This window comes from Dipodomys spectabilis, unplaced genomic scaffold, assembly GCF_019054845.1.
Source record: "Dipodomys spectabilis isolate Male_0828 unplaced genomic scaffold, ASM1905484v1 ptg000061l, whole genome shotgun sequence".
NCBI classification, from domain to species: domain Eukaryota; kingdom Metazoa; phylum Chordata; class Mammalia; order Rodentia; family Heteromyidae; genus Dipodomys; species Dipodomys spectabilis.
In genome coordinates this window covers 3,049,150-3,110,097 of record NW_024870738.1, presented here as the reverse complement: position 1 = coordinate 3,110,097, position 60,948 = coordinate 3,049,150, and the positions used below count along the sequence as shown (strand labels likewise).

The 60,948-nt window shown below is 39.6% G+C and overlaps 1 protein-coding gene across 1 annotated transcript; it reads right to left on the bottom strand.

The window, feature by feature from the left end:
* Positions 1-1,513: 1,513 nt before the first annotated feature.
* Positions 1,514-48,110, bottom strand: Egfl6 (EGF like domain multiple 6). The gene is made up of 12 exons (XM_042680512.1): positions 47,871-48,110; positions 33,658-33,770; positions 28,071-28,163; positions 25,360-25,479; positions 22,573-22,692; positions 19,036-19,170; positions 16,432-16,554; positions 12,028-12,354; positions 10,283-10,363; positions 7,058-7,159; positions 5,290-5,555; positions 1,514-2,032 (listed from the first exon to the last, which is right to left on the bottom strand). Exons 1-12 carry the CDS (start codon positions 47,942-47,944, stop codon positions 1,922-1,924), a joined length of 1,665 nt encoding a protein of 554 aa, XP_042536446.1. The 5' UTR covers positions 47,945-48,110; the 3' UTR covers positions 1,514-1,921.
* Positions 48,111-60,948: the final 12,838 nt, after the last annotated feature.

Genomic DNA, 60,948 nt, shown 5'->3' with positions numbered 1-60,948 from the left:
TTTCTAAATACTATCTTCTAATGATAATTTAAAAATCACCTTCAAATGGTTGTTCAAGGGATGAGTGTCTTGTGGTTTTCCCCTCTTCGGCACAAGGGCATCAACAGCTTTTGCTTTATACTGTCTTTTCTAGGATATTTGTTTAGGGAACAGAAGTGGGGGTATGGTTAGAGAATGGAGATGGGGATCTTCCTTTCTGTTGGCAGACCTTTACTTCTTAACCAAGGTACTGAAGATCTCCCTCCAGTGCAAACTCTCAGCAGGTATTCTATCAGCCCTTACATAGGATTGGGAGTTTTCTAATTCAGACTTACTCAGCTGTGGCACAATCCACCATGTAGAGAGCAGGGTCCATAGGTGCATTACCACACTCCTGAGAGACTTGGTTCTATACTTTCATTGCTTTAGGTGAAAGAAAACAGCTGGAGTGGTGCTGTTCAAGATGCATTGCACCCATAAATTGATATGTTGAATTGAACTTTGGTACAACCACTTAAAGATAATGACAAAGATGAAAGAAAATATACTAAAGAAAATAATAAAAGAAAATAGCTGAGGAACCTTCTATTTGGGAACTGTTTTAGACCTGTTTCTGATGTAGAATCTTCAATAACATACAGCTGTTTCTCCATTTCATCCATACAGATGTTTCTCTGAGATTATGTCCTGATAAAGCTATCATATAATTAAAATATCACAAGTCAAAGTGCTATATCTCTGTTACACGTCACAGGTTAACCTTGTATCTCAAAGGTGTTCAGAATATTTACATTATACTATCATTGAGGGAAATCATACAAGTTTTGTTTTTATAATAAAAGTGTTGAATACTTCATGGATAGACACAGATGGGTGTTTTGGAGACATGATGGGATGTGAGACAAAGCACAATATCCTTAAACTCCGCAGCAACACAATAGGCCACAGAATGTGCTTGTTAATTCTCATGATCACATGGCCGACTGGGAGATAGACCTCAATGCTACGGCTCAGCCTAACGAGGATCCTACCACATATTGATAGCCTGAGAAAATAGAATGATCCCGAATTCAAAGCACCATCATAAAACCAAAAAGTCATAAACCATAATAAATGAGGGACAGTCCAATGCTGCTCTTGAGGAATACAATCAAGATTCTTGGCTACACAAAGCTATTCTTGGATTTGAGAAAAGAGAAATGGAAAATAAAAGCATCAATTTTTAACTTTTCTGTTTTTAGTCCTTTTACTTGATAATTTATATTTTGGTAGCCCTCTGAGTTTTTGAATTTAACAAGATATGTTAATTTACATTGGAAGATGAGACTTACTGAAGCATTCATCTTTTCCCATAGCAGAAATTTTAAAAAAATTAAACAATATGAAGTGTTTCCATAATGAAAAAATATTTAAAAACCAAATACTCATACACATAGAATCATCAACATACCATGTAACGGATGATCATTTGGCTATTATTATTGCAAATCATTCAAATACTCAAGTTTAGCTATTAAAGTTCAGTCTGAGACACTTAGGCAAAGATTATTTTTAATGTCACAATTTCCAAGAATCACCACAAAAGTCAAACAGCTAACCATTTTTCTAAACTGTTTTTGTCTTTATTCCAAACTATTGATTGAGAAATTCATCAAGTCAACTAGAAAAAGCAGATCTACTGGGTTAGGGACATGAACTTCCATCTCCACATTTTATAATATAACGTGGAAATTCCAGAAATGAATGAAATGCTACAGTGGTAGTATATTTAAAGTGAACATTGGCACACTTGATACAAGAAAAGAATCTTAAAAATGGCATTTCCATTGGTACAATATAATTTTTCAGTTTGTATTTCTAAATTGGAGGAGCTTATAATGTAATATAAAAAGAGAATGATATAAAAAGGCAAATATAAAGATATAAAAGTTGATAGCAGCACTCAGCCTTCCACAGATAGAAGGTCATCCGGACAGAAGCCTGAGATTAGCAAGACGCCGTCCACTGCTATTTCTCCAGTTTTGCCCTTGCCACGTTCTGCTTCAAAAATGATCTAATAATGAAGAGAGGACAAAAACTATGTGAAACATTCAAAAGAATGATACACTCAAACTATTAATAAAGACTAAACTCACATATTCCTACTGCATAGAAACTGGCTTTGACATTGGCTACATAGGACATACAGTAAAGTGTTTTCCAGATGTGAGGTGTTCACATTGACTTCTGTTCAGGTAAACCAAGTTCCCACAAAGCTGAGGAGGGTAGGGCTTAAATGAAAATTTTGGAGGGCCAGGGATATAACTCAGTGGGCGAACACTCGCAGAAAATGCAGAAGGCCTTCTCTGGGTTCTCCCTCCTTAACATCACATATACATACAAGAGTTCATTCATGGTGGTAGACATCTGTAATCCTAGCACTTGGGAGGCAGAGGCAGGAGGATCTCAAATTCAAGGTTAACCTGGGCTACTGAATGAGACCTGTCAAACACACAAATAAACAAACAAATGGAAAAAAGGATTCTCATCTGAAAATATGAGAATGAAATTACTGAGTAAAAACAGAAAATAAATACAAGTTTAACCATCAAAACCAGGTTAAAATAAAAGGTAATATGGCTTAAGGATATCCAATATAAAACTATATAGTTGAAAGGAAATTTATTTGCTGTATTTGAACTTTGGTTGTTATAGTAGTATACCTAATTTACTTAAAATTTGGGTTTATGTATTTAGAAAATGTATGAAAAGACATTTTTCATGTGTTAAAATGTTTTACTAGAGTATAATAATCATTTTTGTTTAAGATATCTATTAATAATCAAAGAGAAATATCTTTATATTCTACTTTGAAATTTTGAATGCATAGAGTATTAAAGAATTATGTTCAGGGCTAGAAAGGTGGCTCAGGGGTAGAGCGCTTGCCTTGCATGTATAAGGCCCTGGTTTTGATTCCTCAGCACCACATAAGCAGAAAAAGCCAGAAGTGGCACTGTGGCTCAAGTGGTAGAGTGCTAGCCTTGAACTGAAGAGCTGAAGGACAGTGCCTAGGCCCAGAGTTCAGCTCCCACAATGGACAAAAAAAGAAAAAAAAGAATTATGTTCAAATAGAACACAAAATGACAGTGATTTCACTTAACAAAACTTAGATATATAGCGATTATTTTGTATTCACCCATTTTCAGACAAATACGATTAATATAAATATTTATTGAGTAGATGTTTATGCTTCTTCAACACTGTAATGCTCTTCAGAAAGTAGTTTGTCTCAATATTAAAACATTATTTACCATAGCTAAGATATGGAACCAACCCAGATGCCCCTCAGTAGATGAATGGATCAAGAAAATGTGGTATATATACACAATGGAATTCTATGCCTCCATCAGAAAGAATGACATTGCCCATTTGTTAGGAAATGGAAAGACTTGGAAAAAATTATATTAAGTGAAGTAAGCCAGGCCCAAAGAAACATAGGTCCCATGGTTTCCTTATTTGCAACATCTAGTATATGTCTGAGTCAAGCAGAAAAGGTCAGATAAGTTGATGTTAGGGAAACGAACCCTAAGATATGTATTCAAATGTTTTTTTCTTTCATGAGATTGTTTCTAACACATTTATAAGATTATTTCTTTGCTGCTTTGTATGTCCCCTTCCCCCTCCCACAGTATAACCTCTGCTTTCACTGTATTTGATGTCGGTATAATTTGTGGAGGGGAAGGGAAAAAACAAATCGTTTAAATAGGGATACAGGTGGACCCATTGCAACAATGAGATGTACAAGTCGTTATGTTGAAAACAAACTTTACAACTCTGTTGCGGGGGGGGGGGGGAGGAGTGGAGGGGGGAGAGGAATGGGTGGGGGACGGGGGAGGATGGGAAGGGATGGGAAGGGGAAACAAAGGAGGAGGCTACAATGCTTGATAAGAAATGTACTCATTATCTTGCCCATGTAATTGTAACCCCTCTGTACAGTATTTTCACAATTAAAAAAACCATAAAAACCAGCAAAATACTTAAAAATGCAAAATTATAAAGATAACAATAGCTACAATTTAGGAAGTACCTATTCAATATCATCCACAAAAAAGTATATCTCCCAGAAAAAAGGAAGAAGTTTGTACATTCTACAAAATTTAGAGGACAGCCTGATGATTCAGACTCAAAAATGATTAAGGTTACTTTAGACCAGAAGCTTTAGAGAGAAAAGAATATTTAATTTGGAACATGTTGCTCTTCCTTAAAAGCATTCATACATATATTCTGTCAAACTGGAATTTGACAATCACCTATGCCAACTATGGTTATAAATAGATTAAAACATGTATTCATATGGAAAGCAAACCACAAAAGCATTCATACAATGCTTATTGTGGTGGGATTATGAATCTTTACTTTTTACAGTGAAAGAATTTCTCTTTGGCTTTTCTAAACTTTAAAAAATAATAAATTCCAAATTTAGAGAAAATTGGCATTTTGAAGTCAGATTAAAAATCAACAGTGTCATTATATTACTCACTGTCATCTCTTTTTGCTTTATATATAGTTACACAATAGTTTTCAAAATGACTGAAATAAAACACAGCCTTGCTGTGATCATTAAAAAAAAGCATTTTAAAATTACCTTTTGGTTGTCATTTACTGTGCCAAATTCTGCACATAAAACTAATAAGAGGGCTGGGAATGTGGCTTAGTAGTAGAGTGCTTGCCTAGCATGCATGAAGCCCTGTGTTCTATTCCTCAGTACCACATAAACAGTAAAAGCCAGAAATGGTGTGTGGCTCAAGTGGTAAAATGCTGGCCTTGAGAAAGAGGAAACTGAGAGACAATGTACAGGCCTTGAGTTCAAGCCTCAGGACTGGCAAAAAAAATCTAATAAGAAAAATAGTGTTTTTTTAAAAAATATTAAGGAATGTACAAGACCAGGAATCCTAGCTATTCAGGAGGGTGAGATCTAAGGATTGTGGTTCAAAATCAACCTGGACAGAAAAGTGTGAGACTCTTATCTCCAATTAGCCACCATAAAGCTGGAAGTGGAGCTGTGGCTCAAGTGGTAGAATGCCAAACTTGAGCAGAAAAGTCAAGAGTCAGTGCCTAGACCCTGAGATCAAGCCCCAGTACTGGCATAAAAAGAAAAAAAAAAAACAAAGAAATGTAAATGGAAAATCACTTTACTCTAGAGTACAAGCTTAGTGAGTTAGGGGAAATCTTATTTTTCTTTATATCCCTAGAAGACGGACATTTCAGTAAATGTTCAGTGAATTATTAAAACATGTAAATAGCTACTTTAATCATTTCTTTTTCACTTACACTTTTGGTAGTATCAATCCCTTGATACAACTGAATTTTTCCTGTCTTCCATCTTTCATCCCCATTCTTGGTTTCTTCCCATGCCAAGGCATTGTTACTGTTTTTCACAAACACTCGAAGTTTTCCTACTTTGTTTCCAGCCAGCCGGTAGTCAAAGAGTAAACAGAAGTTGCTTTGGGGTTGCAGGCCTGGCAGGAGAAGTTTCAGTCGGCCGACATCCTTCTTGTGCCCGGCCAATGCTGGAACTGCCATATAATAGCCAACGGCTTTAAGAGAACAAGAATGTACAGTCAATGAAGCCATTGGAAAGGGGCTGGCTACAATATATAAAATAGCTATAGAAATGAACAACACTCTGCCGCAGAGAAAGCTGAAGTCCTTTATTATCACTTTGAATACTTGAAAAAAATGTTCATGCTAAAATGAAGTTTTGGAATTACAGAGTTGCAACCCTTCATTATATAGAGAAGGAAACTGAGGAATGTGTCCACATTCATCAAGCTTGGTCATAGTAGATAGGTTAACCTTGCCTTCGGTCTTCAGTGTTAGTCTCACAGGAATGTGATGAATCCTCTCGAATCTAACCCCAAATTCCAAAAGGGATTCTTGTTAGGAAATATTGAAATTTTCTGATTGTACATTAGGTTTAAAAGAAAAAAAATCTCTAAGCGGAATTAGTTTCAAGGAAGTATCTAGAAGGAGGATCTTTTAGCTGAAGGTGGAGACTATATATTCCCAAAGAAATAATTTTACTAGTAAGGAACTGGTATCCCAGATATATAACAGGTGTCCTTAGTTATATAGTCAGCCTACAGAAGACAGAAATTCAGTATGGGTTGTAAATGACATGTGTAAGACAAAATGCTCTTCTCAAGGAGGAAAGCCAGTGTTCATCAATAACGTTGAATTAGGCAGTAGAAAGGGCAGGACATCCACAGGTTAGGGGTGACAATGAGAAAAATCCAAAGTCAGGACTGGCAAGAAATCCACCAGTAGGGGCTGGGAAGGTGGCTCAGTGGTACAGCGCTTGCCTTGCATGCCTGAGGCCCTGGGTTCGATTCCTCAGCACCACATAAGCAAAAAGAAAAAAGCCGGAAGTGGCGCTATGGCTCAAGTGGTAGAGCGCTAGCCTTGAGGGACAGCGCCCAAGCCCAGAGTTCAGGCCCCACGACCGGACCCCCCCCCAAAAAAAGTAATCCTCCAGTAACAGAAGAGAAAGCTCAAGCCAGGATTTAAAGTCATGGACTTCACACTAACATGATGTAATTTTTTAATGCTTTGAAAAATGACTGCAGGAGATGACTACATCAAGGTTGGAGATAATAATCTAGAGATAATCGCTAGAGATAACAATCTCTTTTAAGATGTATTTCTTCCAGAAATACAGAAAACTACAGAGAAACATGGCTAGTGTACAAGAGAAAAGGAAGAATTCCTTTCTGCCTTTCCCCCAATGCTTCAAAACTTTATGTGATTCCCTACATCTTTCTCTCCCAGAAGAGGAGTTGGTAAATATAAAAGTTGGTGAAGCAGCAGTTGGTGGGTCAGGTAGGTGCAGGGGAAATTATGATAAGAGAATATATGCTGGATCAAGTGAGACATCCATTTGGGAAAACTGTGGAAGGTCTAAATATTTCCAAAGATGACAAACCACCCTGACCTAAGGAGTGAGAGGATCAATAACCCTCCACCAGTGGAAAGCCTTTTGTTTTTGTTTTGTTTTTACCTTTGCCATATTGCAGAACATGAAATAGTTAAATCTAAATACCATTATCTCGATCAGCAGGATTCCAGTCAAAGTCATCTTCTCTGTCCTGTTTCCAGTCACAGACCCCATGATCAAAGCTGCAGTCAACTGAGATGTTTAAATCTGATTTTAAAAAAGACACATTTTTACAACCATTCAGTATATTAGAGCCAGGGTGCTAGTAGCTCACATCTGTAATCTCAGCTACTCAGGAGGCTGAGATCTGAGGGTAATGGTTTGAAGCCAATTCAGGCAGGAAAGTCTATGAGACTCATCTCCAATTAATCACTAGAAAACAGGAAGTGCTACTGTGGCTGAAGTGGTAGAGCACTAGCCTTGAGCAAAAGAAGCTCAGGGACAGCACTGCTGAGGCTCTGAAGGCCAACACACACACACACACACACACACACACACACACACACACACACACACACACACACACACACACACACACACACACACACGAACATCAGAAAAATAGCTAACATTAGGAGATACACACACAAAAACATCAGAAAAATAGCTAACATTAGGAGCTTTGGAAGGCAAAGTCATATTTTCAGTTGCAAAGAGTACAGATCATGGAAACTGAATTGCTCATAGGGTTGCCCTATTTTTACTTAAACCTGTGAAGACATTCTCAACACATTTAGTTGTGATCTTAAAAAAGGACAATAAAATAAAAATAAAACAAGTAATAGGCAAGATCTGCATGAGCAAAGAAAAATAGGGCATACAATCAATTGTTCATAAAATTCTGGTCAGAAAAATAAATTGTCTTCTACCCAAATAAATAAGTAAATATCTTGCCAGAACTTTCTAGATTATTTGTACAATACAAAATTTCACATAGATTATGACTAATCAACATTTTAACTTAAGAGTGTAAATGTGTTTTTTTTTCCTTTGCTGTATTTTATGTTGTTTTCACATCTGGGGTGTGCTTACAGACCTAATTATCCAGGGTAAGAAACTTACTTGGGGTCATATCTCATACACACAAGCCAACCACCCCATATATCTAATTCTCATGCGTTGTCATGGTTGGCATCTGAACTATTCTCTAAAGATTGTATGACCAAGAAGTGGTAGCCAGCCTGTGGTGTTACTGGCCCGTAGTACAAGCCTTGGGAAGTTGGGCCTAGTGGAAGGAAGTGAGGTAACTAGGGGGCGTGCCCTTGAAAGGGGATTCTGGAACTGCCCTTTCTTCTCTTTCTGCTTTCTGACTAGGAGAGTTAGCAGTGTTATATTCTGCCACACACTTTGCCGTAATATTCTGTTTGCCACAGGTCCAGAGCGGTGCGCCTAAATAACCACAGGCTGAAAACCTCTGAAAGCACGAGTCAAATAAATCTTTTATCCTTATCAGATGATAATCTCAAATATTTGGTTATGTTGATGGACAATTGACTAACATGACCACCAAGTCAGTATTTCCCTTGCCATAAATCATTCCAGGGTCAGGTACCAAACAGTTGAGGACAGCTCTTGTGCTTTAAAGCTCTTTGTAAGCATTCCAGTTAGTCAATCCTAAGTGTTTTTCTCTGCCCTCCCTTGCTTCTTCTCATAGAAAGGCTGAGGCCTACATTTTTCCCTGCCTCATGTCTCTGTCTCTTGATTGTAGATGTTCCCCCTGGGGCCTGTGTGTTCCCATCTCTTGGGAAATCTAACTTATGAATCTTTTCTATGATATTGTCCTCTTCATATTACTCAGGTACTTCCATCAATTAAAATCTCATGAGCTCAAATAAGAGCTAAAGTAACAAAATTTTCCTCATAATTGTGACATTCCAGTTAGAAATTTGCCACCAGTAGGTTGGATCAAATATTCTGAGACAATGCCAGTTTCTACATTGTTTCTGGGTTCTTCATGCTAGAATGACTCCCTTGTTGAGAGAAATATAGTTGGAGTCAACTAGAACAAATTTTGAACCAGTGCCTGTGGTTACTTTTATGTAGAGCTGAGGCCAGCAAACGAACATCCTGGCTTACTGCCCATTTTTGTAGAGTTTTATTGAAACCCTCTCTGTTCATAAATTTATATATCTATGTGTGGCTACCTCTGAGCTACGAGGACAGAGGTGAGGAGTTCCTCCAGAGATCAAGTGATCTACAAAGCCTAAAGTATTTATTATCTGGCCCTTCAGGATAAAAGTTTGCTGACTTCTGATGCAGATTTAAAAAAAATACCAGTATGAAAGAGTGAGAAGATGGAGATACTTCTGATTTAAAACGAAAGCTAGCCTCTGGCTCTGATTTTGGAGTTTCAGCTATATATGTCAAGAAATAAAGGAATACAAGGAGGGAATAAGTATCTTTTTCTTGACTCATTTCAAATTGTTAAATATTTTCACAAACATTCTGTCACCCCTATGGTTTTCACATATTAAAACATGAATATGTAGCTCACATTTCTGACTTAGGTGCTGCTTTTCAGACCAAGATGCATATTTAATAGCCAGCTGCTGGTGTCTCAAGCCTGTAATCCTAGCTACTCAGGAAGCTGAGATGTGGTTTGAAACCAGTCCAGGGAGAAAAAGCCACAAGAGCCCATCTCCAAAATAACCAACAAAAAGATGGGCTGAAGGCAAGGCTCAAGTCAAAGAGTACCAGCTGATGAAGCCAAGTGCATGTGAGCCTTTCAGTTAACAAAAAGTCTATCATCAGAGCCTCAGAACTAAAATTCATAAGCAATTTGTCCAAATTCCGATGATACTAGGTGATGGAAGTGAACCTGAATCCTAAACCAGACTGAAATCCAAGATGTTCATTCTGTACATATCCTAAGTCAGCACAAGCACAAATGACCTGCCTCGCCAACCATAAATGCACAAGCAAAAAAAATCAACAAATATTGCTGTGGGCCAATTCCAGTTTGTAGTGGTTTGTTATTCAGCATTACTATAGTAAGAGTAAATTATTTTGGTGGGAATTTTCAGGTTGTAAACATTCTGGATATAGACAAATGAGTAAATTTCTCCCATCTTCAACATATAGTCTGCCTGAAATTATTACTCTCAAGTCATGTGAGAATGGCAGAAACTAGCCTTACTTATATTGTAACTATTGGCATTAATCACACAGGACCTACTATTTTTAATGCTGGTATTGTGTGTCATGATATAATGGTTTTTCCCTTGACAGTTTATGAATGAAGCAGTAATTTAAAAGTAAAAACCTCATCCTATGGAGAAATGAATATGGACAATATGAGAGGATATATACATAGGAGAACGAATTGTTTACCTTTGTGCTCCAGTTTGGAATTTAGAGATTTTCTTTGGGTCAGAACCAAATCCAAGTCACCTTCTTCATTAACCTTAGGGGCTGAAAAAGATCACTTGATAAGTTATGAAGAAAAGAGAACCAAATCCACACATGCTCAGAAAGAATGAATTCAATGACTGCAAAAAGAAGGTTTTTATCATGTATTCTATTTTTTTTGTTGACTGTGGGGCTTGAACTCAGGGCCTGAGTACCATCCCTGAGTTCTTCTGCTAAAGGCTAGAGCTCTGCCACTTTGAGCCACAGTCCCAGTTCTAATTTTCAGGTGGTTAATTGGAGATAAGAGTCTCACATACTTTCATACTGGGCTGGCTTCAAACTGTAATCCTCAGATCCTCCTGAGTAGCTAGGATTACAGGTGTGAGCCACCAGTGCCCAGCTAATCATGTATTGTAATGACAGAATATATTGGAGTAGTGTCCTTCCCCCCACCATTTTCCAATCATTCACAGTTTCCTCATCTAGAACAACATTTTCCCCCAGAAGTTCTTTTAGATGAACTAAGCACATCTTTTCTCACCAGGTTTTGTGGTTATACTTCCTTGAGATTTGTACTAGTAAGGAGGTAATGTGACTGGTATGATATTTCTTAGACAGGTGGTTTCACTTCTAACTTATCTTTTGGTCAGTTACAACTGGCATTTATATATATGATCACCACTCATAGAACCAAAACAGACAAAGCAAAATATAGAGTAATCAATGAAGACCCAATAAGAAGAACATGAAGTTCAGTGTGGGGATATGGGCTGGGTTAATATAGAAACTGACCTAGAGGGACTGAGACCTATGGAGAGTTCTATACTGCAACCATTATAAAGAGATATATAGCAATTAGCTTGTTTATGCAGAAAATTAAGCTCCACTATAACATTTCCTCTATGCCTTTCTACTTTGACTTTTAATCACCATAACCCTATGACTGTGAAGTTCCCTTTTCATAGCAAGAAGTAGCTTGGCAGACTTATGTGGTAAGGATCTCTCTAATTTGGGATATGAGTGCATTAGAGGGAGAGCTTGGTTGGTAGACCACTGTGCCCACAGGAACAGCAGGTTTCCTGCATTGGTGGGTATGTGCCATGATGGAAGTCCCAAGGTAAGGGAACAGAATTTACTTTCTTCATTTCCCAGAGCAGCAGATTAACACCTGTGTAAGGAGCTCTCTATACCTTACACAGTGCTCTGCTTCTCAGGATTTAAGGGCCTTCCCTTCCCTTTACCCTTCCCCTTCCCTTTTTCCCTTCCCCTTCCCCTTCCCCTTCTCCTTCCCCTTTCCCTTCCTCTTCCCCTCCCCTTCCCTCCCCTTCCTTTCCCCCCCTCTCCCTTCTCCCTCTTTCCCTCTCCTCCCCCCTCTCTGTTTGTGTGCTAGTCTTCCGGGCTTAAACACAGGGCCTGGGTGCAATCTCACAGCTTTTTTTCTTTTTTTGCTTGAGGCTAGTGCTCTCCCACTTGAGTCATCACTCCGTTCTTGGCTCTTGGGGCAGTTAATTGGAGGTAAGAGTCCCATGGACTTTCCTGCCTGGGCTGGCTTCGAACTACAATCGTAGGATCTCAGCCTTCAGAGTAGCTAGGATTACTGGTGCGAGCCATGGGTACCCAGCCCAGCATTTCTCTTTAAGGCCTGAAACTGGTTTTCCTTTCATTTGCGAGGAAGGATCATAATTCATTTTTTCACTAAGTGTATAAATAACAAGAGTGATACTTACAAAACACATCTCCTCGAAGGCTTCGTTCCTGCTCCACATCGTTCTTCAAGGCTTTCTCTAATGTTTTCTCTTTCTCAAGCCCCTCTTTCATTCTCTCTTCCTTCCCTGGCTTTTCTCTATTAGTGTGGCCATTCCTGGCAACACTCTCTTCAGGACTGAAGGACTGCAAGTTAACCTTAGGGGGGTGAGTGCCAGTGGGTCCTGGGGTGACGTTTTGGATTCTCAGCTTCTTTTTCATGCTGTTTTTGTGAGCAAGCAACTTTTTGATTCGGTCTTTGATGGGCCCAGGTATTTTGCGGCTTTCCTTCACAGACTTTTCAGGGATAACTGAAACACAGGTGAGAAGATCCAGATTGGCTGATAATTAGCTCACGCTTGAACAATGGAACATTTTGGAAGTATTAAAAGTGCAATAAGTGAATGCTTCTAGAATCAACTCATATGAGGTTTCCCCATACATGCGGCTATTTTTTAATGTGATTATTTTTTTTTAAATGTATCATAAAGGTGATGAACAGAGGTCTTTCAGTTACATAAGTAATGAGTTGAGTTCTTTTTAAATGCTGTCACCCTTTTCCCCATTTTCTCCCGTTTACCCCTCCCCCCCCCCAAGTTGTAAAGTTCATTTCCAACATAGTGTCTAGTGAGTATCATTGTTGCATTAGCTCATCCTTTGTCCTTGCCACTGGTTTTTAACAGTTAAAATGTCATGGCATTTATCCTATTTACCTTTTGTTACAGGAAACATTTTATTTTGCTTCAGAAGCTATTTTAGTAAAAAAAAAATTTGGTACTACCTAGTTAGGCTACAGATTCCAAAAGTAAAGTGGATTTTCCAGGGTCTACTGATATTTCTATTTTTCTGAAGAGAGATTTGATGTTCATATACTGTTTTACCACCAAGTTAAACCATAAATATTTTCTGTCATGATCCCTTTGTGAAATGTAAAACTGGTGTATATGGATCTAATTTTCCTTTCCCCTTCTCTTTGCTTAAAAATTTTTTCAGCTCAGTCAACCACTATCTGAAAACAGTCTCCTATATTAACTCTTTTATATTAATTTCCGATTTATTTATTTTTGGTGGTATTGGAATCTGAACTCAGGGCCTCATGCTTGATAAGCAGATGCTCTCCCACTGAGCCATTACTCCAGATCTTTTTTGTACTGGTTATTTTTGAGATAAGGTCACATTTTCTGCCAGGCACATATGTATGAACCACGATCCTCTTGTTTTCTGTTTATAATGTAGCTAGGATTATAATCACATGTCACTACGTCTTGCTGTTCACATTGAGGAGTCACCTCATGGACTTTTCTGCCTGAGCTGGCCTGAAACTGCAGTCCTCCCAATCTCAGCTTCCCACATAGCTAGGATGACAGATGTGAGTCACTGGTACCTGGCTTCGTTTGCTATTTATTGAAATTAAGTTGCTTTAAGAAACACACCTCTAGCTAGCCCGGGAAGAAGAACCCATAAGACTCTTACCTCCAATTAACAACCAAGAAGCCAGAAGTGGAGTTTTGGCTCAAGTGGTAGAGCACTAACCTTGAGCCCAAGACCAACACACACACACACACACACACACACAGACACACACACACACACACACACACACACACACACACTATACATCTAGATCATTCCTCCTATTTTGATGTAGATCAATGACTTGGGGTGGGAGTGAGGACAGAATGGCTAGTGTAGAAGATCTCAGGAGGTAGATAAGGCTTTCAGCCCAATATTATACATCGGGCACCTGGGAAATACAAAGCGCCTTGCTCAGGGTCACTCAGCTGGCTAGGAGCTGAGCTAGAATTTGAGGGTGAAGCATATGAACAACTGATTTTTCAATTCTTATTTTCATGATAGGTTTATTCCTGCTTTATGGATTAAGGCCACTTTGCTCTAGACTGGCTCAAATTCCTTGAGATTTATGATTCAAAGATATGTATCCTTTCCCAGGAATATTCTCATAACAATGATGAATGTCCAACTGATGGTAAAAATGTAATTGGTTAAAAATTAATAGCACTGATACTTAAAATCAAATACTTTGTCCTACTAGAAACTCTTTGGGGATAAGCTAGTCTAACATTACGTAAGAAAGGGTCTGATAACTCCCGAGTCAATTTACTCAAATCAACTACTTAAATATAGTTTAGAGGGAATTAAATTCTGATGCCAAAATGAATACTGTGGAAAGAGGTTGGAGTGGGATTTTATTAGAATATTTTTCTTGGCAATGTTTTAATCTTTTCTCTTCCTTCCTTCCTTCTTCATCATTTGGCTAATTCAATTTTTTCCCAAAGTAGTTAAAAATAAATAAAGAGTAGTTTGCATTTTTCTTTTCTGTGTAATCAAAAGGGAAAGAAAGTTCTTTGAAAATGTATATGCTCTTTATACAGTGCTTTTACTTTGACATCAGTCTACAGTTAGTAGGACATAAATACAGTATGCTTCTTTTCAATGAGACATTTTAGTTATTTCTCATTGTGACAGCTTATATGTATTTGGCACAAAATGAACTAGCACTAATAAAAGTAATACATCACTACTTATTTTCCTGACCTTCGCTTGGCCTGTTTTCAACTTCTTTGCCAGAAGTTGTATTGTTAAGTTTTGTTTAGAATGTGCTGATTACATATAGGTGTTTATGGGAGGCCTCACTACCTAATTTTATGTATGCATCTCTGAATCATTCACAGTATGCAGTGTGAATAATTAAAAGGAAACACCCATTCATTGTAAATTTCCTTCATGTAAGCAGTAACATAAAACTAAGGACCTTTAATAAATGATGAGGAGTAGGTTGCAGTGTACTCCAAACAAACCTAAACATCTGCTTTTAGTTTTTGCTTTGAAGTTTCAAATGTTCTTGTTGAAAACAAAAACAAAATCAAAACATCACAACCTTTGTAGTGTCAATAATTTCATTCCCTCAATATGTACAAAGAAAACTGAGCGAAGATGAAAATGCATATACATAACTGCATTTGGCTTTATCTAGGTACTGCTGTTTTGAATTTGATATAATAAATGATTATTTTCTTTTAAAATGTCTTAACAGGTGGACAGAGGAAGGGTGGGTGAGTAAAGTCATCCTACTTAATGTGCATATGTGAAAATGGAACTAGTTAACTCGAGGGGACGGGTGGGGCTGGAAGAGATGGGGAGAACAACGGAAGGGTGACATTGATCAAGATATACTCATAAACTGAAGTGTTGAAATCCATTTTTTACAGTTACTTAAAGTAATGATTTAAAAAAAGTCTTGATTGTTGTGTCATCTTTTTGATAATATAAAAATGGGGGAGGGGAAGGTCCTGAGGGCTCATACCCATAATCTTAGTTACTTGGGAGGATGAGATCAAAGGACTTGGTTCAAAGCCAGCCCAGACAGGAGAGTCTGAGACTTGTATTTCAATTTGATAATCAAAAATCTGAGCTATGGTTCAAGTGGTAGAGTGCCAGCTTTGAGCAAAAAAGCTAAGAGACAGTGCCCAAGCCATGAGTTTATGACCCAGTACTGGTACTGAAGAAAAATAATGGCGAGTTTTCTATAAGCCTGGGGTCCTCTGAAGGGTACACCAAAAAGAAATATTCTAAAAAAATCTCTTCAGACATAGCACATATGGAATAAAGTCTTTTGTGTTGAGAGGGCCAGGTTGTAATTGTTAATAGCAGTGACATCTTTTAGTTGTATCTGCATATTAAACTTATAGTTTTTTCCCCCTGTCGATCATGGGTCTTGAACTCTGGGCCTGGGCACTGTGTTTGAGCTCTTCAGCTGAAGGCAAGCACTCTACCACTTGAGCTACAGCACCACTTCCGGTTTTCTGGTGGTTAATTGAAGATAAGAGCCTCACAGATAAGTGCCTGGGCTGGCTTTCAATGGAGATCCTAGATCTCAGCCTCCTGAGTAGCCAGGATTATAGGTGTGAGCTACCAGCACTTGGTTTTAAATTTATAGTTTTAACTTCTGATCATCAAATCATTCATCAGCAAGAGCAATAGGATTCTTTGTAAGAAAGCAGGGAATCCAGTGCATCCTACTTGGTTTCTATTGTGCATTCTGGAAAAAGTCCTGATGAAACAATGTTGTAATTGGAAAAACATGCATTGATGTTCTTTCAGTTTTATGCCTACAACTTTAGTGAGAATTGTAAATGTGGTCATCTAGCAAAGAACACAGGGCTGAGGCAGAGTTAAATTTAGACACTGCACTTAGAAAGAAAAGAAGGAAGGGAGGGAGGAGATAGGTTGGGATAAGAAGAGAAGGAAGAGGAAGAAAAGAAGAGGAAGAGGAGGAAGAGGAAGGAGAGTGGTGGGAGGGAACAAGGAGGTACAGAGAGACTGCTTTGTTGGGAATAACAAAAATCTCATAACCAAATACTACTTACCAGAACATAGAAGTCCATTGCCTTTATATCCTTGCTTGCATTTGCACTTGAAGGATCCTTGGGTATTGAGACAATTGGCATGGAGACTGCACGTATGGGTATTCACAGCACATTCATTTATATCTAAAATCATGAACATTCCAGTGAACAACTTTATGGTAATAGGACTTGCTGAAAGAATATCTCTTATCCTTGAACAACTCCAAGGCCAAATACTCAACACCATAACAAACCAAGTATTTGTTGTCTGAGAATTGAGAGGTGTTCAAAAATCCAGGCCCACTGGCCTAGAATCCTGGCTTTGCCTGACTCCTGCCTGATATGTGAGGAGTATATAGGCAGCTCATCTCCCACATACCAATTTTATGTCCTAGTTATTAATGCCATTGAAATTTGTAACATGTTTAGGTTTTTGTCTTAGCATACTCATCCGTGTGATATAGAGCTAAATAACAATATGAGAAAATACATTCTATATTAGGAAGCGCTTGAAGCTCCAAAGGAACAAAAAGTCAAGACCAGCCAGGAATCATTGACATCATCTGAGTTCATACGGATGGGCATTTTGTGCACAGCCTGCTTAGAAGAAGGAGTCAGGCTGGTCTGAACTCGTTTGCTGGATTTACAGGAGGAAAATTAGCTAAATCTCTCTTAAGTCAGAGGTTCATTTGTTCTATTCTCCTTTCCACTTTTGATCTATGCCATTTGTAGACATGAGGACAAAAAATAGCTTATTGTTTTCTATTGGGTCACAAGAGAAGCTCAGATGATAATCTTAATCACTTTTCAAACATGGAAATTGGTTTCCTTGTGAAGCTCTCAGTGTGGATGCACAGCTCGTCCTGGGGAATTTCCCTGTGATGATCGGTGAGCAGGGAGACACTCTGTAACACAGTCATTGGATTACACAGCTGAATGGTCTGCATGGGTGGGGACCAAGCTCATGGAAGACACAGGTTTGATGAGCCTGTCAAGGGTGGGCTTTGCATTTGAGAACATTTCGGGGAAGAGCCATGGAGATTTCCCAACATGGTTCAAAACCCAGTAATGGAGTATTACCCCCAAATGAGTACACAAAATATGTTATGTGAAGCCCTGAGTATAAGGTTGAAAGAAATTGTATTTTTCCAACTGTTAGATTTTCTTGTCATGCGCATACCTTTGTTACACAAGTTATGTGACTAGAAATCTAGAAGGAACCCAAATTTCCCTTTACTAAAGGACAGCATGTCCAGGGCAATGGAGATGCATCCAAGGCTTCCCCAAATATACTATCTCATATATTCTTTGAGACTTGGAACCCCAATAAAAAGGCATCAAATATTTGATTTTATACAGATCAAGCCACTAACTTGAGTGGTACCAGGATGTTAGCAATGAGTGATTTTAGGGACTGTGAAAAGATTTTATTTGGAAATTAAACCATGACAGGGCTAAAAGAGGAAAGAGGACTGAGTATGAACCCTTATGTCTTTCATATTTTTTTGTTGGTCATGGGGCTTGAACTCTAGGCCTGGACAGTATCCCTGAGCTCTTCAGCTCAAGGCTAGCACTCTATCACATGAGCCACAGCATCACTTCTGGTTTTCTGGTGGTTTATTGGAGATAAGAGTCTCATGGACTTTCCTGCCTGGGCTGGCTTTGAATCTCGATCCTCAGATCTCAGCCTCCTGAGTAGTTAGGATTATAGGTATGGGCCACCAGCGCCCAGCTGATGTCTTTCATGTTTTTTTTCCTAAAGCGATCCTTGATGAAAGATGTTATGAATGGACTAATGAGATTGTTAGTCTTCCTTTCTCAAATATAAATACCACTGTGTTGTTTCCATTTTTAGAGTGCAGTTGGAGATAGAACCAAAAATATAAACAAAATCCTACCAATTAAAAATCTCATTGATTTGAAATCAGTAATGAAGGAGAAAGTCCCTATGATACCAACTCAACCAATAAAATCTAGTGTGGAAGGGTCCTCTCATTCCAGCTATAAAGGAAGCATACATAGGAGGCTCATGGTTGAGGATTAACCAGGAACAAATGCAAGACCTTATTAAAAAAGCAAGCTAAAGGGGCTGGGAAGGTGGCTCAGTGGTAGAGCGCTTGCCTTGCATGCATGAGGCCCTGGGTTCGATTCCTCAGCACCACATAAGCAGAAAAAGCTGGAAGTGGTGCTGTGGCTCAAGTGGTAGAGCACTAGCCTTGAGGTGAAGAGCTGAGGGACAGTGCCCAGGCCCAGAGTTCAGGCACCATGACTGGCAAAAAAAAAAAAAGCAAGCTAAAAAGGTATGGGGCACGGATGAAATGGTAGAACACCAACTCTCAAAGAGAAAAGCCCTGAGTTCAAACAACAATATTGTAAAGAAAAAAATCCCATAGAAATTATGGGGCAATTGCTTTAAGTCTTTATAGACCTGGTTTCATAAATGATGCCATTGGAAATCCCCCAAATGCCAGAAACGTGGACAATTCATCCTTTATTGAATTGTTAGGCTAGTCAGTATAATAGATGATTCAATGAACAGATTGAATTGGCATGAAAGTATTTCTAGAGAAAGTCTACAGGCTTACTGGAGAGAGGAAAACAGGAAAAGGTAACACTGAGTCTTACCTACACAGTCATATCGACCACTGATATATTTCAGTTCAAAACCAATGTGGCATTTGCAATAGTAGCTTCCAAATGTATTCACACATCTTCGATTACGGGGGCATGCTGCTTTACCAGAGGAACATTCATCAACATCTAGGGTAGAGACGCAGAACGGGTCAATAATAGCAAGAGAAGTATCCTGAGTACCCACATGCCCACATTCTTGCAACCCCTCCTCCTCCATCAACTGTAATGAGCATGTACATGTGTGGTTTTCTTGTCTAGAAAATTGATTCTTATGCCAATATCACATCTTCTGGAAAGTATCCTAGGTCTCTACCAGGCACACACACAATCATTTTTGTCATTACTCAAGTATTACTTAAGTAAGTTCATATCTGCTGTCATGTTAGGACCTAGATCACCTGCGGTAGGTAGTGGGTAGGATAATTAGCACCTATGCATTATATGCATTCTAAAAAAAGAAACATTTCCCCAGCTACTCATTATATCACACAACAAACACCATTTTTGAAAATGGGATCAACTATACTTTAAGCAAACCAAATGCACAGACATTTATGATGTGCATTTTACATAAGAATTAAACAGTAATTTCCTTCAAGACTCCAGTAATGAGGACTCAAATTACAGAAAGGTGACTGTATATATGCAGAAACATAGGTCAAGTGAAATTGTCTAATGGTGTTATTTTAGGTAAAAATAGTTGTGTTCATTTTCTACCCGGAGAGTGATGTCAGAAAGTGGGGCTGGCAGCTATCCGTATCAACTCAGCAGGACTCAGGCTTTGCTTTAACGTTCAGACATCAAATCAGAAATCTGACGTTTTGTTGTCCTTTTGAACCTGTGGTTAAACCCACAAGTTGTTGCTGGCTTGTTTCCCTCACAATGGTAAGATGACAAATGAGTCCTAGATTGACAAAAATCCTCGTCCCATGTTTATTTTCATGCATATAATCATTTCCTTCCAATTTAAATGGCACCCAACAAACCAAAGAAGTGGGCAGAAATTTGGATCCAGCTTTGCCAAGATTTAGCCTTGTTGTATAAATATCATACTAAACAGTACTAAACTGCATAGACCAAATTAAATCTTGGACTACTCTCAAAGAGAAGACATAATGTTAATTTACATAAACTTTAACAATGTTTAATTGATTCAGGACCTTGTTGGTTGAGCATATTAAATGAAGCCTATCAAATTATGTATGTTTAGGATAAATAAACATCTAGTACCTTGACTGAAAAAATATCCTTCTTGCTCCACCACCTACCTAGGCCAGTCTGACTTTCTTTGGTGGCCTCACAGTGACAAGATGGCTACCTCGGCTCCAGGTGTCATTAGTATATTACAGGCAAAACTAAGAGGACAATGTGCTGCTGGGAAATCAACAACTCTTTCATGTTTGTCCTTTTTATCAATAAGTAACATCTTTTCCAGATGCTCTACCTCCTCCATTATATTTTTCTTTATACTTCTTTGGCCCACTGATGCCTTCTATCAATGGTCAGCCTTTGTGGAGAACTATCCAGCACCTCAGAGGGAACACTCAGAGGTGGCCCTGTCCCTCCTTTGTCTCCTATTGGTTCCCATAGTCCATTTAACCTATTCATTGAATTCACCCAGTCTCATTGCCTTCCTTTCCCTGGGCCCCCTACCTATTCCTCAAACAATGTTTCCTGAGGTTACCTCCCAAGTTAACTACTTGCGGTGGCTCCCACACCTAAACTATAACAGAAATCCAAGGGAGAGCAAGGAGACCAAAATTCTACATTGTGGGTTTGATTAAATTCACAGCAACAAATGAAAGCATTATGTGTTTCTAATATGGTTGATTTAATCTGCTCATTTTCTCCAGTCATAAGTTATGGAACACTTAGTTTATAAAATTCACAGCACGGTTTACAAATAATGTGAAATCAATTACATGATAATTTAAACAAGGTGTAAGGTATATGTTCTTTTCACTAATGAAATGCTGAAAAAAAGTAAACACATTTTTCCAGGAAAATATTCACTAGAACTTTGAAATGAAGTGTGATAGCCCCTTATGCCCTTACTCATTGAGTAGTGAAGTGTCTACTGGATGACAATTGAAGTAAAATATGCAAGGTTAGTGTGCTAAAACAAAAATACCTTTATCATTTTTCTTACTATGGCATTAAAAAATCAGGAATTTTTTTGAACATAAAATTGTATATCTAGCCGGGTGCTGGTGGCTCATGCCTATAATCCTAGCTACTCAGGAGGCTGAGATCTTAGGATTGCAGTTCAAAGCCAGCACAGGCAAGAAAGTGTCTGAGACTCTTATCTCCAATTAACCACCAGAAAACTGGAAGTGGGACTGTGGCTTAAGTGGTAGAGTGCTGGCCTTGAGCTGAAGAGTTCAGGGATAGTGTACAGGCCCAGAGTTCAAGCCCCATGACTGAGAAAAATAATATATACATATATATATCACAAATAGCTAAAAACCCTGTATGAGAAATAGACAAATCATGTTCATTGCAGCACTATTCCCCATAGCTAAGATATAGAATCAGCCCAGATGCCCCCACTGGACAAATGGATCAAGAAAATGTAGCATGTACACACAATCTAATTTTACTCCTCTATTAGAAAGAGAATGATATATACCATTTGTGAGGATATGGAAAGACTTGGAAAAAATATATTAAGTGATGTAAGGCAGATCCAGAGAAACACAGGTTGCATGCTCTCCCTCATTTGTGGTACATATAATGTACCTATAAATGTATAAGTGAACACATTGGGTGGTATGCAAGTGGTTACACATGAATTAACAGAAGTCTAATAGATTCTATGGAGAGCTCAAATAGTATAATCTTTTAGAAAGACTAAGTCAAATCCCCAAAAAATCATCACCAGGAAATAGGTACATGCAAGAGGCAGGGTGGAGCTAAGGGGAGAAGAGTAGATGAATGAAGGGGGGGGCGGCGAAGAGGGAAGAATGCAGTCAAGAATTCATTGTTTGGGGCTGGGAAGGTGGCTCAGTGGTAGAGCGCTTGCCTTGCATGCATGAGGCCCTGGGTTCAATTCCTCAGCACCACATAAGCAGAAAGAAAAAAGCCAGAAGTGGCGTTGTGGCTCAAGTGGTAGAGCACTAGCCTTGAGCTGAAGAGCTGAGGGACAGTGCCCAGGCCCAGAGTTCAGGCACCACAACCGGACCCCCGCCCCTAAAAAAGAATTCATTTTTTATTCCAAAAAATTAAGAAGAGTAAGGGAAGGTATGGGTTGAAGTGGAGGATGAGAATGTTGAAGGAGGTGACACTGATCAAGAGGCATCATATTCATAAACTGCTTTGCTAAGTGGAACCTCATTTGTACAACCTCATAAAGATAACATTAAATTTTAAAAAATGAACAAATCTTCACATTTAGGAGTTTGCAATATTTAGTCAATAAGTTGACTATGGTAAGTGAACAATGGGGATTCAAGGGAGAAGGAGGAGGAGGAAAAGAAGGAGGAAGAGGAGTAGGAGGAGGAATGATGGAGGTGATTCTTGCTGTTCTACCTAGACAGATTCTTCCATTTGGGGCAAGACGGAGACCCAGGGATGGACACAGACATCGTGGCCCTTCTTCTGTGTCTTCACAGCCATACTGGCAGTTTATCCTGGCACATGTCCTAGAGTCTGCAAAAGATGATAAGGATTATTATCCTGTGTTCCAAGATGATAAAAAAATGGGTTACTAAGATCTTATTTCCAAATTTTGTGACATTGAATGTAACCTATGGGATTACCTTATATAGAACAAGTTTCATTGTCTGAGATCCAGATGCAAAGTCAAAGGGAATCTGGACATGGTGGGAACTTGGTGGCCCCTAGGTTGAATCTCACTTGTGATCGGTTTTGTGGGTAAGCACACCGAACTTGACTATAGAAACACTATACAGCCTACGGACAGTCTCTACCCTTTTATGTGTACTCAGTCACTGCAGACATTTGGCTAGTCTCTCTAGGGTGAAAGTAGCTACTGATAGAGCTTACCAATTAGGATAAAAGAATCCATTCAAGAAGCCTTTCTATCTTGTAGCAATGAGAGTTATTTGAGGAATAAGATCTGGTATATAGCTGATGAGCAGTTTGAGAAACATTAAGAATTCTCCTTTTCTTTTGATACTCTCACCATTGAGGAGGCTGGAAAGTTAGTTACTTTCTTCCATCTTCCATTGCATGAAGCAATGACCATGTAACTCAGTGGGCCAAAGAAGTGTAAAGAAAAGTGCAATAGGGAAAGTTGAGCATCTGGAAAAGATGTTTAATGACAATAAGGACCCATGTGAAAGAGTTGTTGATTTCCCAGCATCACCATTGTCCTCTTAGTTTTGCCTGTAATGTACCAGTGACACCTGGAGTGGAGGTAGCCCTATTGTTACTGTAAGGCAACAAACATGAGAATAAGATCAACATTCCAAGGATAGAAAGGACTGAATCCTTATTGCGCTACTCTGGAACTACTTGCCTCCTGCTTTTTTAGGAAATGAAATAATTTGGTTGGATTTTTCTGTCAGATGTTGCTAGATATAACGTATCTCACAAAAATGTATTTTCTTAGCAGGGGTCTAGTATAAGTGAATCATAAAGGCAGAGTGGCTCAAAGAAGCAGCCATCTCTTGTAGTCACAGCTTAATGATGAGAACAGAGGATCCTGATACATAAACCCCATGTGTCTCTCCTTTCCCATAACATGCCAATCACCCAGAAGGAAAAAAGAGACTACAAGGAGACAGGTGGGAAAAACCAGCCTTCAGGATGGGGGTGGGGTAAGTTCTACAGGTTAATAGTCTATTCCTAGATACACAAAAGCAGAAATAAAGCACTGGGATGGAAACTTAAATAATGTAAAAAATGCCTACTAATGGTTATATTACTTGTTTCTTCTTTTCTCCTTAGTTATCCTCTTTGAAACTTAATTTTAAAATTTGATACAATTCTATCTTTCCACTTGGGGAAAGATACTTAAAAAAACTGGCACTGATTGAATTCTCAGAGAATGTTCCAGAAACATCCATTAGTGTATATCTTCCTAAAAATTTTAAGTGATCACTCTAAAAGCCTAGACAGTGATTTCTCTTGGAGAGGGCTGGGGAGAGAAGATTCTGGCAAAGTTCTCTTTGCTTGTAGTTACAAGAGTACTTGCCTTGTAGGACTTCATTAAGCTATGCATTTGTTTCATGTGGGTTTCTGTTTAGTTTATAAAAATAAGAATATTTGAAAGAGACAGTGTGGATACCTGCTTTATCTCTTAGACTTGTCGGCTAATTGCGGAGCTGAGTGGCTGGTGGTACAGGGGCATTTTTGCCAAAGAGTGACTGGACAAGGAGGAGCCAGGGGAAGCAAGCCACACACTAGGGAAGATTATCTAACCTTGGGAAAGCCCAGCATGGGCTGACAAGTCTGTGTGACTTGCAATCATAGGAAGCTAGCCTAAGCCAGCTGGTGTTTGTTGGGGGCTACAGGATGGAGGAAAGAGAGATGAGGAGGGAAGAGGGGAGGAGGGAAGGCAGCAGGGAGCATGGGTTTGCCTTTCAGCTGCAACCTTAAACCTGCAAAGCCTCCCCTCTCAATAAATGAATGGGTATGGATGCTCATCCTCCCACAGGACAAGGGTTTTCTTTATCACAGAAGGGCTTTTTCTTTTCAGGAATGTGAGTCAGAATGCATTTCCAACCAGACTCACTAAGCTTTGGGAGTGGGGCAAGGGGCGTGAGAAAGGTAGCTGGAGGGTAGGATCGATGGCTTGAGATGGCATGTAAATTTATCACCTTCCTCAAACAATAATGTTCATTTTGTTCCTTGTGCTTACTTTCATGATGAAATCCAATCCTCCCCTCCCTATATTCAGATAGATAGAAAAACACAATTTATTTCCCCTAGTTAGTCTTTAAATTTTTTTGTACAAAGTAAGTGTCTAGAAGAAGCAAATCCATAGAGACACAAAGCAGATTAGTAGCTGCCAAGGGCGGTGAGGAGGGGGAGTGGGAAGTGACTGCTAATGGGAAAGCTTTCCTTCTGGGGTGATGAAAATCTTCTAGAACTTGATGGTAGTGGTGATGGTACACATTGTGGAGGTATTGAATGCCATTGAATGGTCCACTTTAAAGTGGTTTAAATGGTGGGTTTCATATCAAGTCTATTTCACCATAATTAAAAAGGGTAACTGTGCAAAGATACTTGTGGCTGGGGGCAATGTTACAGATTAAAAAAATAATAACTCAAGCAAGACTTTCCTATGCATCCAACAGGAAAGGCAACCCTCAGGTACTGGTGATGAGTGGTCTGGCTGTTACAACTTACTCATGCATGTGGCATCTGGCATGAGCATGTAGCCGCTGAGGCAAAAGCATTTGTAGCTGCCATGTGTATTCACACATCTGTGTTGGCATGGCCGGGCTTTGACTCCACATTCATTCACATCTGCAGGGAGCAGTTAGAAAATGGAGAAACATTAATTAAATTGGGAAACTTCCAGATGGAGAATACTAGGTTGAGAAGGACAACTGGATTGGATTCTCAGGATCCTACCACTTTCTTCCTATCAAATCATGAGATTCTATTTTGAAGGCCTGGTGAAGATGTAGAGTAAATAGCATAAAAAGTCGACATTGGGGGCATGTAAATTGGTATGAGTACCCAGGTAAATTAATATAATCTGCTGAAGTTAGATATAAACATACTCATGACGCAGTAATTCCTGTCCTGGGCACATATACCCAATAGAAATACCAAAAGAACATACACTAAAAATAATCTTAAGCCCCAAACTAGAACCAATCCAACAGAAGAGTAGATAAATGTGCTTCATACTCATGTAATAAAATCCTACATAGCAATGAAATTGAACAAATTACAACCACAAGTAACAATGAATGACTCTTACAAGCATGATATGTAGTAGAAGAAGCTGGATATATGTGTACTATATACATATATATATATACATATATACACACAGTATTATTCCACTTATATAAAGTTAAAAAGCAGTTGCAGCCAATCTGTGACAAATGAGGCCAGGATATGGCTTTCTTATTGAGTAGAAGTACTTGGACCAGGTAGTCTTTCTGGGTGGGGAAACTGCTAAGGTTTTGGTTTTGATCTGGATATGAGTTACATCATTTGTGACAATTTATTAAGTGTGTGCGCACACATACACACACACACACATATGTGCATATGTGCATGCTGGTACTGGGGGCTGGGTCTCGAACTTTGCCTTTACTTTTTCACTGAAGGCTAGTGTTCTACCATTTGAGCCACAGCTTTACTTCTGGCTTTTTGTTGGTTAATTGGATGTAAGAGCTCATAGAGTCCTGGACTAGCTTTGAATCACAGTCCTCAGATCTTAGTTTCCTGAGTAACTAGGATTACAGGTGTGAACCAGCAGGGCCTGAGAAGTTGTGTGCGATTTTTGATATATACAAAATTCTATGGGTATACTACTTGAATAGAAGTTGGAAATATACAATTTAGATATTTCTGCCTTTAATGCTTTCCAAATTAGCTGACGGCAGATAGCAACAGTGATTTAGGTGGCTCTGAGCTGGCCCAATTGCCTTGGCTCAGACCCTTCTAAAGGGAGCCTTGGCAGGCATCTAGGATGAGACTGGAGAACATTGAATGCTATGCAAAGACTTTTTACAGGATGTTGTTAAGGGATAAGACACGTTCACAGAGCTGTGTGTAAAGATCAACTACAAACTTGTAAAATAAACAACAGTAAAATATATACGGAAGCAAAAACAAAAGCTTGAATGATGTACTTCTAATGTAGCCATGGTTTGCCTTTCTTTTCTGTGTTTTTCAGTGTTTTCTGGAAAAAAGTTTAAACCTCACAATTAGGTAACATTTTCCTTACAATAAAAAGTGACACAGAAGGAAAATACATTTTTAAAGGGATTATGGTTAAAGGATCTTGTCTTTGGCAATGTAATCATGTGTGAAGGGTATCATATTTTTAACCTCCCTAAGGAAGATACAGAAAGTATAAAACAACAAAACTCCGTATAAGATAAAAATTCAGTATAGCAACTGGCAATGTTTGCTCTTGAGAAATAAAGACATGAAATCTATTTCTTTTGAAAAAGATAGGAAATTGCCAGTACTCTAATTGGACATTTCAAATTCCATTCTCCATTGCCTGTTACTGTACCATCTTCTTCACAGACCTTAACCACTTGAAGTGGGGGGGGGGGGGATTGGACATGCTGATCAGACATAATGGAAAAACGCCAGGAATATTCCACTACTTGACTGTAACTTAGAGGTGACTGACTCATCTCTTGGAAAGAACATTTCGGGGAAAGCTATCAGAGGAAGGTTAAGGCCTGTCACATGAAAGGATATATGTGCTATGGGAGGGGAGGCTATGAGGGGAAGACAGACAATCCCACAACCTGAGCCAACTGGATCACTCCCTCAGTGTTAATAGCTTACTGGGATTTGAAAACTACCATGAAAAATATGGTCCATTCAAAACTGCTCGAGAAATTGCTTTGGTGTAGAATTCAAAGCAAATTTTCTGGGTTGAAACCTCTGGTGAGAAATACAACTGAATTAGCAGGGAGCATGTAATTCTTGACATACCTCTCTCAAGAAGTTGGTTCTAGCCAAGACAGGAGGCTGAGATCTGAGGATCAAGGTTAGAAACCAGCCTGGTCAGAAAAGTCTGAGGGACTCTTATCTCCAGTTAACTACCCCAAAGCTGGAAGTAGATGCATGGCTCAAGTGATTGAATTCCAATGTTGAGCAAAGAAGCCGAGGGACAGTGCCTGGGCCTTGAGTTCAAGCTCCAGGTCTGGCACACACAAAAAGAGTCTTTTGTCGGGTATCTTGACAGAAACATCAGAATTTTTACACTTATCAATGAGAAGAGATTGACTGAAAGAATCTTGTCCTGAAGCTCCCCTATATTTGAAGATTTGAAATGTTGTGCACCATCTTTTGTTCCAACTCCCACCCCCTTGAGTGATCAAATTCATCCTATGAGCATAAGCTATTGTACTGACCTTGGCTGCAGGTTTTCCCAGTGTATCCTGGAAAACATCTACATTTGTTTGGTCCCACACACTCACCGAACTTGCATCCAGGTTCACATACAGCTGTGAAAAACACAACAACAAAAAGATGTCCTGGTGTTTAAAGAACAGAGGCAGTTGTCAGTGAAATGAGCATACACCAAAGTCAGTTACCTTCTGCTTGGTAGAAAACTCATTGGGGGTTGTACAGTTTCCTCTGATTCCTCTTTCATCCATTTCCACCTTTCAGATACTGGACTTTCCCTTGTAAATAAGATGGAACCCTTCTACCCATCATCCAACAAGTGCCAATTGAGTGTGCTAATTTGCGGAGCACTGCCACACCTTCAGCGATATTCAAAGACATTTTATAAAGCTCTTCCCCTTCGAGTCAGCCAATTTTGCAGAGCAACAAAAGAGTCTGATCTGTAATGCCAGTTACTCAGGAGGATCAGTGTTCCATGCTTCCCTGGGGGGAAAATGATACTCTATCTGAAAAATAACCTAAAGCAAGAAGGTTTGGGGATTTGGCTCAAATGAAAGAGCATCAGACCACCAATATGAGGCCCTGCATTCAAACCCCAATATTGCCAGAATGAAACAAAAAAGGAGTTTGGGCAGAAGAGACCTCACAGTAAGCCGGAGGGAAGTGCTAACGTCCTCCCTCTTCCTTCTGTCTCTTGCCTCTAGTTCTTTGTTTTTTTGGCAAGCCAAACTTTGGGGGTGTACTTATCATTTCAGAGCTCCCTGTCGGATGAGGAGGAAGCTTAGACTTCTCTTGAAACCAGCCCTCTGCCTTGTTTCTTCCCTTGCTCCCTTTCTGCCCTGTAGATTTATAGAATTACTCTTAATGAAACAATTGCACAAACATTTCCTGATGCCAGATACAACATTAAAATGTCTAAAAACATAGCTCTGATCATACCACATATTGCAGAGTTATCATGCAATTTTTATTGCCTCTTGACAGATGCTATAACTAAATGATCCCATTATGATCTGGTCTTCTTTTCCAGCTTTAATTTAAGCTGTCCCTGGACATAAACAACAGTAGATTGCCTACCATTCTCTAGATCTGTTTTTTGCTTTCTGCCTCTTTCTATGCGTTGCTACTCTCTCTCTCTTTGGAACATTGTTTCCCAAGTCTCCAATAATGGTTAATGTCCTTCCCATCCTTCCAGGGCTATGTGGCATGGCCTCTTCCAGAAGTCATCACAGATTTCTCCAGTCACACTTGAAATTCCGCCCAACTTTGGGAATTCTACAGAACGTTGGTGGGCTTCTCCTGTGCAATTGATCATTCTTTATCTTATTAAAAAACTCAAGCATGATTTGATTTTTATTCTCAACTTCTGTCTACTACTTGGTTTGAAGTTTGACAAGAACTTCCTCATAGTTCCTCCTGCAGAATCTCCTATAGTGTGAATCTACTACATCTGCAAATATTTTTTTTCTTTTTGTAGTGCTGAGGATGGAATGCAGGCCTTCTTATATTCCAGGCAAGTGCTCTACCAGTAAGCAACACTTCTAACTCTTGGATTTTTCAGACGCGGTCTCATTATGTAGCCAAGAGATTGGTAGTCTACTGCCTGCCCCTCCCAAGTAATGGGATTATAGCATGCACCGCCATACCTGGGGCAAATATTTTTGGTTAGTCAATATAGTATACAACTTTTAGTAGGGGGACATTTAATATCTGTGAATTAATCATAAGTGAGAAGGTAGGGGATATTTTTCCTAGTAAAATCTTTCCACTTTAAGAGTCAAGAGTTAGAATTTAATTTCCAGTGTCTATTTTGTTATGGATAATACTTGGTGATGTAGCTTTAAGTTCAGATGTTAGAAAAATAAATCTCTTTCTAAGCCCCGAAGACCTCTGATTACTCCCTGGAAACTGATTTCCAACATGATCCAGACACGAAAGCCCAGGATCAATGCCAAATAGTACATAGGAGAAATAGTGAATAATACCCTTGCTTTAAGGTCAAAGCTTCAGAAAGATGTTTTCAATTTACAGCAACTTGGGATCAGTGGCTTGGACAGCCAATCCACAGCAAAGAGAAATTCACTTTGTGTCTACAGTGGCTAGAGACTGAAGCATGTTTTATATAGCCCAATTCTCTTGTTCAGCTCACTTGCAACCCCCTCCAATGCAGCTTTTCATTAGGGAATTTTTTGTGGATAACTCTTTATTCCATCTCATTAAAATGACAAGAATTTTAAGGTTTATGATATGGAGGTGATCAAAATGTGCTGGGAACAGATTCAGATGGGGCAGAGGTCAAGAGCTGGAAAGCTACAAGGGGGAGGAAGGGCCTTGAGTGAAACAAAGAGTGAACAGATGAATGGAGGAGAAAAGTCTGTGTCTGATCATTCAGGCAAGTTGACATGTGCTCTCCTTCCTGTTCAGTCCACATTGTGGCTTAAAAATCAGAAACCCAGCAATCAAAGACTACTATTGTTATTTGATGCTTCAAGGGACATATGACTTTACTATCAGGAAAGACCATACATATCAGATAAGAACTAAGATCTAGATTTTAGAAAAGCCATTGCAACTTAAAACCAAAATACTGAACTAGTAAAGTAGAGGTACCGAAACTCTCTAAAGCTTGCAAAATATGCATATTGAACATTTTGCCTCAACCCTCTGAGACTGATCTTTTATCTTGCTTCAAAATCGTTCATGCTGGTAACATAGCTATACACTCCATGAAAGCACGGAAAATGGGATTGGCTGCATATACTGTGGCCAAACTGCTTTGATCCAGTTAAAGAATAGCTCTTGCAGAAATCCAAAGCTGCTTGCACTCATTTATTTACCAATGGCATTCAGGGGTCTTACAAGTTTTATGGTAATAGTTGTTGAGTTCATGTGACTGTAAGCAAGATTTCAAATCATGTGTTACACATGGATTTTGTCCCTTTCCTCTTGACTGACTTCAAATAAAATGTGTTATGTTGTATCTAGAGAAAGAAAAAAAAGACATTTTTAATGCTCCTATCACCTGGTGCTTTAAAGGACAGAATTGTGTGTTGAGAGTCGTTAGCCCTTTCTAAATCAATGGTACTTAATAAGATGACTATTTTTTCTGTGTGCCAGGTAATAAGCACACTCTTTTAATTCTTCTACTATGGATTTTCTGATCGATGTTGCAGAGGAGGAACTGCAGCCTTAGTGGGATTACCTAGCTTGCCCAAGCTCACTCACATTGGTCTAGTTCACAATGCTCTTGATCATGACATTATGCATCCAGTCAGGGTAAGGATCTAGCCATTATTTTAACTTATACAGGTTCTATGAGGGAACCACTCTAATATTCTTTGTCTGAGTATATGAAGACCATATAGTTGCCAACACATCAGAAGGGATCTGTGATGGTATAAGATCTGTGTAATATGGAACATGGATTTCACATGTCAAGTGCTAACTTTACCTATCTATGGTCAATCTGAATAGTTTTGGGCCAGCCAAAGAGGAGGCGGTAAGGGCAGGAACAGACAAACAAGAAGGTAGGTAGCACTGTTATTCCTAATATAGCAATTGATTGATTGATTGATTGGTGATTGTCAGTCACAGTGCTTGACCTCATGACCTGAGTGCTGTCCATGGGCTTTTGTACTCAAAGCTACAGCTCCACCACTTTGAGCCACCATGCCACTTCTGGTTTTCTGGTGGCTAAGTGGAGATAAGTGTCTCATGGACTTTCCTTCCCAGGGTGGCTGTGAACCATGATCCTCAGATTTCAGCCTTCTGAGTAGCTAGGATCACAGGTGTGAACCACCGGCACCTGGCAGCATTTATTTAAAAAAAATTGTGTGTGCATGTCTGTACCAGTCCTGGGGCTTGAACTCAGGGTCTGGGCACTGTTCCTGAGTATTTTTGCTCAAGGATAGCACTCTACCACTGGAGCCACAGGTTCAATTACAGCTTTCTTGGTACTTAATTAGAAATAAGAGTTTCATGAACTTTCCTGCCGTGGCTAGCTTCAATCTCTGATCCTTAGATGTCAGCATCCTGAACAGCCAGGATTACAGGCATAAGTCACCAGTGCCTGGCTTTAAATTATATTTTATTATCTTTTTTTTTTTGTCTGTTATGGGGCTTGAACTCTGGGCCTGGGCGCTATCTCTCAGCTCTTCAGCTCAAGGTGAGCGTGCTACCGCTTGAGCCACAGCACCACTTCGAGTTTTCTAGTGGTTTTATTGGAGATAAGAGTCTCAAGGACTTTCCTGCCTGGGCTGGCTTTGAACTGTGATTCTCAGATCTTAGCCTCCTGAGTAGCTAGTATTACAGGTATGAGCCATCGGCACCTGGCAATATATTTTATTATCTTTAAGTTGCTGAACCAAGGGTGTGCAATTCAACATGTCAGTTCATGAGTACAATTCATCCCAATCAATATCACCCTAAAATAAGATACATTTTGTTATGTTATTATTGAATAAATAAGGGATGAGAATCAGGCACTGACTACCTGACGGGAAGATGGGGAAAGAGAGAAAAGATTCTTATTCAGAAGGGATGCATGTCTATTTGGGTGGCTTGGAGAAATGTAGATTTGGTTTTCCTCTACTAAAAATATCAATTATTATGGAAAGTCACATAAAGCAAAATACAGCCAAATGCTAAGCTCATTACTCCTCTTCCTAATTTTCTTTAAAACTACCAGAGGCCTTTCTCAGAGCTTGTAACACATCATCTGAGAAACTAAGTCCAAGGCAGATAATCTTACTTTTCAATCTATATAAAAGAATCATAAAATACTTGTATATGGATGTGTTTCCTGATACCATTTAGAAATAGACGTTTATGAATTTTAAAAATATGAGTAGCAAATCTCTAAGTTAAACAGCATATTTTAAGCTGGGTACTTACTGTTGGCTCACACCTGTCATCCTAGCTACTCAGAAGGCTGAGATCTGAAGATTGCTGTTTGAAGCCAGCCCAGGCAGGAAAGTTTGTGAGACTCTCATCTCCAACAAACTATATAGAAAAAGCCAGAGCATTGTGCCTCAATTAGTAGAGTGCTAGCCTTGAGCACAAAGAGGCTGAGAGACAGAGCCTAGGCCCTGGACTGGCAAAAAGGCATCCTTTTTGTAATCAAAGCCTATTGGTTGAGTAAGTAATAATCAAGTTCACATTTTACTGGAAATCAATTGGAAAAACTGCAATTAATGACAAGAAATGTACCCATTACCTGTGCAACTGTAACCCCTCTGTACATCACCTTGACAATAAAATTAAATTTTAAAAAGGAATTAATTGGCCTGTTTTGGCCCATCTCAGTTTCTTCAGATTAAAAAAACAAAACAAAACAAACAAGACAGTTAAACTTAATAAGATAGTAAAAGAAATAATTGGTAAGGCAGTCTCCTAAAGTAAGGTGTGATGGTATTAGCCACATACTGGGGAGGAAGAGATCTCACTGAGAATGAGACCTTGGGTATTGATAATTATCCATGTCCTGACCCTGGGAAATCTCCTTGTGATTTGATGATGTGCTTGTGGTGTTATAGCCAAAAACCAAAGAGCCTGACCCAAGTGCCAGGTGGTTTGAATTTTTATAAAAATTACCTTCACAGACTCCCTTGCTGTTCCTTTTCCAGCCATAGCAGCAGGCTAGTTTAGTTCCATAATGACACACCCCAGGCTGGCGTGCTACGACTGACAACCCGTGATTCCTTGGACTGTGGATAAAGAACCAAACATTAGTATTGGAAAAACAGAAAAGGTAATAGAGACTCCATACCTGATTTGTTTCAACAGCCTTGAAGTTAGTGATAGATTCCATTTTGAAAACCTGAATTATGAAACTGGCAGTCTCCACGCACCTTCCTTGCCAGCCTTCTTCAATAGCTTTGTCCATTTCCTCCTTCCTCAAGGTTAAAAGAATTGAAATTGACTTATATAGTCTATAAAGCTAAGGCATAGGAAAGTGACTAAATATGTTTGCTTTCACACCCGGTACAGTGCCACTTATCCAATCTGCTCTGTATGGGCCCAGTGCCTCTCGAGTTTTGGCTCTATTTCAGTGCTGAGTGTGCTGATATGACTAACTGGCCATGAGGTTTTGGCCCAGACAAGAACTCAATGCTTTTACCTCATTGGCCACCTGGGAACCATCAAAAAGCCTAGAATCACTATGGACAGATAAGAATTGGTGATTTTTCTGCCAAATCATCTCACATTTCAGAGGAGAAAACTTCAGAGCCATAGAGTAGAAAGAGGCCTGTCCCCCACAGAACCAGGTACCCGGGACTCCAGACCAGGGCTTGCTCTCATTCCTCACAGCCTCCTGGAAACAAAATCTGCTAAACTCGATTGAGCAGGAGTCAGCAAACATTTTCTCTAAAGAGGCAGATAGCATACATTGGGGGACTCTGAGGGTCATAAGGTTCTTGTCCACATACAAAAGCATCCATTGGCCACAGTAAACAGATAGGCATAACTAGCCCAATAGAACTTTATATAGACAGCGAAATTTGAAGTTAATATGTTTTTCATGTGTTATGACATGGTATTTTGATGAATTGTTGAATATTTAGAAATGTAAGAATTGGCCTTAGCTCATAGGCTAAGTAAGGACAACCTAGCTTTAGTTTCAGGGTGGTAGCTTTCTGACCCTCTGATTTAGAGGTCTGAAGAGTGTCCCCCAGAAACTACATTAAGTAGAAACTACATTAAGCTCTTTGCTTGCTTTTCAACTTAAAGTCATAGTCTTGACCGGGGTTGCTATCAGACTGGAAGAAAAAATTCACTTCATGTATTTTATGGGGGGCCGTCGTTGATATTTCTCATGCATATTAAATGTGCTGTAAAAATGTTTCCTGGCTCTTTAATAGAAAAAGAATGCACCTTTTACCAGGTGCTTTCTTCAGCAGGACTGCATTTTATGCTAGTTAATAATATCTTAGGGAAGGTCACAGAGTTGGACAACCCTGTGAGTTTCACTCAGTGTCTGCTTCTCTTACAAACTTGTTTCTCAGTTAAGAGCTATAAGGATACAGTTTGCGAGCACACAATGCAAGGATGATTTTATTGTTTGCTTATTTTGGAAGGGCACTCTTTTTTTATTGTAAAAATAAATTCCCAAGCCATTTCAGTCAGTCACTTAGGAAAAGGGTTTCTCAACCTCTGTGTGACTTATACTTTAGATTAGACAATTCTTTGTTGTTGGGGGCTGTCTTGTACAGTGTAGGCTGTTTAGCAGCATTCCTGGCCTCTGTCTAAAGAAGCCAGCAGTACACATCCCTCCAGTTATGACAATCAGAAACGACTCCAGGTATTGCAAAACCTTTCCTGGATGGTAAACTGATCTCCCATTAAAACGAAAACATCTATTGAGCATTTGCTGTGTTCCAAACACTTACTTAGGCACATGGAATAATGGGAAAGTTTTGTCATCTTATGTTTATAGTTTATGTTTTAAACAGAAATACTTCAGCAAGAACAACATGGCAGATTGTATTAGAATTCTGTGAGAATGATTTTTCCCCCCTTTGGTGCTGGGGTTTGAACACAAGGCCTTTACACACTAGTCAAGCACTCTTCATTACTGAATTACATTAAAAAGCCCAAGAAAGAGCTTTGACTGAGAAATAGTGCGGCTACCTATCATGATCTAATCTATATATTGCTAACAATTCTACAAGGAATAATCATGATCTTGGCCATAGTCTACACATAATTACAATGTCCAAAGAAGCAGCCATGGATTACTAGACAGGAAAGTGTGCTGTGCAAATAAATGGTAGCCCAAACACTATGATGTCCTCCCAAATTTTATTTTATATTAATGTTTGCAAAATTAAGACATAAATCACATAACATAAAATGACCATGTTAAAGATTATTTTTAAGGTTGTTTGATATCATTTTCCTTCAGAAAAAAAATACTACGATGGTAGCACTTCAGATAATGGACTGGAAAGAGGCATATTGGGAGCAGGGATATCAGTTGGCTCAGAAGACAGATTCTGGTTCTTTGCAGTGGAGTGAGGTAAGCAGAAATGGATGAGTTCTGGGTGGAACCAAAAAAACCCCATGGTAATGGATTAGAGTTGTTCATTCACTTATTCATTCAACAATGATTTATTGAATATCTATAATGTTTCAAATCCTGGGTTAGTTTCCAGCCATCACCAACAAAAAGAGAAATACAATCATTGTCTTCATTGAGCTTGAATTCTACTCAGTTGGGTGTAGAATGTGGGAGAATGCAAATGGTAGAGCGCTGTTTCTGGAATGAGGACTAGTGATGGAGGAATATGTTAAGAAGTAGAGTAATGATGAGTTGGTTTGGGCCCATGTGGATTTAGAGTGATCATTGGCAGATGATATAAAGGAGACACGTAGAAAGTTGGATAGTTGGACTTTGACAACAATGACTACTGTAACAAGTTGCTTTTATTAATGCAAGTCAGATTAGTGATATTAGATATGTTAAGAGGGGAGCCCGTGGAACTAGCACCAGTGGCTCACACCTACAATCCTAGCTATTGAGGAGGTTGAGATATGAGGATCAAAGTTCAAAGCCAGGCAGGCAGGAAAGTCCTTGAGACTGTTATCTCCAAGAAGTCACCCAAAAGCTGGAAATGGAGCTGTGGCTCAAGTAGTACAGTGCTAGCCTTGAGGGAAAAAGTAAGCTAAGGGACAATGCCCAGGCTCTGAGTTCAAGACCCAGTACTGGCACACACAAAAATGTGATGCTGAATTTTATACTTCAACATAGGAACTATACCAAAAGGATGAGTTCTTAGGAGCTAGAGAAAGATAGAGTAGTGGCTAGGTTGGGATGGGTGGGTGAGGGATTTTCTGGAAGAGAGGAAGCTGGAATGAATGGTGTGATGGAGAAGGGGCAGGGAGATAAGCAGGAGAAGGAAAGACAATGACTGTGTCTATGAGAAACAGTTTGTCCACCCCGAAGGCTCCAGAGAGCTATGGGGGGTTTCCAAGCAGTGAGAAATAGAGATTTTGCAACATATGCAACAACCTTCACAGATTTAAAGAGAGTTCAATAGCCTCCAACTAGATTTCTGAAATGGTTAGATATGAAGCTACACAAAAAAACAGATGGAGATTTGTTGAAATCTGATATTATTTAAAAGACTAATTAGAAGCCATCCTAGGATCTCTAGTACAGGTGGCCAAGCGTATTTCCTATGTCCTCGTCAAATTCAATTAGTTTGGATTGCCAAGAATACCTCCCGGGGTTAGCAAAAAGTCGAAAGTTACCAGAAGATGAAATCCATGCACTGTTTGCACATGACCACAGCTCTCCAGAGAGATCCTTTCTCTCAAGCTTTATTACTTTCACATGCCTGCCTTCAGGTGAAAAGGCGAACCTAAGAAATCTGAGGTGGATTGATTTCTCCCAAGCCATCATTTTTGATGTTGTACAAAGTGTCACTTATAAAACTCTCCTGTCACTTATAAAACTCTCCAAAGTGTTAATGAGTGACACTTGGGTCATCAAAAACTTGTGAATAAAGTAATGTTCCTTATTCATAACAAGGAATTCCTTCAAATGCAACTTAGAATAACAGCTCTGTTGGAAGATATCAGAATTTTGTTATCAAATCTAGTCTTAATTGCATTGGTTTAAAAATATATGAGCCAAGTTGCTCACCTTGAGCTGAAGAGCTGAGGGACAGCGCCCAGGCCCAGAGTTCAAAACCCATGACTGGCAAAAAATAATATATATACAGTGGCTCATGCCTTTAATCTTAGCTACTCAGGAGGCTGAGATCTGGAGGACTGAGGTTTAAAGCCATCCAGAGCAGAAATGTCAGTGAGACTTCATCTCCAAAAAAATCAGCAAGAATCTGGACTAGAGGCATGGCTCAAGTGGTAGAGTGGCAGCCAAGCAAGCAAGTTAGCTCAGCAAGTGAAAGATCCTGAGTTCAAACCCTATATGGGGGAGGGGGGTGGGAGTTGTGTAAGAATCAACTCATATTTGAGAATTATAAAATGGATTTGGATAGAGAATTGAACAAATCAAAGCATACCAGTTCTACCCCTGGCAGCTCTGTGATTACATGTTCTATGCACATTTCCTGAAGATCAGGCAGCTTGAATCAGAACTCTAGGAAAAACCAGCAGAGGAACAAGGGCCATAAATAAGCCACATGCCTTGTAAGTGATAGGCGTGAGGTCCATGTATTCACCGAGTTTTGAGAGCTGGCTTCAAAGGGCCAGCCACAACTGAGATTTCACTGGCTTAATCATCAAATTCTACATCTGGACATGAAAAAGGGAAATTAGTTTAAAGGGGAAAATGATTAGTAGATAGAATTGCTAATACTTAACTTGTTGATTTGTAGATGCTGGAGAAAATTGTTTTATTACACCAAGAACTCAGTTTTGTGTTCTATGTTGCCATTTTTAAAATACACACATGCAACGATTTCAACATTTTAGATTAAAAAGAAAAATAATTATTAAATAATTATTAAAATGTTTGCTTAAGTTGAAACAATATGGTCCAGGGAAGGAAGAAATCCAGCACACATAAGCATGGCTTCAATGTATTATTTTATAAAAAATATTAAAAACTGTTTAGAAAAAAGTTTTAACTTTTATTTCTACAGAGCTCTCAAAGGATTTTCCAAGGAAATGTAAGCAAATGATCAGGATTATTTTGCCAGCAATCTCTGCTTGCTCTTTGCTCTGATTTTGTACTCACTCCTTAGCTTTTCCATCACTAATTTGATAGTTCTTCTTTAATTCCTGGTGGTGAGTATTATGGATAATGAAGTTGCAATTTTCTATGCTATATGTGACCAAGTATCTGTGACTTCATAGACACTTGAAGAATTGACTGATTATGGAAGAAAGGTTAAGTGCTCACCAAACCCATGTCTATATCTCCTGGATTCACAACTATATTATATTTCGCAACTACCTGTTAGTTAGGTGAGGTCATGTGACTGGCGAGGCTCAGTGAATTGGGAGTAGATGGAATACAGGGTACCTCCAGGCCAGGTTCATAAGGTTCCTATGAGATTCCTCTCTCTTCTCATCAATCCATTGAATAAAAGGAATGTTTGGAGATGAAGGAAGATGGTGCTCAAAGATAGAGGGAGGCTGGCCCCAGGGAAGGCATGTGGTAGAGTCTTTCACTTTTTCTCTCAGCCAGGGAAAGACATATGCTTCTACTGTGTTCAGTCACTGAGATTTTGAGGTAGTTTGATGTTTGTAGCCTATCATTACCCACAATAATATTTAAAAAGCCATTGCTTTCCCTAAAGTGAACTATTCATTGTTTCTTCCTTATATGAACCTACTTGTATAAAAACCTTATGAAGAAATGAGTAGAAATTGCAGTTGCTTTCATATTTGTGAGGCATCCATTTTTTTAAATGTGTGCAGTCTGGAATTGCATAGATGATAGTTAAAGCATAATATCATCCATTGGAATTTAGGAGATGACATCAATGAGCTTTTTAGGCATTTGGCTGGATTGATCCAACCTCATGGAGCCTGATAAAAACTCAGGTGATGATACAAAGAACTTTATTAACCTAGAAGGTCTGATCTTAGATTAAATCAATCTCACCAGCATCCCCTGCCACCTTGGGAGGGCTAAATGGCTGGTCAGGCTTTGTCTCTCTCTTTCTTTCCCCTCTCCAGCTCTCTGTAAATAATGGTTGACATATAAAAGACCGGGCATTCAGTTTTGAATCATTGTAAGTGATCAAGTCTGTGTTGAGAGAAGGCCTGAGCTGAAGGAGTCTTTGCTATATGTTGATTTGCCAGAGTTCCTTTAATGAATTATGCAGCTTGTTTCCTCCATTGATCCAATTAATCAGAAAATCACTGTCTCTACAGCTGAAGTTAATTTAAACACATTCCACGTGTTGTGTAAGTAGTATAGTATTTCTGCATAGGATTCCTTAATTTCTGTGAAAATATATTGTGCCAGAATTCTTAGTATGCTTGTTTATGGTCTGATTCCAGGAAACTTCATGATATTCTCCAAGACAAATGGAGAAGCTAAACCTCTTCTGTTGATGTTTAACTATATTTAAATATTTCCATACAAATAAAATTTTTTTTTATAAATGGGGACAACATGGTACAGTCATAAGGTTTGCTTGTTACTGACTTTTTTTTGTCAGTTGTGGGGCTTGAACTCAGGGAAAGGGGCTGTCCCTGAGCTCTTTTACTCAAGGAAAGCACTACCACTTTTAGTCACAGTTCCACTTTCAGTTTTTAAGAGGTTAACTGGAGATAAGAATCTCGTGAGGACTTTTCTGCCTGGGCTGGCTTCAAACCATGATCCTCAGATCTCAGCCTTCTGAATAGCTAGGATTACAAGTGGGAGCTACCTGTTCCTGGTTGATTTTTTTTTTTTAGGTTTTTTGTCACAGCTCCCAATGTTACATGTTCATTCTCCCTAACTAGTTAGAATTAATTGTGGCATCCATCTTTAAGAGACAGAATGCAAGTCCAATTAGTCCAGGGATACTCAGAGAATCTCACTCTCTCTAATGTGGAAGGTATTTAAGAACAAGAGTCCAGGAAAGGCCTGCAGATCTAAAGTATGTTTGATTGAAATGGATACTCCAGGACCTGGAAGTATTTTCAGCAGGTTATGGAACACACAGTGTTAGGATCTCTAAACAAATGTGATGTAATGGTTCATCCTCTTGATTTTAAGGTATCTATATAGATTTTAATCTAATATATGGGTTAGCCAATGGGATATCAACTCACTTTTGCCATGATGAAACTATATGCAGTACTGATCCCTCTGGACAAAACACTATATTTGATTGAAAGTGATTTAATTATCCTTGGATGATGACATTACCTTTAAATCTGCCACTTGTTTACTGTAAGATCCTGGGCAAATCATGTAAACATCCTCATGCCATCTGTAGAACTGGAGGTGCGATCTGTAGTTTACATTTGACATTGTAAATGGCTCTTTCATATGTATATATATATATATATATGTATGTATATGTATGTATTCTCCCCTCATATTACTGGGATTCGAACTCACAGTCTTGTACTTGTCTAACTAATTTAAGTTACGTGCTAAGCTGGAGCTCTACAACTTGAGTCATGCCTCTAGCGTGGCTTTTTGGCTGGTTATTTTGAAGACAGAGTCTCACAGACTTTTCTGCCTTAGCTGGCTTCAAATTTCAATCCTCTGAATCTCAGCATTCCCAGTAGCTAGGATTAAAGGTGTGAGCCACTGGCTTCTGGCTTCAACCTCTTTTAAAAATAATGACATAGGGGGCTGGCAATGTGGCTTAGTGGTAGAGTGCCTGCCTAGCACGCATGAGGTCCTAGGTTCAACTCCTTGGTATCACATAAACAAAACAAAAAATAAAAGAAATACAATTTAAAAAATAATGACATAGACATTCAGAAAAAGATGTTATCTCCCAATTTCACTTCTGTGACACATGGTACAGAACTAAGTTTAGGTCAATGGGATGTAATCAGATGTACCATGAACAACTTCTCAGATATGGTTGTAAAGCAAGGAGGGTTGGTCTTCTTTCCTGCTATTTCCAAACACATCCTGGAATGCGGAGATGTTTGTTGGAGCTCAAGAAGCCACTTTAGACCATGCAGGGAAAAGTCTTCTGGTGGAATCCAAAAGTGATCGGAAACAAGTTTCTGATTCCACGAGTGCTATGAGAGCTCAATTACTCATACCTACATGCAAGAGAAATATAGGTCTACCTTGCTTAAGAACTCCAATGTCATCTGACCTGTGAGGCTCAGTTTTCAGTTCATATGTGACAGAAAATCCAGATCAAGCGAACTTTTGTTCTTTGGCTTCATGAGGTTTTTATCTTTTCTGAGCTTATTGTTTTCTAGGACTGCCATGACAAAGTACCATTGGGTGATTTCAACAACTGAAATAAATTTTCTTACAGTTGTGGAGGCTGGAAGTCCAAGGTCAAAGTGTAGGTAGGCTTAGTTTCATTCAAGGCCTCACTTCCTTGGTTTGCCGATGGTCTTCTCCCTGTGTCCTTGCAGTTGTTCTTCTGTGTGTGGCTGTGTCAAGCCTCCTCTCTTATAGGGTCCCTAGTCATTTGGATAAGGGCTTACCAGAGTGATCTCACTTTGAACTTATCCCATTTAAAGATATCATAGTTACATTTTGATTTGCTAGGATTTTTTGTTTCAACACGTGACCTTTTTTGGGGGAGAGGGATGAATATAAGTTAGCCCACATTACTTTAAGACATCTGTATGCCCTGCTACCACTGTCCTCACAGAAGTTCCTATTCTAGAATTTGTCAGTAGGAACATAAACTCCTCATAGGTAGTTCCCTGTATTACCGCAACAAAATGGTTGCATTGTGGTATATGGCCAGCCTCATTTCCTGATCTCTAAGAGCTCTCTCTGTTGGCAAATGTCAGTTCTGCCTGAAAGTACAGACAGTCCCTTCCCCAAACCTCTCAATTAATGACTGATAGGAGAATACCCCAGCTCCATTGTTTTCAGGAAGAAAAACTCTGAGGCTCATGTCCAGCTGTTCCCTAATTTCTTAGCAGTGTTCATTTACAGTGATAACTTTTTTCTTTTTCTATAATTCTTTCATTGCCATACTTACCCTCTCTCTGACCAGAGCTTCCTAATATCACCTTAATCCTGGTACCTATAGATGCCCACCCCTACCCCTGCCTAGCATCCTGGTGAAATCCCAGGCTACAGGCACAAACTGATAAGCACCCAGATAGCCTTCCCTACATGGGGGGGGGGGGGGGGATGGGCTGGAGAACTAGGAATCAAATAGAAAGGGCTCCAAAGAGAGTTATGTCAATGTCCAACCTGAAAGTTACCTGTCAAAATCATAGGTAGAGTCTGGAGTTTGCTTCTGAGAAAATTCAAACTTACAGAGGGAAGATAGTGGTGTTTAGAGGAGGAACACTTGTTCTAAACTATTTCCTTGATTGCATTGGATTAGTGAAGCTGAACAGGATTATTAGTGACAATGTGTGAACAAATACTTCATTAAAAATATCAGGTTTTCCTGCATTAAATTTCCTGAGGAAATAAACTTGGAAAATTGGAACATCACTAGACTTAGAACCCAAGACCAAGTCACTGCAATTCGTAAGAAGTTGCTTACTTTCTTCAAGGTTTGCTATTCCTTCATCAAATGGACATAATACCAATTTTTTTTGTCAGGTGTGGGGCTTGAACTCTGGGCCTGAGTGCTGTCCCTCAGCTCTTCAGCTCAAGGCCAGTGCTCTACCACTTGAGCCACAGCACCACTTCCGACATAACACCAATTTCTTAGGGTTGTTGAGAGAACTGGTTGAAATAATGTTGAAAAGGGCTTTCTGTAGGGCTGGGTAATGGCTCAAATGGTACAGGACATACCCAGAAAGCAAGAGGTCTTCAATTTAAACCCCAGAATCACAAGAAATAAAGAAATGAAAGGATTATCACAGGGTAGGGTCTCAGTAGCTGTTGAATGTGAATATGGTTTGTGAAGACTAGACAGTATGCTCACACTTTAATGTTTATGTCACCATTACTTATGGATATAAATCAAATATAAATGAGACTTTGTTACTATCTAAGCTAATGAAATGAACTATGGAAATGGGGTCACTCAGAGTGACTTCTATGTTATAGTTACATGTTCCATGATTGCTATTTCACAGAAACACTAGACTTTTGGGTATAACCCTACAAATCTGATTTTAAGCATAAATAGATGAATGATATGACAAGTCAAAAACAGAAAAATCATATATAAAATGAAATCCAGCCCTTAAAAATAAGAACAACAGACTTAAAACTCAAATTTCCTATCCTATGGAAGGTTTAATAATATCTCCTCTAACCTAAAGATGGCCAAATCCAGATCCCTGAGATCTGGTAATGTTACTTTACATGTGAAGGGTTTTGGAGAGGTTGATCAAGTTAAGCATTGTAAGATGAGACTATCCTGGATATAATCAGAAGGAGGAAAACCTAGAAGAATCAGAGAGAAAGGAAAGAAAGACGAGATCTGAGTGATGTGGCCACAAGCTAAGGTTAGCTGGAAGCTGGAAGAAACAAGGAATGGGACCCCCCCACACACACACACACTGAGCCTCCAGATGGACCTAAGACTTTACTCACCTCACTTAAACTTGGAGTTTAAACTTCCAGAATTTTCAGATGATAAATTTGTATCTGATTAGGTCCTGAAGTTTGTGAAGTTTGTGGTGAATTGTTATTATGACACTTCCTTACTATGGCTTTGAGGAGAATCATTTCTTCACATAATATATCATCTTATTTAAATGAACTCCAAGAAATGAAAACAGGAGGTTTTAAAAATTGTACTGTTTACAGTTCTTTCCCCCTTTGGTTTATTCCCTTTTGTTGCTGTTTTTTTTTTTTTTTAATTTCTGTACCCTCTGTCTTGTATATACGTTTAACTGATTTAGGGAGGGGAAGGGGAAACACAGAAATGCTGGAATAAAGGATGAACCAATTCAGCAGTAATACTCACTAGACATTATGTTGGAAATGAACTCTACAACTTGGGGGAGACAGGGGTTGGGAGGGGAAAAACAGGGAGAAAATGAGGGACTGGGTAACACTGTTCAAAAAGAAATGTACTCATTACCTGACTTATGTAACTGTAATCTCTCTGTATATCATTCTTACAATAATTTTTTAAAAAGAAAAATATATGGTCTGAAGTAAGGAAATCTCTCTGTATGAACCCAGACTTTCCCTCATGTCTCACATTATTTTCATTAGAACAACAGAGAAAAAATGTATGATGGAAATGTTGTAAGAGTTTGCTACAAACTTTAATCTCAAGAATAGAAAAGTTGAGAGAGCCTACTTATTTTTTGTGCCCAAGGCACAAATGATCACAGTTAGGTCTCTTGGAGTACTAGAAATAGAGCTCAGACCAATGTTCTATACCCACGCTGTCCACTAGCAATTGATAGCCACATATGGCATGGAAAATTTTCTAGTAGCCACATATTTTTAACTGTGAAAGAAATGAAGGGCCAGGCATGACGGGAAATATTTGCAATCTCAGATATCTGGGAAGTGAAGAACAGGAGGATCATGGTTCAAGATAATCTGGCAAAAAGTGAGATAATATCTGAACTAACAAGCTGTAATCTTAGCTACACATGAAGGATAGATAGAAGAATTTCAGGCGCACAGAGAGTCTCATGAAAAAATATGAGCCCCCATCTGAAAAATGACTAAGGCAAAAAAGGGTTGGGGGGGGGTGTGTGGCACATAGGGGGGACTACAACATGCAGGAGGCAAACTAAGAATAAATGAAACTAATTTTGATAACATTTTGTCCACTGCTGTATATATACACTACTACTGTCTCAACATGCAATCAATATAAAATAATTAGGTGGACTTTTCCTGCTGTTTGCATGCTAAGTCTTGAAATTCCAATGTGTATTTTACATGTATAGTACATTTGACTTAGGTTAGCCACTTCAGATGCACTCAACAACCACCATTTGCTAGAGTGGACACTGAAGATCTAGGTCCTGTAAATATTCAAAGGTCATAAAACAGAGGGCGTAAAAAGGTATAAGGCAAATCAAATCTGATGCATGAGAGCAGGTGCATGCATGCAACTAATGAATGATTCATTAGTGAACGTTAATTGTCCCTTATACAGCAAGTATAGTTTAAGTGCTGTACCATTTCCTAGGTCACAAAATCATGGTACAGCATTTCACTGCAAAACATTTAATGCATATACTAAAGCTATGTCCCAGCCATAGTTTTTCCTATAAATAGAAAATAACTAGTGGACATTTTTCTTCTCTTTTTTTCTTTTTTGCATTTGCAGTGAGTGCTCTATCTTCTATGTAAATTAAGGTGGAAACTGGAGTTAATTAAACATCATTCCTGGGCAGTTCTGGAAGAGCTGACCACTTGACATTTCCAAGCACATGCAGCAGATAATAAACATACAAGCTCACTAACCTGACAGTGTATAAAGAAACCACACTTCACATCTTGAAAAGTGCGGAATGGCAGAATCCGGACATTGATTTTTCAGGCTAATATTCCTTAGTTCCTCAGGAGGGCTTTTCAGCTTTTAGTTTGGTGGCACTTTGAAAATGGAGCTCCTGGAGGTCACAGTTTGCCCGCCACTAAAGAACTATTAGTTTCACCTCCACATCACTCTTAGTCTTTCTCAAATGGGCTTTCTAGCAAGACAAGACCCTCCAATGTTCAAGGAAAATGTGCTTATGAGCACATTGCATCTGCTTACATTTTTTATCATGGGAAAGAAATTGAACCTCACGATCACACGCTGTAAGAACCTGGTTTGAGGTTAGCTATGTTTGAATTTCAAAATCCCTTAATACCATAGCCAACTTTGATGAAAGATTTCTTTCCCTTTAAGTTAAATAAAGTCAATCAGGACCACCATTAAGAAGTCTGAACCAAACCCAGGCTTTTATCCTCATCTCCCCAGAAATCAGAACTAAAAAAAAAAAATCTCACTCAGCTGTGAGTGATTTTACTCCCCAGGGAATTTAGGGCAATATCCGGAGAACTTTTTACATTGTCACAACTTGCCTGGGGGATGGGCGATACTGTCAGAGTGGTTACTGGCATATAGTGGGTAGATGCTGGGGATATTGCAGAACATCCCATGGTTCATAACACAGTCCCTCCTCCCCCCCCCCCCCCCACACACAATGATGTAGCCCAACACTAAAGGTCAAAGGCACCTCAGTGAGAAACAGCACTGTAGCACACACCCAAGGAGGTAGCCGGACATCACACCCACAAGACCAAGAGACCCTTTCCAGTGGCTCTTCCCCAAAAGTTTGCCAACTGCGTTGGTGGAGAGGAGTGCCACTCGGCCACAGTATCTTGCATCCTTGGCTCCATTGCTTATTTGCTATGCCTCTTTGGGCAAGTCACTTGACCTGTCTGTGCTTCATTTTCTGCCTGTACAACACAGGGATGATAACAACAGTCCCCCTCCCCCCCCCCCCCCCGCCAGCTTGGTTAGTTTTGGGTGGGTTAATAGTCACGCCACATGCCTGATCTACAGGAAGCACTATGTGGGTTTACTAAGTGGCTTTGCAGATGGGGTGGGGGGAGGGGCGAGGGGCGGGAGTAGATAAAAATGTTTCGGGGCTCAGAAGAGCTATGCGTCCATAAGGAAGCAGCATAACAAGGGTGAAAATCCTCTCACCTGACAACCACGTCCTTTTATTTCAGTTGATGAACCTTAATGAGGAGCCAAGGGAGGAAAGCAGCCCAGCTTTTCCTTGGCTCAACTCAACAACAATGAAACCATTCGTTGTACCATCCCCAGTTTCTTGTCCTTTCCCAACACAGCCAGCGACCCACAACCAGTTGGCGCCCTCTGGATACAATGGAAAACACCAAACTTCACACTCTCCCGCCCCCCTTCCCCCGGGGGACCATCACACACGCGGGGAGGGGTCTCCACAACAGACACCCACAGAGCACTGAGTCCTTACAGACCCCTCAGCTGCATGCACAATCCACACACACACACACACACACACACACACACACACCCGAGCGCCAGGTGCAGCCAGCTGATGCGGAGGCAATTAATTGCTTTGCAAAGCCCGGGCCCAAGGGGCACCGAGAGGGGAGCGCGTGGGCGCCCCCAAAGCCTGGCATCGCTGTGGAATCGAGTCTCAGCACGCTCAGGCACCCAAGCGCTCAGCCCTGCATGCGTGATTACCTGGTGGGCCAAGGGTCAAATCGAAGGGCCTCGGAAGGGAGAGTTGAAGCCTGAGGGGCAAGGGACCCGCTCTATACTCACCTGGCCGCAATCCCGAATCCACCTGCCACCCAGGGGAGCAGTAGCGGGAGCACGAGGCCCCAGGGCGGAGGCATGTTCTTCTAGCCAAGCCTCTCTCCTGCCTGCTGCGCCGGCGCCTGCGGGGATCCGGGACCCAGAGGGACGTCGCCTCTTCTTTCCTCAGCCCTCCGCGGTTGCGACCGCTTTTGAGGGGCGCTCGCGGCTGCGATTGACCCGAGGGAGGGGGCGCCCTGGCGAAGCGCGCCGCCGCGGCTCTGGTGCGCACGAAGGGGGCCCGGGTGAGCGAGGGAGGGCGGGGCGGCGGTGCAACATCTGGCCGGGACCCGCCTCCAGCCAGCACGACCCGTGAGTCCTCGGCACTCTCGGTGCACTCAGAAACGTTTCCAGCCGCCTCATCTGGCTTCACGCTCGTCGGGGGTCAGGCTTCATTGCCACGGTGTTCAGATAGGAGACATGCTGCGGTGGTACTTACTTGAGCACCAGGGCTTAGTGGAAAAGCCAAGGGTTCGGTTCCTAATGACACGATCATCTTTCCCTGGCATTCAGGTGTTCCTACTTGGTCAAGGTTTCTTTCGGCAACTACAAAGCATGGGATGCTAGAGGTGAAAGGTCAAGTCTGGCACAACTTTGTCCTTTGCTGAGTGACCTCTCGTGGTCGTTGACAACAGCTCACTTCCATGGGATCTGTAGATGATATTGTAATAGAGGGTCAGTAATGGCAGAAACGGGTCATACTGATCAGGCTAACTTCTTTGGGGTCTTGATATTCTCGGTTGTGATTTGTTCTTCCTCTCCCAGCATCCATCCTCTCTGGGATGCTTCTTGGTGGGTCAGATTCTATGGTCCCACAACATGGCTTTGGACTTGACCAGGGGATTTGCTTTGGCTGGTAGTATGAGGGTGAAGTTAAACCGTGCTAGTTCCAAGCCCAGGCCTTAAGACACCTGAGCTTTTTTATTTTATTTTATTTTTTTATCCTGGCTATGAGAAGACCCTGTGCTAGTTACATTAGTGGCCCAGAGAACATGAAGAATCGCTGGAACCAAGCTACCTGGTCCATCTAACCCGGTCCATCTAACCCGCAGAGCTTGGGCTTGAAGCCGGGCTGCTCAGTGAAACCTAGTGGATACTCGCCAACTTGCTCAACCATGGATGAGCTGAGCTAAAACTAGCAGCTGCTGCCAAGCTACTAATGATCCAATCTTACACAGTGGTAGCGCCCTAACACACCTGTGACTGGGGGCTAGCAATAAGATGAAGGAACGTAGAGAAACACAGTTGGTCTTGATTGTAAATGTCATAGCTTGATTCTTAGTTTTATGGTCTTATGCTTTCATTTTGGCCAGTTAAATGTGAGACATAATGGGGAAGATTTTATGTGTGTGTGTGCGTGTGTCATTACTGTGGTTCAAACTCAGGGCCTGGGCACTGTCTGTCCCTTAGCTTTTTTGCTCAAGTCTGGCACTCTGCCACTTGAGCATTTTGGTAGTCACTTGGTGCTAAGGGTCTCACGGAGTTTCCTGTCTCTGCTGGTTTCAAACCACTATCCTCAGAGCTCAGCCTCCTAAGTAGGCTCACAGTTATGATCCACTGGCACCAGGCTGCCTTCTTATTCTGGAGTAGAATCTTGCATTGATATTTATTCGTTGGTTTGTAGTTTCAGTTCCAGCATTTTGACACTGTTTGTTTTTGTTTTTCAGGTTTATGGAGGTGATAAACACTATATATAACAAGTCACTTTAGGGAAGGTCAGACACTCCTTGGCCAACCTGCCTATTATTCCTTGGGGGAGCCGTGGACAAAGAAGCTGTCAAGTGAGACGAGGAACAGAGAAGAACGTGGAAATGATGTGTTGCCAGGTGAGATGGCAGATACAAATTGTCACCTGGAGGCAGGTGGTTTTAATAACCACACTGGCGCTGCTGCCTTTGAAGAGGAACTTGGCAACTGTTCTTTAGGGGCATCTACTTCATTCTACAAAGGAAAAGCGATCTTTGATCAGAATCTCGTAAAATTGTCTGTACCTTATACAGACATTTTTCTTCCCCAATCAGTTTCTACTCAGCCTCCTGTGTGAAACAGGTGCGATGGGAGCTTGTTGTGTTTTCTGAGCATGGCCATGCAATACACACACACACACACACACACACACACACACACTCAACTTCTGTAACATGATATGGCTGGCACATTCAAACATTATTGAAACAGCACCAGAAGGAAGCTGGCTGGTGGTAGAGCGTCTAGGCCAGAGTTTTCCAATTTGGATGTCATCACAGCTGACCTAGGGATCTTGTTAAAATGTAGATTCTGTTTACAGGTCTTGACCAGGATAAGGATAAGGTCCTAATCTTGATTACTAAAACTGTCTCGTGAGCTCATGCTGCTTGTCTAAGGACCACAATGAAGGTAGTGGAGGTCCCATGGGCCAACAGTTGGCAAGTTCAGCTAGATGCACGCTGGGATCCCCTGGGAAGCTTTGTAACTGCTAAAGCCTGGGCTCCCTCTTCAGAGATTCTAATGTTTGAGCTATGGCATGAGGAAGGAAATTTGCAGAAACTCCCCAACTGATGCTAATGGGCAGCCAGTGTGAGAAACATTAATGTGAGTCAATGTCCACATTTGACAACTGGAAAAACTCAGCTCCTACCTGTGAATCAACCTGCCTGAGATCTCATACACAATGGCTTAATGTCCTTGTGTTTCTACCATACAGTTCTTCCCTTCATCCTTCATCAGGTTTTCCTGATCGCCTTGATTAAGTTCCTGTTGTAGACAAAAATGTCATCTCGATTCTTTTGTAGTATCAAGGTACAAACTCAGGGCCTCAGAATTGCTAGGAAGGGCACTCTACTGCTAGAGCCCTGCCTCTAGCCCTTTGTGATCTGGTTCTATTTGAGATAGGGTCTTTTTCTTTTGTTCAGGCTGGCCTAGACCACAACCCTTCTATTTATACTTCCTACCAGAACTGAAATGTGTGGCACCACACTTGTTGAGATGGAGTCTTGTAAACTTTTTGCTTCCGCTTGTGTTCAACTGCATCTCCTTGTCTGAGATTTCATACATAGTGGCTTAATGCCTTTGATTTCTACCACCTAGCTCTCTCCCTCAAACTTTATCATTTTATTCTTGATCATCCTTCTTATTGGAAATAAAAATGATACTTCCTGATCTCCACTTCTCAAGTAGCTAGGCACCTGTAGTACCTCTTAATTATTTTTTGTCAGTTGGGGGGGCCTGAACTCTGGGCCTGGGCGCTGTCCCTCAGCTCTTCAGCTCAAGGCTAGCGCTCTACCCCTTGAGCCACAGCGCCACTTCCGGCTTTTTTTCTTTTTGCTTATATGGTGCTGAGGAATCAAACCCAGGGCCTCAGGCATGCAAGGCAAGTGCTCTACCACTGAGCCACCTTCCCAGCCCCACCTCTTAATCTTTTGTGTTAATTGTTGCCCAGCACTGTATGTATTTGATATGTTTTCCAAGTTTGTTTTTTTCTATCTCCTTTTATGAAAAGGAGTCAATAAACAAAGCATATAACTCTTAGCGCAGACCTTAACTTCTGTCTTTCAGAATATATTGCCGTTCTTTTTTTTTAATTGTGAAAATACTGTACAGAGGGGTTACAATTACATGGGCAAGATAATGAGTGCATTTCTTATCAAGCATTGTAGCCTCCTTTGTTTCCCCTTCCCATCCCCTCCCAACCTCCCCCTGCCCCCCCCAACCTCCTCCCCCCGCCCACCAAAGTTGTAAAGTTCGTTTTCAACATAACGACTTGTACATCCCATTGTTGCAATGGGTCCACCTGTATCCCTATTTAAACAATTTGTTTTTTTCGTTCCCCTCCACAAATTATACTGACATCAAATACAGTGAAAGCAGGGGTTATACCGTGGGGGAGGGACATACAAAGCAACAAAGAAATAATCTTATAAATGTGTTAGAAACAATCACATATATTGCCATTCTTTATCTTAGGCCTACTGTAGAAGAAAACTTTTTCTTTCCTGATTTTGTTCTTTCTTCCATCCTCCCACTCCAAACTTTCCTTCCTAATTCACTCAAATAGCTATTGGGTTCCTATTAAGTGTGGAGCTGTGCTAGGCAATTAGAGCCACTTTGAGGACCAGAGAGTTCCTATTTCTTTTTGTCTCTCTGGTGAAATAGACTGGACAACTTCACATGTGGCTAATAGCTTGTTTGGCGTTTCTATGTTTGATCTTTGTTGCCAGCCCTGGGGCTTGAACTCTGGGCCTGGGCACTGTCCCTGAGCTTTTTTTTCTCCTCAAGGCTAGCACTCTACCACTTGAGCCACAGTACCATTTCCAGCTTTTTCTGTTTATGTGGTACTGAGGAATTGAACCCAGGGCTTCATGAATACTAGGCAAGCTCTCTATCAAGCCACATTCCCAGCCCTTGACTTTTCCTTCTTTTATTTTTAGCAATATAGTTCTTATCTCTCAGAGCTGAAAAAATAAAGGGGAAGTTTAAAGAGAAAAAAAGACAAGTAAATAAAATCTCCCCTTAAATTTTGCTAGCCTTTAGAACATTCCACTTGGTTTTAAGAAAAGGAGACTGATTAACTTGTGGAGTAATTATTATATGCTAGATATTTTATAGGAAGTAATGACTTAAGGTGCACCACACCTATATAAGGTGGCCATTATTATCTCATTTTACAGATGAGGAAGTTGAGATTTAGAGCAGTTATCTATCTTGGCTAAGATTACTTAGCAATGGAATGGAAAGAATGTGAATTTTCAAGGCAGACCTCATAGGAGATGGATTTTTGTCACCAGATCTTGTTCTTCATCATAAGAATCTGGAACTAGCTGATGATGAAATAGTGGATAATATTTCATTTGTAGGGGAATGTGTTTGAGTGAGAGACAACATGGCTTTCATGTGGTTTTCAAGGAGGGGCATTACCTGTTAAATATCACTACTAAGCAGAACAATCTGCTTGTCCAGTAATGAAATCACACACCCTGGATGTTAGCACTCTTGACCTTTGACCAAAATTTTAAGTTTCCAGCTGAAGCTGCTCAATTTGCAGGCACTTTTTCTGTTTTGTTTTAAAAGGTGGGGAGAATTATAGAATGAGTGCATCCTGCATACTTCCTTCCTGGTCTTTGTATAAATATCCTTCACTATTTTCTTGTTCACAATTGAATGTAGTAATGATGGAGCATATTACTGCATGGCTTGTCTATTTTTTTTCCGACACAAATCCTATATAATGACTTGTGGGAGCATAGCAAAACCCAGGCAACCCAGTTTTGACAAGCCTTAAAAGTAAAGAGTCAAGACAAGAAGTTGCTCTAACTTGATTCGGAAAAGTTTGTTTGTGAAAGATTCTGTGGAATAGAAAGTTGAAACTGCATTTCTTTAAATCCTTCCTTTTTAAAAGAACAAAAAGCACAATTTACTAAAACAAAACTCTGTTTTCTTTTCTTAAAAATACACATCCCTACTTAAAAAACTTCTTCTTACATATGGGCTATAGGCTTGTTCATGTTGTAACCAGTGTTTTTTTGTCTCCTTGCCAATCATGTGCTGGACAGTGTGTTTGGTTGAGATCTAAAGATGAATAGGACATAATCCTTTGGTCTGGGTGATAGAAAGGCAAACACATTATTGGAATTAATGACATTAGTGTTAAAAGAAGTGCTTCAGGGTAACTTGGGAACAAGGAAGGAAGAAATTCAATTCTTTGTGCTCTAAGCATGATATAAATGTTTGTTCCTTACTTTCCATGAATCATTTTATGAAATGACTTATAGATGACAAGAGTTTTAGAAAGCAGGAAAATAGGAAATCCTGAAAATTGCACTCATTCAGATAATAACATGCTACAAATATACATTGTTGTGCTGCATAGTTCTGCTATTCTTGAGTCCTAAAAATCAGGACTATCAGGATCTAGTTTTGTTATCTACCAACGAATTCCACCCCCACCCCTTGGGCAGGCCAACGCATCTTTCTGGGTTTCACTTTGAACATTTTGTGTTACATAATTTGCAAAGGATCCTTAAGTATCTTCCTGTAACAGCTAGAACTGTAGCATCTTTGGCAGAAAGGTGGCAAAAGTCAACCACAACTCCTGTAACTGTCTTTGAAGTTGCCAAGTTTGGTAAATTTCCTCAACGAAGGAATGTTAAAGCAATGAACTGATCATCTCCCTCCCCTCCAGCTTGGGTCCTATCCTGAGCCACATTCAGTTGGATGAAAGGAATTGAGACAGTAATGACTGTACCATCAGACAGTCAGGGGTGGGTGCGGGGAGATATGATGAGAGAAGGCAAAGACATATCCAAGCTCAAGTCAGGGGCTGATAGGATTGCTGATTGGAGGAACAAACCCAATGTGTAAAAAGGGAACAAATACTCTGAGATGAGTGGTTCTAGATATATCTCTATCTCTATCTGTATATGTGTCTCTATCTACATATATTTTATGTGTACATCTCTATACATCTGTACACATATATGCATAGAAATGTATATATCTGTCTAAATACCTGTAACTATCTCTGTATGTATACTTATAGCTGTATAACTATCACATATCCAGATATCTCTACAACTGTATATATTGTCACCACATAGTATAGTTATATGTATATAACTCTCTCTATTTTTCCTGTATCTCTATCTACATATCTATAATTCGACCTCTGTCAATACATCTATATCATTATGTGTATGATTTTATCTCTGTAATCACATCTAGAGTAATCTATACCCCTACATCATTATTATTGTATCTATACTTGTATATGTGTAACTTTTATATCTGTATAACTATACATAGCTATATCTGGTTCTCTACCACTCTTTGTTTAGCACTATATCTACCACTGTCACCATCTATCTCCTGTTTCATTAATGCCCATCCATTTGCTACCCTCCATTTATGTGAGCGTCCCTGAACTCTTTTAATGTTTCCTTTGATGGAGAGCTAATTTGAGAGAATTCCTGATTCCTGCCTACAGAAGAGTTATCTCCAGACTTTTTGCATAGACTGGCTAACCTACACTGAGTATTCACACAAAGGAAGGAAGAAGCATTCAGAGAAAATAGGAATGTTTACATGAGAAAAATACTCAAAATCATGTGGTGTAGGCGTCTCATTTTACAGGTGAGAAATCAGATAGAGTAGGCCCAGTCTCAGCTTGGAGATGGTTTTTAACTGTTAGAAGTAGAGCTGTAATCTTAGCTACTCAGGGGTAGCTGAGAGGATCAAAGTTTACACTTCATCTCCAAAATAAGCAGCATAAACCAGGGCTGCTTGTGTGTCTCAATGGTAGACTATCAACCAAGTGAGCTGAACAAGTGCAATGCCCTAAGTTCAAACCCCAATATTGGCAAAAATAAGTGTTAATGGTAATAAGATATGGAAACAGATAGAACAAGGCTACCTGATGAGTATTCCTCCTGACTAACTAGTTTATGTTTGTCAGGAAAATGAAATACACCAGTAAGTTGAAATATGGTGTTTCATACTGTAGAATTTTATAGCATTTTGAAGCAGATGTTATCAGCACTTTAGCCATATCTTTGTGTAAGTCTTCACTAATTCTAGCAGTACTAACCTAATGATAGAAAGCTGATGAATTTGATAACTGAACATTCCCTCCACATCACTTCAGAACTCAGAGGAAGGAACACAGTTCTAATCTGGGTCCCTGAGTGAGGTCCCCAGTGGGATTGAGTTCCATAGTGGAAATTTTCTTGATAATTCACCCTTTATTGCCCTCCTCTCTTTATTTCCTGGGATCAACTTCTGAAGAACCCATTGGCACTTACATTTTTGCCTCTGGGGAAACCTCAAATAAGATACATATATATGCTAGAAGAAGAAGTATTTCCGCTTGAATATTCAAAGACATCTTACAATAGACTGGGAAAGAAATCTTCTTTTTTTATGAGCAAGCTTTTTATTTTAGGGTCAATATTTCTTTTTTTTCTTCTGAAAATACCGTATTTACCCAAATGATCACAAACAAGACCACACTAAGGTACCAGCTTTATTATGTTTATTGCAGCATTATTTACCATAGCTAAGATATGGAACCAACCCAGATGCCCCACAGTAGATGAATGGATCAAGAAAATGTGGTATATATACACAGTGGAATTCTATGCCTACATCAGAAAGGATCTTCTTTTAAGTTAGTTTATCCCAAATTCGAATTTGTGTGTGAGCTCTGAGATTCCTCATGGCTATGTTGAGAACAGTGGGATGCTCTGCTCTTCATTGAATGAGTAGCTGGCTGTTTCAGTATGACATAGCCATTTATGCTAGACCGAATGTAATATAGGGGACAAAATCTGTGAGTTTTAGCCTCATTCATTGCTTGGGCCCACACTTTTCATTTTACTGAACTTGTAAACATGTGGTGTTTTTCTTGTATGGTGTGAAAAAAGAAGGAAACGTATCTGGTAAATTTTATTTTCTGTTCAAGAAAGTACATCATAAATTCACCAATGATCGATTTATGGTGTATATAATTAAAGCATTTCCTTCTTTTGTCAAATATATTGAACATTTTGGATGACAGACACAAGAATTTATATGGCTGGAACCTTAGAGTAGAAATACAATATAATAATAATTTCATCTTTGTCAGACAATAAAAGAACATTTAATAGTATTTTGTTTTATAAATAGTCTTTGGATCATGAAAATTAAACTATTTTTGCTGCTGGGTTCTGCGAACAGTATTAAAATCTTTTAGATGGTTGCATACATTCAGGAATTAATGACTTTATTTCAGTTTATAGTTAGGTTGATATTATGCGGCTGTTCGTTCAATAAAAGTTTACCTAATATCCATTATGCTAAACAAGAGACAAGGGAAAATTCTTGCTCTAGGAGAGCTTCTTTATAATGAGGAAAGACAGGCAATAAACAAGTAAACAAATGATAAGGAACTTTTAGTTGTAAAAATTGTACACTTTGTTATATACACAGGCCTTCTATCATAGTTAAGCTTTTTAAATCACAAAAATTGGAGCTTTTAGTGAAGTTTCTGGTTCCTGTTTGGCTTTGTGCATCATTGATTTTATTGATAGCTTTCTAAAGACTTTTTTTTTGTTGGTCTTGGGACTTGAACTCAGGGTCTGGGTGCTGTTCCTGAGCTTGGTTTGCTCAAGGCTAACGATCTACCACTTGAGGCAGAGCTCCACTTCTGGCTTTTTTGGTGATTGATGGAGATAAGAATCTCACAGACTCTTGCTTAGACTGGCTTCAAAACTTGATCCTCAGATTTCAGCCTCCTGAGTAGCTAGCATTACAGATGTGAGCCACTGGCACCGAGCTAAAGCCATCTTTCAAAGACCGATTTTACAAAGATTTAAATGATATTTTAACATTCATTTTGTCTCTCTTGGCTAAATGGGGCAGGCTATTAATGAATGTCTGTGTGTCTTGCAAATGTGACATTGCAGCTCATGCATAGCAGCTGTGTAAAGTCTAATATGACTAAGTCTCAAATGATCAAGGGATCATGCAACATCAGGAAATGTGGGAAAAGGATATGTGTTAACTTAGCAGCATGTGATATCCACTCCTTAAAGGAGAAAATCATTTTTATGGTAGTTATGTTGATTTTTTTTACTTTACTTTCAGTTTGGGGAAGCTAAAAATTTCTTATTCTCTCTCTCTGTCTCTCTCTCTCTGTCTCTGTGTGCATTTTTGCTCAAGGCCAATGCTTTGCCACTTGAGCCACAGCTCCACTTCCAGTCATTTTATGATTGATTGGATATAAGAGTCTCAGAGACTTTCCTGCGCAGGGTGATTCAACAATAAATCTCCAGATCTCAGTCTCCTGAGTAGCTAGCATTACAAATGTGAACCACCAGTGCCCAGCTTATTCTTTCATTTCCAATGAATTAAACCAGAGACCTGACCAAAGCCCACTGGTGTCACCTGGATGTCAACAATAATATTGAAATGCAGCCCAGGTATGATCTTACCATCATGGATTTCTTATGATACATTTTCCAGTTACCAGAGATTCCTAAGTATATATTTATGAGCTCAAATATAGCTTATCTTCTAAGTCTCAGAAACCAAGTAATTAATCTAAATCTACTATTAATCATTCCATGACATATTTCTTCAACAGACTCAGAGGGACAACAAGAATAATTTTAGCATTAAGATATTTAGAAAGATTGTATGCTGATTTGAGTATAAGTGGGAATATATTCTAAACACCACCTTTAAAAGAAGATTTTCAGCTGGCCATCCATGGCTCATGTCTGTAATCCTAGCTACTAGACCTGAGGATTTTGGTTTAAATCCAATCCATTGAGACTATCTAGTCCAGAAGTAGATCTATGGCGAAAGTGGGAGAGTATGAGCCAAAAAACCTCAAGGACACGGCCCTCAGTTCAAAGCGCAGGACCAGCACATACATACACAAAGACGATGATTACACTCTGCCACCCATTGTAGTGGGCATTACTTTCCTGCTTGTTGTCTTTCCTTTCTGTCCAACTCAAATTTATTCAAGGACAATGGGAAACTGTCTTCCATTTTTAATCCAAAGGTTATAGCCAAGAGAAATGATGAATTACAATTACAAGGCAAGTTTTGATAAACTTTCAAAGAAATAGATCCCATTGTATCTGACATCTCCATTTTTGTCTTATCTTTATTTGTTTTATGATACATTGAGCTAGATGGAACTTTTTGGCTCATTTTGGGTCATTTTCACAAATATGGAACTGAGAATAAAGTTCAGCCCTTTATTAGCTATCTCATATATAATCGGTGACACCTTCTCTCTCTCTCTCTCTCTCTCTCTCTCTCTCTCTCTCTCTCTCTCTCTCTCTCTCTCTCTCTCTCTCTCTCTCTCCATCTCCAGCTAGGAAACAGAAGGAGGAACCTTTTAGGATTATTGTGACGTTAACTACGATAATATCTTCCCAACCTTTAGAATGGCATCTGGTACAAGGTAAGCACTCAGCATGTCTAATGTCATTGGGGGAGGAGCAGTATTCTTAGGAGAGTGATAGAATCTGAATAACACTACTCTTCCTGGTTTTCTGGTTCCAGTCACCCCTTTTGATTTTCAACTATTTTATAACTCTGCAAGTTGTAGGTGTCTAGTAGCAATGCCATTTAGATCTCAGTGCAAAGCTCTTTCTACAACATTACACTCTGACTCACTCTCAAAAACAACATTTGTTTTGAAATTTGGAAGTTAAATAGAAGTTAATCTCCCAGTTCCATTGCTAACACATCAAAAATACACATTTTTGTGAGGCTGAATTTTCTGTAGAATGACAAATATAAAATCAGTGTTTATTGCAAGAATTCTGCTAATGCTTCCTAACGTAAAAATTTTTATTGCAGAGACATGTTCTGTTAACCTTGTGTTTCCTATAAGAGGACCTCTAAGGCTCCATTCTGTAGCTCTGTAAGATCTCAACACTTCCAAGCATGGCAATGAGAAAATACAGTTAAGAATGTTGAATTGTGTGTACTGCACAGGCAAGCATTTGCTCATTAATGAAAAACAGTGCCTTATTTGCATCACACCCTCCCTTGTTCTTTTGGATCTAGCCTCCTCCGTCTGCTTTTGGTTTTGAACTATTTTACAATGCTGCAAGTTGTAAGTGACTAGTAGCAATGCAAAGTCATGTTTATTTATAGTCATGTACATTTTGTCCTGTGAGAGTTCAGTGACTTTTCTCTCTGCCTATGTGAAAGAGGCCGCTTTTCTCTCCATTTGAGCATTCATTTCAATATTCTTTATCTCTATGTCCTTTAGTTTCTCCTTTGAACTAGCTGAAAGATTTTACTAGTTTCTTGAGCATTAAGGTAAATAGAATCTTTAACATATTTGTCTTACATATTTTGTGAGCTTTAATTTTGCCTCTTTATGGAAATGTATCCTTTAACAGTTAAAAAAGGAGTCAGTATATGGTTTAAATGAATAATAGCTTCAATGAAATATATAACATATGTACACAACAATACATAATATATAATTGTTTTTTATTTGGTGTTGGCACTGGGGCTTGAATTCATAGCCTCCCTACTGTCCCTTAGCGATTTTGCTCAAGGCTGGCACTTACCACTTGAGCTTCAGATCCACTCACATGTTTTTACTGATTAATTGGAGATAAGACTCTCATAGACTTTACTGCCAGGGCTGGCTTCATACTGCAATCCTCAGATCTCAGCATCCTGAGTAACTAGGATTACAAATGTGAGCCACCAGTGCCTGGTTAAAATAGAAACTTTTAAAGTATTAGTTGTCCTTATTTGTGGGACACTAGTTCAGTTCTAAAAAATCCACAGATCCTGATGTTCTAGTCTTTCTTTCTTTCATCTGGATTTTCAAACTACTTATTTCCCCATAATTTATTTCCACTTATCTCTGACAAAGTTTTTAAAGGTGAACAAAATAAAACCCTTCCCCTACTCAATTTATTTAAATTTAATAGTGAAAATATTGCAAATAAGGGAAACCATGGAACCTATGTTTCTTTGGGGCTGGCTTACTTCACTTAATATAATTTTTTCCAAGTCTTTCCATCTCCTAACAAATGGGGCCATGTCATTCTTTCTGATGGAGGAGGAGGCTACAGTGCTTGATAAGAAATGTACTCATTATCTTGCCCATGTAATTGTAACACCTCTGTACAGTATTTTCACAATAAAAAAAATAGTGAAAATATAAGGATCACTCCTGTTCTGTTGTTAAAGAAATGCTAATAAAGGGCAGAGCCAGGATTCTGGTGATGAGACTGGGGCGGGGGGGTGAGGGGGGGAGGGAAGCTCAAATTATAGGAGCATAAGCATTCCAACATTTGAGCCACACCCCCATCCCTTTTTGTTTTAGTTATTTTGGGGATAGGGTCTTGCGGTTTTGCCTGGGTCTGATTAGACTGCAATCTTCCTGTTTATGCTTAGCTAGCTGCCAACCATGATCCTCCTGATCTACCTTTTCCAAGTATGTGGAATTACCTACTGTAACTCGTTGTACCGGAGTTGTTCCTTAGGGAGTCTGGAGAACAATTTTTATTTTTATTTATTTATTTATTTTTGGGTCCAGTTGTGG

Excerpts from the sequence above, each read along its gene's own strand:
- Egfl6 (XM_042680512.1), bottom strand. The coding sequence starts at position 47,944 with ATGCCTCCGCCCTGGGGCCTCGTGCTCCCGCTACTGCTCCCCTGGGTG. Across the intron at positions 16,555-19,035 it reads TGGTCGATATGACTGTGTAG|ATATAAATGAATGTGCTGTG; the intron begins GTAAGACTCAGT and ends TCATGATTTTAG. Across the intron at positions 7,160-10,282 it reads TTCCAAACTGGAGCACAAAG|ATTTAAACATCTCAGTTGAC; the intron begins GTAAACAATTCG and ends TTTTAAAATCAG.